The sequence below is a fragment of the Parasteatoda tepidariorum genome, chromosome 5 (genome assembly GCF_043381705.1).
Source record: "Parasteatoda tepidariorum isolate YZ-2023 chromosome 5, CAS_Ptep_4.0, whole genome shotgun sequence".
NCBI lineage: Eukaryota > Metazoa > Arthropoda > Arachnida > Araneae > Theridiidae > Parasteatoda > Parasteatoda tepidariorum.
The window spans coordinates 15,319,418-15,391,506 of record NC_092208.1 but is presented as its reverse complement, the minus strand read 5'-3'; the positions used below and the strand labels follow the sequence as shown (position 1 = coordinate 15,391,506).

The 72,089-nt window shown below is 28.9% G+C and overlaps 4 protein-coding genes across 9 annotated transcripts in view; 2 read left to right on the top strand and 2 right to left on the bottom strand.

The window, feature by feature from the left end:
- Nucleotides 1-19,669, bottom strand: part of LOC107442447 ((E3-independent) E2 ubiquitin-conjugating enzyme UBE2O) — a 53,035-nt gene extending 33,366 nt beyond the window's left edge. For both annotated transcript variants that reach the window (XM_043047065.2, XM_043047066.2), the window contains exons 1-6: nt 19,379-19,669; nt 9,237-9,410; nt 7,206-7,303; nt 4,371-4,431; nt 1,459-1,611; nt 506-621 (exon numbers count right to left, since the gene is read on the bottom strand). In XM_043047065.2, coding sequence (XP_042902999.1) covers nt 506-621; nt 1,459-1,611; nt 4,371-4,431; nt 7,206-7,303; nt 9,237-9,410; nt 19,379-19,600 — 824 coding nt within the window. In that variant the 5' untranslated portion in view covers nt 19,601-19,669. The remainder of the gene's footprint in view (nt 1-505; nt 622-1,458; nt 1,612-4,370; nt 4,432-7,205; nt 7,304-9,236; nt 9,411-19,378) is intronic.
- A 16,181-nt stretch (nt 19,670-35,850) lies between these two features.
- LOC107442533 (uncharacterized) lies at nt 35,851-60,101 on the top strand. Of its 5 annotated transcripts, none has more exons than XR_011636823.1 (4): nt 35,851-36,018; nt 53,727-53,782; nt 57,388-57,460; nt 59,823-60,101. XR_011636823.1 is itself a non-coding variant. In XM_016056125.3 (2 exons), exon 2 carries the CDS (start codon nt 40,065-40,067, stop codon nt 47,313-47,315), a length of 7,251 nt encoding a protein of 2,416 aa, XP_015911611.2. In that variant the 5' UTR covers nt 35,851-36,018; nt 40,051-40,064; the 3' UTR covers nt 47,316-47,552. The 5 variants fall into 5 exon arrangements, 1 of the variants encoding a protein (XP_015911611.2); XR_001583880.4 differs by lacking the exon at nt 53,727-53,782 and adding an exon at nt 49,905-50,287 and having other exon boundaries at nt 35,854-36,018; XR_011636824.1 differs by lacking the exon at nt 53,727-53,782.
- A 1,066-nt stretch (nt 60,102-61,167) lies between these two features.
- Nucleotides 61,168-62,142, bottom strand: LOC139425596 (zinc finger BED domain-containing protein 5-like). Its single transcript, XM_071180900.1, has one exon. The coding sequence runs from the start codon at nt 62,140-62,142 to the stop codon at nt 61,168-61,170; it is 975 nt and encodes a 324-aa protein (XP_071037001.1).
- A 9,515-nt stretch (nt 62,143-71,657) lies between these two features.
- The window catches only part of LOC139425595 (uncharacterized), a 59,351-nt gene continuing 58,919 nt past the window's right edge, over nt 71,658-72,089 (top strand). The window contains exon 1 of the mRNA XM_071180899.1: nt 71,658-71,875. Within this exon, the coding sequence (XP_071037000.1) occupies nt 71,658-71,875 (218 nt within the window). The remainder of the gene's footprint in view (nt 71,876-72,089) is intronic.

Below are 72,089 nucleotides of genomic sequence, written 5' to 3'. Positions count from 1 at the left end.
CTGCGACAAATTACTTATAATATATACCTCTGTTACTTTTACTTATCACTTAAATCAACACTTACGAACTAGTATCATCTCTATAAAAAAGATACAGTTTAATAACAAAACAGCGAAATACAACAAACTTTACTCAACTCATAAATAACAATAATAAAGAGTAAAAAAACACAGAATACATATTCAAACAAATTAAACTAAATGGGGCAAGAAACTATGTTTGACATTAAGCGGTAGAAATAATAAATATTCAATAATAAATTTTGATTCATATGCAGACATTTTGATAAAAGTAATCTATTCTATCAATTATTTTGAACATATTTCTGACCAAGTAAAAACATACACATATATTTATAATGAATATATTAACTTAGCAAAAAAACATCTTTTGAAGCAGCCACACTACTGTTTTCCATTTGTTGGAAGGAAAAAAAAAATACAGTTTACTAAAATAAATCAATAATTATGAAAATACTAAAAGTACTACTTTTAGGATACTCACGACTTTAAATCATCGCCAGTCACTTGATATTTAGGAGTATCTGTAGCACGATTTCTAAAATTCTCTTCACTATAAGCTTTACAAACCCACTGTACACCCAAGGAAACTATTTTGACCTATAAGAAATTATTAGTTCACTAAAATTTAAATTAATAGGTTTAAAATATTCAAATCAATAGAAAAATAAATAAAATGCTAGAAAGAAATTTTAACTTGGGTAGTTAGGATTAAATAGGATTAACATAGCAACTTTATTCAACGTAAATATGATTTGTATGAAGACAGTAAGGATTAAAAAGCCGTACAAGATCTTGATAAATGGAATATAAATTTTAAATCAACACCAGACAAAAGTATATCAAAAGCTAATCTACAGAACAAAAAAAAAAATTTTAATATTAAATTATTCATTTTGTCTTTGTTTATTTTTGCAACATAAAAATTGTAAAATATCCTTTTTCTTAATCCTGAAAGTTAATTTTTAACATTACACAATCTTTCAGTAAACAATTCTAAAAATAGAGCTTCGTTAAAATTGTTTTTAAATTTTCAAATTTATTTGATTTAATCTTTTTATTTGATTTAATCAAATTTATTTCTTTTAATTGAAAGCTAGTCCCACTAAGCTTTTCGGGTCATATAAAATTTATAAGAGTAATTTAAAATTTGAATGCAATTTTTAAGATGTTCTGTGAAGACAATAGTTTTCAAATGTAATTTTAAATATAAATTAAAATCAAACACTATACAATGTCAAGATGCAATAATAAATATAACTTAGTTCAAAACATCTCAAAATTTTGACATTGTTTATCTTAAGTCACATTTATATAATTACTATCATTTTAAAAATACATTATTGAGTTTGGTACAACATTCAAGAGAACCAAAGCATTTCACAAGTTAAACTTAAAATATTTTTTAAAAAAAAATAGCAAAAAATAATAACATACATCTTCTACAGTGGCTCTGATACTCTTGTTTGGACAGTTCAATATATCACTTATTGCTTTATTTATAACCAGCCACTTTACTCGTTGAAAACAGTAAGTAGGACCCCAAAGCTGCTGGCCAGGATAAAAACTATATTTTTTGAATTCAGAAGCCTAAGGAAAAATATTTTTTTAAATTCAAATACAGTAAAAAATAATGAAAAATTAGATTCACCAAAAAATATTTTGCAATACAAATAAAAAACAACAACCTGTAAATGACTAAATTTTACTAGAAAATTAGTATTAATATAAATACAATATACTTTAATAACATGCTTTTTTTTGAAAATAAATAAATAAATAAATAAAAATTAAAACTAACTTTATTGATTGAAACATATGTGAAAAAAGGGAGATATTTTGCACTAAAAAAAGTTTAAAAATAATCTTAAAAGTTTCTTTTTATCCAAAAAATAAGTCATCTCATAACAATGAGTGATTTACAAATAAAACTTATGCAAGAGTCACTTACATAAAAATGTATAAACAAACAGAATATTTATGTATATACTAAAATAAAAATTTTGTTAAATTAGCTTAAATTTGAAATTAGCTTATTATTACAGGTTCAATATGATTTCAAAAATGTTTATAATTATCTTAGTGACATAAAAACTTATAGGCTTTCACTGAGAAGCAGTAGCCAATTCAAACTCTTGGGTAAAGAAAAGTTATTGCTACAAAAAATCACTTTTGAAAACGCTTATTAATTTTAAGTCATATTCACATCTTCTTATTTGGAATGTATTTATGATATAAACAGTTATTTTTCTCAATTAAAATAAGTAACATTGGACATAGAAACTCAGCTATTTCAACTTAAGCTTTTACTGAAAAGTAGTAGCAAATTCAAGCTCTTATGTTTTAAACAAAGTTTTTAGTTAAAAAAATATAAAGTTTGAAAATAATAATTAATTTCAAGTCAGATATTTCATTCATATCCTTGTATTTTAAGTATTTTTTAATCAACCAAATAAAGTATTGAAAATAAAACTGAGTTTTATCAGAGTGTTTACTAGGACCTAGGAAAAAAATTCATGACTAAAAAATAAATTTTTGTGAACTTTTTTCTGAGGCATTTTGTTTACATTTTTTAAAGAAGTTATTAAATTCATATAATTGGTAAGATATAAACCTTGATGGAGATATGCTTTTCTGAAGAAGTATACAATGTTTAACTAGATATAATAACACTGTGTTGTGTATTTTCAAGTTTGGTATTATTATTTTGCTATGTACATTGATTTTCTGCACAGCGCTAATTCAATTAAGGATAAAAATAGATTTGGATTATTTCCCGACAGTTTTGAATTCCCCTTATTTCATACTAAAAATATGTCATCAGAAAACAATTAAAAATTTATTAGTAGTATCAGTTATTTTAAAGTATTATTCTTTCTTTCAAAAATGAATAAAAATATATACAATTATTTACATAAAAATATTGCTCTTGTTTTGTTTGTGAGACTGGAAAAAAAGTTTTAAATTTTTAAACGTGATTTTTTATAAAAAAAAAAAAAAAAAAAAAGAAAACAATAANAAAAAAAAAAAAAAAAAAAAAAAGATGTACACACACAAAACACTCAGTTTCATTTAAATTAGAAACATCACTCGATTATTTTTTTTAAAAATTAGGCTGTAAATCAATTATTTTCAACTTTTAAAATAAGTTTGAAGGGTTCATTGATTGATTGAATGTAGGGTTTAGTGGCACAAGGTCCAAATGAGGACATGCTGCGCCAAACAGTACGGTAAAATAGTTTAAAAGTCTAAGTGCATTCAAATTTAATTGTAATACATTTATAACTGATAAAACAGTACTAGCAGGTGAATAAGACAAGATTAATGATTTAAATAAAATCAGATAAAAAGTATGAATAAAATCAGATATAAAGTATGAGTACAGTATAATACGTAGTAAGTAGTTTGAAGGGTTCAGTTTCATTTATTCTGCATAGTTCCACATAGTTTATCATATTTTGATGTTACCATGATATGCAAATTTCAAACTTGAGTTACATCTTTTTTACACGCTCAAGTGGAAATGATTCCGTTGTAAATTCAGGCCAATTGCTGATAGTTTTCTTTTACCATTTCCATGTGTTTTTTCCTAACTATGGTATTTTATTATATGATGTTAATACGATGCACAAATTTAAAGTTATAGCATCACTTTTAAATGAGCTTCATTGGCAACAAAACAATTCTATTGTAATTTCATGCTTTTTTTTCGTAGCTATTTCCAGTTAGTGATATGTGAATTTCAAAGCAACACTTTTAACCACTTGGTTTTTAACAATTTCATCATAAATCTAACTTATTTCTGATCATGTTTTGATAAGTTATCTATCATTTTTAGCCACTTTCATAAAATTTTTCTAGTTTCGAACTTGAGTTACCATTTCTTGAAGAGCTTACTATTGGTACAAAAATAAATAAATAGATTAAAAATCATCACCATTACTCTACTGCTATTTAAAATAAGTACTTTTAACTTAGTAGGGTGTACATTAATCAGTTATTGAAGCCCATCAGATACTATAAAGTCCATAAGAAATGATGAGTTTTTATGAGGATGCTTATTCAAGATTCAACAGTTCAAACAAAGACTAAAAAAGCAATTAAAATTACTGTATTAAAAAAGAAAATTAGTTTCTGTTATGGGACAAATATAGGACACTATATGGTATTTTAAATTTTTTTTTTTACAAAAAATAAGAAATGGTGTGGCATGTTTATTTAAATAAATCTTTGTGAGGTAACAATGAAAGAAAATCTTTAAACTTAATACATGTACAGCAGCAAACAAATAAAACTGTTGATAACTAAATTTCTAAAGTTAACAATAATATTTTAAAAATTTCTCTTACTCTGTCTCTTCTGTCAAGCACATCATCCATATCAAATGCATCAACTTCAGACATAACACATCTATAAGAAAAAAAAAAAAAAAACTACACTAAATATGCTTTACATAAAAAAAAAATACAGTCTCACAAAGGTTTGCAAAAATATACAAATGCTTTAAAATGAATACATTGGTACTGTAAACCTCAATCAACAATTATATACAAATTAAGGATACTATATACAACAATATAGGATAATATATACAACAGGATAGTAAAAAATAGCTTTAGAAAAATAATAGAAGTTTTATTCTTTACTAATTTCTATGTGAACATAGAATTTAAATGCAGAAAATATATTTTGAATTATAAGTAGGATACAAATCTTAATCTTCCTTTGCTTTTTATCCTTAGAATTAGTTGATATTGACATGGCATAAATGTGAATTGTTAGATATGATGGAGTAAGATAATGCAAGTAAGTAAAGTAAGATAATGGAAATTCTCTAGACAAAGCACCAAAATTATTCAAACAAAGCACCAAGATTAGAGCACACCATGCTACTTTTATACAGAGTTCGTGATTTTTTTGATTTTTAAAAAAAAAATCAAAAGAATCAGATTTTTTTGATTTAAATCGGATTTTTTTGATTTAAATCAGATTTTTTTGATTTTTATTCAAATACACTGTAAGNTAGAGCACACCACGCTACTTTTATTTAAGACCTCTTCTCCCCAAAACTATATAAGGTTGTAGAAACAGTTTTGCTAGTTGATTGCTGACTGTTTCCTCACTTTAATGGATTAAAATGATTTAAAAAAAAAAAAAGCCTACATTGAAACTCTTCATGTAAGTTCTTAAAATTCAAATCAAATGCACAGGTAGATAGGTTTAAAATAAATTTAAAATGCTATAAGGTGTACTTTTTGATTTTGTGGCCATGNATGATTAAAATTTAAAAGACTAGATGAAATAGAGAATTTAAAGAATGTTTCAGGGGTCTGTCTTGGTTTTTCTGAGAGGTACCTATTTTGTGAAATTATAATACATGGCTTTGAATGCATAGCAACCATTTTGAAAAAAAATGCATGATTAAAATTTAAAAGACTAGATGAAATAGAGAATTTAAAGAATGTTTCAGGGGCCTGTTTTGGTTTTTCTGAGAGGTACCTATTTTGTGAAAATTAAAATATATATTAGAAGATCAACACAAATGTAGTAAAAATATGGATTTATTGTTTCTTACGAGACAAAAAAATAAAATTTTAAGAAAAAGTATTTTGTGTGACTATTCTATCATTTTTCCTAAAGTTGAATTTGTAAAGGTACCGGCTTGGACAGACCCCTGTGCTTTAACTATTAAAGCAAAGTTTCAGTTAGCAAACCATAACTTTAATTTAAAATTGTGATTTCTTTTTTTTTCTCTTGATTTTTAAAATTACAAAATAAATGTAGCAGACTGTGTTTATAAATGTAGCCATTCATCAAAAAATAAATAAGCATTTAATCTATATATTTTTATATTAAAATATTCATTTTTAATTCTATATGAAAATAGATAAGTTAAACTTAAAAAAAATTAGAAAATCTATGTATTCATTGGAATTTTTTTTCACAAAATTTCTTTATAGAAAATCAGATAATGTCAAGGATACTGTAAACATATTATGATAAAAAAAATACCAGCTAATAACCCTACTGCATCAAATAGACATCGAAAGAGTTTGAAAGGGAAGAATGACACTATATTAGGAAAAAAAACATCTGAATTCATCAGCCCCTTTTTTTTCCCCTCTGTTTTTGGCATATTAGGGTAATTTCTTTTTAATATAACCTCAAGCTTCAGAAATATATATTTTCCACCAATAAAATATGATGTAGATTTTAACTCACGCTTTTTCATTCAAAAGGTAGAATTTTAATTAACATTATTTGCATTATTTTTTGAAAAAAATTCATGTTTATTAATTACTTTCTACAGCTATGCAAATCTATATTAAGACAGCATTAAATGTTTACTTTAATCTATACTTTCAATCTCAAGAATCAAACGATTTTTAAAATTGTAATTTCAAATGTGTTGGAATTTAACACACACCAAGAAAGTAATTTTGTTAACTAAAATTAATTAATGCAGCAATTTATTTAAATTAAATTTTAATACTAAGAAAAGAAAATAATAAAAGTATCAAAAATTTAAAACACTGTTTTTTAACTTTTGAAATCAATATATATAGATAAAAAAAACTAGTTGATTTAAATCAATGATTTTTAAAAAAAAATCATTTGATTTAAATCAAGCTGATTTAAATCAACGAACCCTGCTTTTATATAAGACCTCTTCTCCCCAAAACTATATAAGGTTGTAGAAACAGTTTTGCTAGCTGATTGCTGACTGTTTCCTCACTTTAATGGATTAAAATGATAAAAAAAAAAAAAAAGCCTACATTGAAACTCTTCATGTAAGTTCTTAAAATTCAAATCAAATGCACAGGTAGATAGGTTTAAAATAAATTTAAAATGCTATAAGGTGTACTTTTTGATTTTGTGGCCATGCTGAAATAAATAGATTTTATTGAAAATCAAACAAGTATGCAATATAGTACAAAATAAAACTAAGAATGTTACATGCTTTATAGTTAAACTAATTAAAAGTATTAAACTTTTCTTTCTAAATAATGATTTAAAATATATCATAAATACAAAAAAGTAAAGGTGATAATACGAGAAGGAACAAAATAATGCAACTTATTTTCAAATAGAAATCAGTCATTCTAAAATTTTAAACTTCAATTTGATAGAATGCAACATTAAATGTTTTTTTTTCTACAAAAATATTTACTAGCATAACATACCTAGATCCATCAGAGCATCGTAAAGTGAGTTCAGTTTTCATTGTTTTTACCATTCCAACCCAAGAATCCTTAAAAACTGCAACATCTGTAGCAAATTCCTAAAAATTTAAAAATAGTTAACTTTTTTTTTTTTGAAAAAAATATCACAGAATGGCATAAAAAGGAAAGCTCTTAATAAGAATAAGTTTTGATACAATATATGAAGAGCATTGTTATTAACAAGGAAGTATTAGGCATTATCAGTAAGTGTATGCTCATCAATAAGCTACTTCTCTTTGTACATAACAATGTTTAATTTCAGCTACAATATTTAATAACGACTGAATAAAAAATGCAATTGAGGCTTTATATAATTTGAAAGTTTATCATTATTGTAATGAAAAAGTAGGTGCCTGAAGAAGTCAATGGTGATTGCCAGTAGTTGAAGAAGATATTAAAGCGGATAGTTATTTTCATGTGTCCATACCTTAATCCAAGAATCAGATTTGATAAATAATAATCTTCTACTTTAGAAATTATATGGAGCACCAAAGTAAAGTAAAATCTTCACTTTAATGAACATATGAACTATTAAATATACAAATTTAGAAAGCGGTGCAGAAGGTTAGACTGCGAGGTTAAGCACCACATGACACCTCCATCCACCCAGAAATAAAAAAAAATCTGAGTGCCATGCATACGTTATAATAGCTTTGGCCAAAAGGCCAGGATAGCCTGGTCGGTAGGGCACTGGGCATATGTTCAAGAGCTCGTGGGTTTGATCCCCGCCAGCCGTTAAATCTGTCGAGTCGCAAAGTCCCCCAGGTTCCCATAACAAATCAATACCTCTAGGAGTACTGATCCAGGAGTTTCCTTGTCTTTTGGATTGGTTCAAAATTACGAGGTTACGAAGTTGAACATTAGTAGTCATAAACCCAAAAATTGGGTCGGCTGTTCAACGACGGATATAAAATAAAATAGCTTAGGCCAAGGAAAGATTAAGATTCCATGTATTGGCTATTAATTGATTTAATTTATTGCCAAGGTTTTAACCCTTACACATTCAAATGTGTCAAGGGAAAATAAAGTGTTAGAAATAATAACGAATTTTAATGATAAAAACATTAGGAATCATATAATGGTTTTCGAATTCCATGTTAATGCGTAAGACAGATGTAGAGAGAACCTCTAAAAATAGATTTTATTCTGCACTTATTTTAAGGTTGGAGTATTAAAAGATTACCGATTATATTAATGATTTATATTTACTGAGAAAAAGATTAAATAAAATAATAACTTAATTTTTAAATTAAAATAATAATTTAGCTTTTAAAAATAAGATAACATAATTTTTCCAAATGGTTAAATGTATATCTATTATAAGATTATATTAAACGTAAAAGAAATAAATATAAGTTACTGGAATGAAATAAGTTAGAGAAAATACTGAAAATTGCACCATTTACAATTACGATGAAGACCTATTTTGTAATTGAAACACAGACAAAAATAAAAAATTAGCATATCGTGCCTCTTTCCTCCATTAACTGTAATTGTCGTAATCAAATTTGAGAGGTAACTGAAAATTTCCTTGAGGTCCGAGTCTGATTTTATTGGCCCCAGACCAACCAACTACTATTAATTTTAAACTGAGTTATGCTTTTGATATCTATAAATAGAAAGATGTATGGACTACCTTTAAGAGTTATGCCTAGGTACTAAATTACTGTATCTATCTACACAATTAATAAAAAAAGCAAGATTTTTGAATTTTTAAAACCCAAAGTAAATTTATAAAAATTGAAAATTTTTATAATTTCTTTTTAAAAAATTGGTTTTTTGGTTCCATTGAAGCAAAACTTTATAAGCAGATGCTTCACTTGTCGTATACTAATGAGGAATTTCATGTCAGTCAAAGAAGTTTCACATCAAAAGAAAGAAACAGTAATAAAGAAAGAAACATAAAGCTTTCTGTTAATGAGTGCTTGTTGTTAATTCAGTTCATAACCTAAAGTACTAAATTTAAAAAAAAAATTGAAGTTAAAAGCATACTTCTAGAGGCACTAAATCTTTGCTATTCACACCAACAACAACTTGCTTAGTTCCAACTACTTGTACATCAGCTTTCACAACAGTGTATCTGCAGTAGCCAAACTGAGTGTCTTTTCCTTTAACCACTTTTCTCACCACATCACCAGGCATTAAAGACCTGTCACACAATTTCACCTAGCATCATAAAAAAAAAAGGAATGTCTTAACACAATATTTTGATACTAAATTATCTTGCTAAATCATAAGTTCACAAATTTTTTTTAACTTACATACTACTTGCGACAAAAAAATTTTCAATACCAATGCAATTCTTTTTAAAAATAAACGTTTATTAATAATAATTTTAATCATACCACTAATTTATTGAAAATTTATACAAATCATAAATCTTAAATGCTATATTTTTTTGGCAATTTTTTAGGAAAGAAACTGTGTAAAAATTGCGTAAAATGTTTAAGTTTTTGCATGAAAACGAATCCAGAGAATCACTTTTAAGTTTAACCAATTGAATATTACTAATTTAAATACTAAACTATATACTTTGCGTAGTTTTGGTAAAAGAATATATCAAGACAGTCATAACTTATACCCTAATAACAGGTAATCCAATGTAAATATACAAACAAACTGCAAAGAAATTTGGGGAAAAAAAAAAAACTCGATTGCTTGTGTTAAAATATAATTTTTGTTTTTTAAATGGTTTGAATTAAATCACAGAGAATAACAATCGTTTAAATGAAACTAGCCCCCAGTTTACATAGAAAATAAATCAATGATTTCAATCACGTAAAAATAACACATAGCTCTTCAACTTAATAAAGATAATTTTTATAATTCTAAAGTGGATTTTTCAGAATTTTAAGTATTAAATACACTGGTTATCATAAATTAAGGAAAAATCACAAAAATAGCGATAACTCTTTCAAAAGTAAGCCAAACCGTGCAAAATTTGCATATGTTGTCCACTAAGAGTAGCTGAGTAAAATTGCAATATGCAAATTAGTGGCGCTGCACTCGGCTTACGTCATCTGCCTGGAGCATAAAAGTCNTTAAATGCTAAATTTTTTTGGGCAATTTTTTAGGAAAGGAACTGTGTGTAAAAACTGCGTAAAAATTTGTGCAAAAATTGTAAAATTTTTGCATGAAAACGAATATTATTAATTCAAATACTAAACTATATACTTTGCGTAGTTCTGGTAAAAGAATATATTTTGCTAAAATGGAATCTGACAATGTTTTCTGGTACATACATTATCAGATCAAATATATTTAACAATCAAGACAGTCATAACTTATATCCTAATAACAGATAATTCAATGTTAATATACAAACACAATTGCAAAGAAGATTAATGCAAAAGAAATAAAAAAAAAAAAAACTCGATTGCTTGCGTTAAAATTTTCTTTTTTTAGTGGCTTTAATTAAATCTAAGAGAATAACAATCGTTTAAATGAAACTGGACCCCATGTTTAGATAGAAAACAAATCAATGATTTCAACGCATAAAAATAACACACAGCTCTTCAACTTAATAAAGATGATTTTTATAATTCTAAAGTGGATTTTTCAGAATTTTAAGTGTTAAATAGTTGCTTCTGGACAGTTTTCACAAAAGAATTTGCTTCCATTATAACTGTGTATTAAAGTTTAGTGTAATGGGAATTAGTGAAATAGTTATATTGCTGGCATGTATGCAGGTTAGAAGAAAGAAATGCCCAGAAATAAAATACAGGTATGCTTTAGGTGTAACAAATAAAATTTTGATAGGCTGATGCTTATTCAAACTATACATACACAATTTGGTGAAAAGTATTCAATTATAGTATTTTACTTATTAATTATGATCATTGATATGATTAGACTGGAAAATACTGGTTCTTGGGACTTATTTATTTCTGGTCTTATTTGCATAAATGCACCATGATCTATTTTTCACATGAAAAATAAACATTTCACAGGGATGAGAATGGCCAAAAGGCAAAAAAGCTGAATTTTCACACGACCAAATCTTATGTGTGTGCAATCATTTAATGATTAATTCCAGACAATTTAAGATAATAAAGAACTGTGCGTTGATTTAGATTATTGTGTACTAATTCATTAATATATGAATAATTACATTGACTTTTAAAATTTAGTAAAAAGTAAAATTACAAATTGAAAAAAATAAAGCTAGAAATTATGTTTTTCTTCAGTCACAAAGAAGTCAATTATTACCTGAGAAAGTGCCTAGTTGAACTACTGAGAACATACATTTACATTTGATTTTTTTAATAAATACTATTCCATGATTTATAGCAAAAATATCCATGTGAATACGAATCCAAAGCCAAATTTTTAAATGACGTGCAAATACGAAAAATAATGTTTGATATTACTACCACATAAACAAATCACGACATTGGATTTTAAACTAAGGGAATACGAATCTCTATATAGGATTTTAAAAACGCGTAAATACAAATCACGATATCGGATTTTTAAACCTCGTAAATAATAATTGTAATTTACGATACTGAAATCACATGAATACGAGTCGCAATGCGCAACTCTTAAATCAGGTAAATACAAAAACTGATGCTTGATATCAAAATGCAGCGACGCCTGAATTACGAAAATACGAGCTATCTGGCGAGGGCGGGTAAAAATGCGGAAAATATTATTTTCTGTAAGTAGAAGCAGAGAAAATAAATGAAAATGCTACGTAGTTTGAATTTTCCGTTTATCTTTGAAAATCGGAAATAAATATAATTACATTTCAACGATTGATTTTTGTTTTAGAAAAAATGGAATATTTATACATAAAAAAAAAAAAAAACTTTTAGAGAATCTGAGTCTTTGATAAAAAATAGGCTGGAATTTGAGAGACAAAAGTGAAAAGGGTGGAAATCCGCTAAAAAATCTCATCCCTAATTTCATGATTCGAAAAAATAAAAATGAAATTAGCGATTTATTTAGCAATAATTTCACTAAGAATTAAAACCAAATTTTTCATATCAGCCGCCTTTTAAAGTTCAAAACCTGGTGCAAATTTTAAAAGCTATTACGAGAAATATTATTTTTCACATACAGACCTATTTTTATATAATGGTGACTTGATTTTTTAAAATAACATTTAACTAAGGGAAGGATAAAACCAGTAATTGGAATTGAGTATTATTATACTAGTATATAAAAAACCTGAATGAGCAAGCAACACATTGGGGCTTTAGCATAATTTTAGATGAACAACGAAAAAGCTGTAATCACATATAGAAATATAAAAGAACAATGGAGGTTTTAATTGCTAACAAACAAAAATTCTCCAAAATGTGAAAATTTTAACACAATAAATTTCAGACATAATTTATTTCTTACAAAAAGTGTAAATTGTAACAGATTTTGACAACAACTGTTATATTCAAAGTTAAGTTATTTGTCTACATCAATTATTAATTAGAAGCTAGCTTTCATTAACTTATAAGTCAGCAAAATTTAGAACTAAAAAACAAGAATTGTATGCAAAATTGAATGAAATCAATTCATTAAAATATGATCTGAAAAAATAATTCTGTAACAGTAAAAAAGAAAACAAATAATTAATAAAAAATATTCTTGATATCAACCATGTTTAGCTTTTTAAAATGAATGAAACTGAAAAGTAAAATTTGTAAACAAACAACTATATATACTGGGTTACATAAAATTTTTAGAAATTAAATTCTGCATGAAATAAAATGAACTAAAAATTAACATTTATCATAATGAAGAAAAAATAATTAATTAAAAAATAATTAATTTAATATAATGAAGAAAAAAGGTCCTCACAATGAAAAATCCTCCACTTTTATCTATCTAATTATATGCACATTTATAATTCTTTCTTTATTGATTTATTTTTTAAAAAAAAAGTAGTTTGATATAATTTAGTTTACAGTAGCAAAATTAGCATGTGCTAATTTTTTTCTCTCTTCTTAACCTGGAAACTTTTGTGTGCTTTCAGAGGGATGCATCATAATTTTTTAAAAAATGTTTTGTATCTGATTTTTGGTATATTTCACGCACCAGAAAAGCGAAATCTAATCAGTCGGGATTCTAAATAAAGTACAAATGCATGATGAAAACTACCAAAATCATGAAAAAATAACTAATATTTACGATAAGATATGCACAAATAAATTGCATCAAAGAGTGATTATTTAAATTTGCGTGTCGTATTAGTATAGTAGTTAAAGTAACAGGATTGTAAAAATCACAAAGAAAAGTATCGTAATAATTAAAAAAAAAATTTATAATGAAATTAGCGTGAATAAAGAGTGCCAATAATTGAAATGCGTGATTCGTGCGATTCAAAATTTGCATGCCCTAACAAAAATCAGATTTTCTTAAACAGCGTGAAAATGCATGGCAGAAACTGTCGAAAAACAGATTGAAACACAATTTGGGTTTACAAAGCAATCGACACAATTAAGTACGGCAAAAAGTTATAAATTAAACATGCGATTTATAACACAGAGTCGTAATATCCTAATAAATGTATCTGGAATTCATAAACTACATGGAAATTAGTGGTTATCCCTGTGGCAGAATCGCGACGACATTAGCACAGAATGTTACAGAGTTCTTGCAGAAAGATTTTTCTTTAAAGAAGTAAAAATTTTGGTTTTCTTTTCTGCAGAAATTTACACGTAAAATTTGAATTGCTCATTCCAATAATAACTTTTTGTTGAGTTTAATTTATGCTGATAGTATAGTAAATCCATGTAGTGTTTCGATTATACTTTATGCAGTTATTGATCTTCATATGGTATTTAATTATCCTATTATATATTTCAGATGATATGGGAAATTCGAATCGTGCATTCAAGTATTCACTTTTTAAGGCCACGATTCTATCATTTTCTATGGCAGTGATTGCTTCTGATTTCCATACAGTTCTTAAGAGGACGCGATACCCAGATAAAAAACCGGAATTGGCAAAATCAGAGTTGTAATAGTCACACTTTGGGGGCGTCGCTTTGAGGGAGGAGTGAATTGGTACAGTGACAGTGATATATGATAGAGGGTCAGTTAAACTATCCCATCCTTTCTTAGCAAAACTGAACAATATAAGCATTAGTTTCGAAAAGTGATTCTGGGTACGCGGTCTTTTATTTTTTAACCCATTCTTAGTTTCGTTATGAAATATCCAGAATAGACATTCTAACTATTTATTTGTCTGTAAATAGGCGTTTACAAGATAATGGGGATTACTTATATCTTACAATTAATTCGTTTCAAATTAAAACACCAAGAAAAATATAAATTTTTATTAATGTGTGTGGAATTAATGGAATTAATTAAAGTAACTTAGTTTTAATAATCGGAGCTAGAACTGCTAATTATATTGAGCTGTAAATATATGAAGAAATATAATTATAAAAATTCTGAAAAATACATAATTTATTAAAACGTAGGCAATTTATTAAGTCATAATACAGAATTGAAAAAATTATTAAAACTTATACTAATATAATAAAAAGTTATAAAAATAAAAAAATAAGAATTAATTATAAAATATGATAAAAGAAAAATCAAACGCTTTTTAAATTGCATCAAAGAAAATTTTTGNAGAGAGAGAGAGAAGGAAATATGAATTGCCTGTTATGCACATAATTTCAGCCAAGGATTTGCCCGAAATGGATTTGCACACGGTAAAAATTGTATAAATTAACGAAGAAGTTTTTTAGTAAATTTATTCACAATAACATACAATTAACTTAATGTTTTTATATAGAATTTAATTACTTTATTTGGGTAACCATTGTTTTTTTTTATCAAATTTTGTCTATTTGTTTTTTGGATAACTAAACATTACTACATAATCTATTAATTTTACACATTTGATTAAAAATGGTAAAATAGATATTTTTAAGAACATTAGATTTAAAAATAATTTATTTGCCTTAAAATAAAAATAATTTCTTTTATAAAGTAGACCAACAAAGCAGATATTTTCTTCTTTTATAATACCCAAATCCAAAAAATTAAAGCTATCATTATGATTACGAAGCGAGATTAATTCCTAGGGGTAAATATTATTAAATAAAAGAGTATATTCATGAAAATTGAAGATAATTAAATCATCAATAAGTCTAAAAAAAAATTTAATATTAAGAGTACAATTTCTTTTTTTTTTAGTGCAAAAAAAAATTAGCTAGGAGAGATGAAACATTAGATCCTTCCAGTATTCCATCAATTAGGAAAAAAAATATCTTTTCCATTTTAAAGATAATTATTGAAAAGACAAAAATTAATTGGAATTTCCCAATAATCAAAATCGTAATTAAAGATTTTTTCAAAACATAGTAATAATTCAAAAGAACATCTTTTAGTTTAGAAAGGGGAATGCTATTGAAAAGATCTTGGAAATCATAAGTGGCAATAGAATTAATTTTATTATGTTTAATAAATTTTAAAATCGGTGGATTAATAGTGATAATCCAAGAAAAATCCTCTTTAATAATATTGTTGATAATTTTATTTAAGTAGTTAAAGAAAAAGGTGCCAAGTTTAATTAGGAAAGTATTAGACCCACATGTGACTGTTCTGAAATTTATAGTAATTTTATGAAATTGCCAATTGAAGGTGCCAAGTATAATTAGGAAAGTATTAGACCCACATGTGACTGTTCTGAAATTGATAGTAATTTTATGAAATTTAGGACTGATATTTAAGTAAGGAAATTTCATATTGCTAGTTTCAATTTTTAACCTCTTATATAAAGCTAAAAAAAATTTAATGACAATATTATTATTTAAATTACGAAGTTTAAAATTTTTACTATTTCTAACTCCGTATTTAAAAGTGCTACATAAAAATTTTTACAGAAGATTGCATAATTATTGTTAGCTTAATTGATATATAATTAACTAATTAAATATATTTATCCTACAATGTTTTGATAAGTTGTTATTGCCAAAATTAAGAAGAAAAAATAATAATAAATAACATAAGAAAATTCGAAAGAAAGTCTTCCATCCTAACTCATTTTAAAGAAAGAGAATGAAATAAAAACTGTTTTCAACCACAACAGAAGACCCCAAGGCTATTTAACCCCTCAACTATTCAAAGAAAGTAAAGAAGCTTTTCTCCTAACCCCCCAAAAGTCCCCCTACTAGAACTTTTACTCGTATTGGTAAATGAAGGGAGGACAGATGGGAGGCGTGGTTTAGGCTCTTTCCCCAATTTTTTTAAGAATTTTTTCATCTTTCTTTCCTAATAACACATTTCATAATTGAAGAAAATAATTGCTAGTTATTTCTTTTGGTAGCTTGAAATGTATAGTTCGAGTACGTGAACTCAAAAATAAGGATTTACTGAATGAATTTTGATATAAAACGGATTTCTAGAAGATATCTCTATTACCGATATTTAAACTCCATTAATAATTTAAAATTTATGGTAAAACAAAAAGTGATTTCATAAAACCTTAGAGTAAACTATGAAGTTTCAAATGCTGAAAGAATTTTTCCAAAATATTAAAATGCAAAAAAGTTATTAGCAAATGAAGCTCCCATAGGAAAAGCATTAGCAGCTGACATTGAGAGGGTAGGTATTGCGTCCTCTTAAAATCCGATGTTATTTATTACAACAATCTAATATTGAAATGAAACACATATTTGAGTAACCCCTTCACATGATTTCATCGTTGATCTGCTTTTCGGTAATTACTGCTGCGAATTTCATAACTTTTTAAAATTATTTTTTTCTTATGTGATCAAGATTTACAAAATGCGATAAAGGAAATAATTAGCGCATTTTTCTCCCCAACAATACGCTAGAATATCACCCATAATATTAGAATAAAAAAATTATATTACATATTCAATAAAAATAATTTAATGTTTGTCGTTTTTTTTTTTTTAAACATAGCATTTTTGCTACTTTAAATTAGTAACATACATCTTTGTTATTATTGAAAGTACCTGGAAGAAAGATATTAGAGCTAGAGAGTTTTGTCGCAGAAAGCTCTGCCACTCGGATGGTTATAAATGCCAAAAAACGATCTAAAAAATCACATGGATTTCCAATGAAATTAGAAAAACAGAGCCCATCAAAAAGGGATGATTTAAATGGGCGATTTGAAATTCGTGCGTCATAATAACCTCTTCATAAAAATAAAGGATTTTCAAAATCACGTTCCAAAAACTTCGTTTGGAAAGAGATGAAATTGGCACAAATAAGGCAAATCAAAAAAAGGGATAAATTAGATGCGTGTCTTATAGATGATATTACGAGTCGTAATAAATGTATCAGGAATTTATAAAGCACTTGGAAATTAGTAGTTATTAATGCCAAAATATGATCGAAACGTCACTTGGATTTATTATGAAATTGGAAAAAAGAATGCATGCCAAAAAATGCTGATTTAAATGGACGATTTGAAATTTGTGTATCGTAATAACATCGTACTAAAAACATGTGATTTTAAAAATCACGAGTAAAAACGTACTAATAATATATTTCATCCAAAAAGTGCATGTCAAACAGTGATCAGTTAGAACGGCGATTTATAACTCATGAGCTGTAATAAATATGCAAGGAATTTATAAGCCACAAGGAAAATAGTAGTTATAAATGCCAAAAACGATCCGAACATCACTTAGATTTCTGATGAAATGGGCAAAAGCGAAGTGTGTCAAAAGGTGATTATTTAAATGTGCAATTTGGAACTTATGTGCTATAATAATATAGTAAAAAAATTTCTGGATTTTCAAAATCAGGTTGTAAAGTGTAAAAATAACTGCCTTTAAAATATCATTTATATTTATGATGAAATCTGTACAAATAAAGAACTTCAAAATAGGATAAATTAGATGCACGTTTTATAACTAACAAACCGTAGCAAATGTATCGGAATCCTAAAAACCACATGAAAATGGGTAATTATAAATACCAAAATGTCACTTGGATGCATGAAGGAATCTGCAAAAATTACTCAAATTCGAAATTCGTGTATTGTAATATCGTATTAAAAATATTGGGTCTTTTAAGACCATGCGGAATTTCTTAGCAATAACCAATGAAAAAGTGACCAAGAAACAACATAGATTTACAATAGAATCAGTGCAAATTGAGTGCTTAAAAAAGAGATTACTCAAACATGCGATTCGAAATTTATTAATAAAGTTAATTGCCTTCGGAAATTCTCGCGGGCCGCAGGTAGTGCACTCCTATAATGTATGTGATTATGACATACACATCTTAGACGGTTTATAACAGTTATCCACAAACTATAACAGCTCAAACAAAGAAAAAAAAATTCAAAAAATTTGATAAAAAATTAAAGTTGCAATAATAGTTTTGTCCTTACCTTTTTCCTGTCTTATACAATGAAATAAATATATTATAATGTATTGAAAATAAAATATTTGAAATTCTTCACAGTCTGGGACGGTTTATAACGGTTATCGACAGACTATGACAGCTTAATTCATTTTCTTATCAATGTAATTTTTTTAAAAAAATGAGAATACTTAAAAAAAAAAAGACTTTTTAATTATTACTTCGATTTTAAATACTTTTTTTGTTACAGTTGACTTGTTAGAATGAACTTAAGTGCATTATAGCTATTGATTTTTATAAGTATTTTACTGTTTAGGAAGGTTTATAACAGATAGAGACAGATTATAACTTGTTAATTTTTCTTGCCAACGAAGTAATAATACAAATACTCAAAGACACCAAAAAACATATATTACATAGATAAATCTCATATAACTTCATTCTTGACTGTGGAAATTATATTTGTAATAAGGATAGCTGTATTAGATACTGGTTCAATGTAATGTACAAATAATTCACTAATGCTCGTGAACAAAAACAATAGGTAGGTAAAGTGTATTTTTACGACAATCAAGAAGAAAAAAAGAATAAACTTTGTTAAACAGTTCATTCCCTAGAAAAAATTGAATTTCAGATAAAAATAAGCATCGAATTTAAAACCGAATCATCATCGAAAATAAATGTAAACAAACCATTCAGCTGTCAAACATATACATATTTAACATGTTAAACAAATATTGACATGGCTGATCTAAAGTTAAGAAACAAAATTTTTCCGAAAAAGTGAATATAGAAGCTAATAACAGTTTTAAATGAGTTTAAAAACACAGATTTACTTTTCTTTCGGGCAAAACCTCTTCTGCTCCGTTTGGGTGCCACGCTACGCGAATATGTCCTTTCTTCATTCGCTCCCAATCTTTACATGTAGGATCGTCAGATTGTTCCTCATCACTGCTAATAAATTCAGAATTTTCTAAAACAAGTCCTACATCAATAAATCGCTTCTTGTTGATTCTATATACTGCATCTTCGTCAAAAAACTTACATGTAGAAGCCATTATTTTCAAGACCAAAACTGAAAGGTTTAAAATGTATGAATGAATTCTTTTCTAAGGGCAATTCATTTTTCATGATCTTCTTTTACGCTTCAACCTCACTTTTATAAATTCATGCAGACAATTTCATAAAACTTATGAAGCATTCTCTCTGCCTGCATTTCACGTATGAAATCGCAAGTAAAACTTGGGCACAAGAAGGAATCGTGGTTCGAATAAAAAGAATCAGTTAACAAATAATCATAAACAATTTTGGGAGGCCCAATATTTCCTCTACAAGAGAAGAATACAGATATATTCTAAATATACAAAATGGTTTATATCTTCTCTTAATATTATCCTATAATTTTGAAACTTGGTCAGATCTATCGTTATAACGTGCTGAACTAACATACAAAGTAATAAAATCATAAACAAAATTAAGGCCCCAAATGAGGTATACATGGTTCCATTGTCAGCCCTATGCACAATCACGAAAATAACTTGCGTGAACTAGCTCATGGAGACTAGAGACCGCTTCAACATCCATGAACTAGCTATGACAATCGCTTCGCGGGTGGTATGAAGAGCAAAACAACTATTCCCAAGAGAAGAAGTTCGATTCAAGAAATGGTCTGTAGTTTCGAACGTAATTAAAAAAACAAAACCTGTATTAAAGAATCAATTTATTAACTTTTTATTAGAGAACAATCTTTTTATTTTTTTATAGTATGATAATTTTAATAAAGTATTTGAAGTTATTGCTCTCAATCTTCTGATTTAAAAAGAAACCTTTGGTTCTGAATGAAAAATTTCTGAAGATTTCTTGTGTTCTCTACATATTTATAAAAGCTTATATTTTCCTTTTATAAATACTATTTTGCTTTTATATTTTGTAAATACGAAGCAAATCCGCGAAATTTAATTTAATTTTTTAATTGTGGTTGAATAGCCGACCCAAATCTGAGTTTACGACTATCAATGTTCATCTCTGTAACCTTTTAAGTTTGAACCCAACCTAGGAGGCAAATATTATGTTTTCATATGTTTTATAAATTTTTTTTTACATCAGTTATAATAAAATCATCAGTTTTTATTTTTGTTAAAATTTTATTTATTTTAATTCTTTTATTTATTTTTATTTATCTTTTCTTTCAATTTTTTTAGTTGCGTTTAAAATAAAAGTAGTATAATTTTATTTTATTACAGAATTTTTTTTTTTATTTGCAGTATGTAAAATATTTATATATTCATTTAAGTGTGTTTATGATAAGAGTTTAATTTTTTATTAAAATGTTTTTTTAGAAATTTTTGTATCTATTTTTTTATTTTTTTGATCCTTTATTGTTTTTTAAGTAAGTTTATTATAAAGATAATTTTTTTTTCCATAATGGAAATTTTCTAAAATATTTCGTTTTTTTATTAATTTTTTTGTCTGATTTAATTCTTAATGTATGTAATTCTTAATGTCTTAATTTTTTTTAATTTTTTCTTTTTTATTTATTTTTATCTATCCTATTTTTTAAGGTTTTTTAAATAATTGATTTTAATGAAATTTTTCATAATTTTTATGTTTGTTAAAATACATACATATATATTAATAGCATCTATAGCATAATTTTATCTTCATTCAATTTTTTTAACCCCTTTCCTTTTTATAGATTTATGTTTATTTGAATTTTTTTAAATGAATTTGGGATAAAAGTATATATTTTTTTTACAGAACAAATTTTGTTTTTTATTTTTATTTTGCAGTACGGTATTCTTAATAAAATATTCCTTTATTATTTTTTTTAAATGTCTTTATAATAAAATCGTCTCATGTTCTGAAATGCATATAATACCTCATAGTAAAAATCATCTATAAACTAAGAGTTGTACAATGGGGCATGATATGGTACCAATGTGCAACCACAGCAAATGAATGAAAAAATTTGAACAAGAAATGGCAATATTGAATTTTGTTCGACAGCCCCAGATGGCATGGTTTGTGGCACCAGAAGGCATTAGTTGATGGCATGGATCGCATTTTAATGTTGATACCAAAGAACAGCAAGCCTCGAAGCTGTTCCGTTGATGACGCTCGCTCAACTCATGCGGAACCCTCTTATCTAACTTTTTTACTTTTCCGATTGCTTTCACATGACTTAATATTGTTGGGATGGTAACTTCAAACCTTGATGCTAGTTCTCGCGTCGTTTCAGATGGATTTGCTTCCACTACAGCTTTCAGTTGGTTGTCATCCACTTTGCTCTCAGGCTGCCCGCGCGGTTCATTTTGAAGATCAAAATCTCCAGATCGGAATTTTATGAACTATCGACGTACTGTAAGTTCGTTAGCTACATCCTTGCCAAACTCTTCGTTAACATTTCAGCTAATCTGCGCTACATTGACGGAACTGTGCGTTCATTGACAGTCTTCGTTCATTATTGTCAGAACTCATATTCGAAAATAACTAGCATTTTTGCCTTATCCATGGCTTTCAATATTTAACCTTCAGACGACAATACGATAGACTATTAAAAACAAAAAAGTGCATCTGAATGCCATATGGCGTACCTCTTCAATGCAAAAAAAATAAAGGACAATCATAGTGATATATCGGAGGCATCTGGTATCAAACTTGAGGATTTAGCTAATCGGACATTTCATACTTAATGACCCAATATATATTATAAATATAACTAAGGAAACTACAAACAATATGTAACATCAATAATCTCACTTCTTTTGAAAACTAAGCGAGAACGTAGCCAGAACTATTCTACAACGTTGATCGTGAATTACAGATATATGATAAACAATGAGATAGATATGAATAACTCTATATCAACTAACTTATTTTAAAAACTATTTTTAATATGCTATATATAATTAATTTTGAATTCTCTCTGTCATTTAATTTGCTTTATTTACAAAAGTTTTTCCAGGAACAATACGCTGAATTATGTTAAGAATAAAAATTAAGAATAACAAAAGTTAAGATATTTCATTTAAGTATTTTTTAAAAAATATAACACAATGAAAACTTTTAAGGCATGCCTTAAAGCTACAAATTTAAATATTCGAGTTCATAATTTGTGTTTGACTCAATAACAATAGCAGTGTTGTCATATAGATCCCCCCTGCAATGGATTTTACATCATCTGCTTTTTCCCACCAAAATACATCTCCCCCCTATATTCAAAGAATTCATAATTCCACACACGTAAAATGATTTTACAATAATATTTTAATCTACATTTTGAAATGTGTCTGGCATCTATTTACACATTCTACTAGAGCAGCGTGGAAATTTCGTGTTTTTGTAAGCGTTTTTGTTGGGAATTATTTTTAACTTGAGACAATTTTGTACACTTAATTTATTTTTTAATGTTTTTTGAGTTTAAAAAAATTTCATATTTGCTTTTTTTAGCTGTCGACTAATGCACCCGACATACAAGAAATTTGCTATCTCGTAATTGAAATTAAGGAATCGAATTATGCATGGGGATATACGATACACATAGTTCAAAACTGAATAAGAATATTTCATTCTATTTTGCCATTTCAATCTTCATTTTTCTTGTTAAATCTCATATCAAAGCTAGAAGCAAGTTATTAACCGAAAATAATGCTAACTATTTACCTTTTAATCATTAACTATCCTTCAAATTTCAATGTTTGTTCTTCTCACTTCATTCCTGACCGTCAGCTTATTCAAGAGCTTTTGCAAGAAATTAGTAACTCGATTAATTAATATTTCTATGCTAAATTTACAATTCCTCAGTTATAAGAATAGTAAAAATGCCATGTATTTTAACACAAAAAGTATCTTTTATAAACCGGATGTGTATAATAGTACATTTGAACATATTCAGTTCTTTGTTTAGATTGTATTACTTTTCAAGATATACAACTGAATTGGTTAAAGCTTTTATTAACCAGAAAATAACTAATTTGAAAATTTTGTAAATCTGGAAAAATCACTGCTTAAAACTAACACTTAAGGTCAAAATCTGTAAGCCAGAGGGCAATTGTATATTGATGTATTGGCACGTCAGTAGGCTATTAGGAACGTTACATCGATATAGTGTTTGATATTAGTTTCCAAAACTGAATTTTTAGTTTGAAACTGATGGTGAATGAACTTTTTGCTGGAGGAGTGGTTTCTGTGTTCTTTGAAAGGGGATTACAATACATTTCATCCAATAAATATATATATTGTTTAAATTATGAAAAAAATATGCATTTATCAAAAAAAAGGGAATTAGTATTTCTCATCAAAATTTTCATTTTTTTAATGCAGCTGAAATGCATTAACAAAACAAAATTAACTAAAATTACCTTATTGCGCTCACATATGCAAAAAAAATTAGCTATCCTTTTGTCCAAGTAAAAAGCAATTTTATGACAAAATTCCACAATTTATAGACATGAAAACATTATTTTAGTGAAACAGACAAAACGATGTTATCGAATGCTATTGAAATATGTATATTTAAAAATTTTATTTATTTATTTATTACAAATGCCCAGAAGATTGGCCATGACATGACGCCAGTAGTTCTCTGGCCTTCCAATATCTCTGAACATTACAATTTAAAAACGCAAGCGCAGAACACGAGTAAAGATGAGTAGCATCAAAAATTTGTTGTTGTCCACACAAAAGACAAAAAGGAGAATCACAAATCCCAAACCGATACAAATACGCGGGCAAACAGTCATGGCCTGCAATATGGCGGAAAAGTGCCACAGCTGCTCGTTTAGGAAAATCTGGAATCAGCTGTTTATCCTCAAAGAGTGGGGTCCACAGCTTACCAGCAAAGTCACATAATGCTTTCTGCCTTATCCTGGTGTTACAACTTCTTTTTATCAGGAGTTTGACCGAATAAAAAGAGAGACTTTTCAAAGGTCTCTGGAAGACTCCTACCAACACCATACCCCCTTTTTGGTTAAAAAGTTGCCAGCCTCGTCTCTAGGAATCAAACATATTTAAAAATTTTGTATGACCCGGTGTTAAAAATCTCTTCATTGCACAATATATTTAAGTTGTGTGGTTTTCTTTAGATAAATATTATTTGCAAATATAAACCTGATGTTTCTATATCTTCAGGAACTGATCGTCGAAAAATTCGCCATAAAATGGCACTGAACATGCTCTTCCCTCAAAACTTATTATTTGCGATTAACCAACATTTATCACACAAAATAGCTACTTTAATGCCTTTGCTTATTTATTTTATTTACAAACTTATTTTACGATTTCTACCAACCATTGCTACATACATTTATCTGATACTATGAACTTATTTTAAACAGAGCTCGTAAAGTCCTTAAAAAACAGAAAAAGTAGCAGCAAAACTAAGAATTTGGATGCATTTTATTGCGTTTACATCCATTGCAGCATTAAATATTCAATTTCAATATCTCCAAATATCTGGTTACAAAACCTCTTGGTTTCAAAATTAAAATAAATAAAAATACATTATGAAAATAAAAGCTTTAAAATGCAAAAAAATAAACTTTAGATTTATTATGCTCTTAATTAACTGGAGTTTGAGTTCATAGCCTGAGTGTAGGAGATTTTTCGAGAGTAAGTATGAACTTGCGTAAGTAAGAATTTGTATAAATGAATACTATTTGAAATATTTTTTTTCTATTATTTGAAATATTTATATATATATACATAAAATATATATTTTCATAAAATATCAAATGCATTAATTCACATTATNAGGGTGGTCATAATGTAAGGGCTCTTCGGTGTATATATATATACATATATTTTATAATATACATTGTAACTAATGGTTAGTGGGATTTTTGAGAAAAAGGGAGATATAATTAAGTAAAAGATATTTTGCATAACCATTTACTTGTTTGGCGAATTGTAACATGCAATGAAATATCGAATACAATAAAGTTCTGCTATTAAACGGGAATAAGTTTTAAAAAGTAGATACAGTGTCAGTTTGTATTTCTAATGAAATTTTCGATCATGGCAAAACATCATTATTCTCTGACTCAGCATTGTAACGATTAAAGCTTCAGAAATATTTTCAAGAAACAATGTTGAAAGCAATTACTTCACTCACACATCATTAACGCAAAACATAAAGTTTTACTGCAAATACGATATTATGTAAATGTTTACAGAAGATTATACGTTTTCTAATTAAAGTAAAGTAAAGTTTTAATGAAAAAATGCAAATTATCATTACAAAATGAAACAGACATTTAAAATAAAAATTTTGGATTCCAAGTTAAGAGTTAACTCGTGCAGAGACATTTTGACCATGCTGACTAAAATAAAAGAAATATTTGATTGCATGTAAAAAATGTTCATAAAATTGTTGTTCTAATTTCGCCCATAATGATGTATGGTCTCGATCAGGTACAGAAGATATTGAATTCAGATTTAGGAATTATGTTACTTTTGAAAATCGATAATTTGGTATTTTCCTTCGGTCAATTCAGAAAATAACAGGGGAAGGATTATTAATTCTGTTTTTATTTGTTTCGAAGTGAAAAAGTTTAATTTTAATAATTATTAGTCTCCTTTAGCAAAATGCGACATAACTTATTCCTCGAATCGGGATAAATTGTTTTTGAAAACAAGAAAATCTCAATTTCTATTTTATTTCTTCAATAAATACTGCAGTCTTTATAATTTATTGCACTATGGTATTCTGAAGCAATTCAATTTTTTCTGCACTCATTAATAATGAATTCTAGAAGCGTTTCAATCAGGTAAGACAAATTAAAATTTTATTTACTAATATTTTTTCTCATTTTATTACAATCAAAATAATTTTATGATTTTAAAGGTTCTGAAAAGATGCAAGAATTGCCATGTACGAATTTTAAGTAATTTACATTTTGGTAACGACTTGATAATTTTGATAATACTCAAATTAAATAACTGCAGCTATCCAAAATGATCTTGAAAACATTACACAGTTTCATATTTTGAATCTGTAATTCTTATATACGAATCAAGTTATCATAAGCCATTGTACTAATTAAGATATATATTGTAGCAACAGAACTATCTGTAAATTGTGAGGGATTCTAATATAAACAACAATTTATGAGTAAGTCAATAATTTATTGTGTTTATTATTAAGCTTGAAACCTACAGACATTGTTTAACAGTTCATCGTTTCGCTAATCTCGCTTTTTGAAGAGCATAATATAATCGGAATATGACGTCTGGTCCATCCAAATTACTGTATATGATATAACATATTGTTTTATGATAATCAGAAGTAACATTTCATAGCAAAGCATCACTATACTGATTTCAAAATAATCTTGAATAGTCGCAAACCAGAAAAAAAACTACAGAATCAGAATATTAATCTATGCAGGGTGCTCTGAAATTATAAGACATTCAGAAAGGGGATAAAAAGCATCGTGTGGCTAAAAATTTACCATAGAACATAGATTGGACAACTTTGTTGAGAGAGTGAAAAATGTAAAAAATGCATCGAACCTAAAAAATATGGGAAAAAGATGGATGAAAGAATTTATAATTACAGTAATATATGATACACACAACGATCAGTAAAGTTACTTTTACGATACTAAAGCAAGAATCTTGAATTTAGGCTGCGTATAAACAATATTTTCTAAAATAAAATTAGTTATATCTATTCAAAGATACACACAGCCCAGACAGAATATTAACATGAATTCGAAAAAAGCCTTTAAATATTATATAATTATTTAATACATTTGTTAGATTAATGTAAATTTTACGAGAATATAAATATCATTATTACACAACTGAAAACTTCCATTCATTTTACAATAGTTTCTATAAGTATTTTGCGAAATTAATCCGGAAAAAAGATTGAAATTACTTGGTAATGAATAGACCACTATCAATATTTTCTATCAATTTGTAAAAAAATATTGAGACTAATTTGGTATTATATAAGCTATGACCAGTTTGTCAATTGAATCAGCTGAAAAGAACTCATATTTCACAAGTACACCATCTTGACCACCATATTTCTTTATCTTGCAATTCACAATTATTCAATTTTAAACTTCTAACAATAGTCCAAGCATTTGCTATACGGTTAAAACATTTTCTACCATCATTTCATACAAGAATTCAACTAAATAATTTATAAATACCCAAATTACTTGCCAACTTAACGGAAAACCAAAAAAAAGAAACACAACTTCTTCACCAATGAGATACAGATTGGCGTGATCTTCATCAATTAGTGTTAAGATTTAAACACTCCTTTTAAAGAGTTTAAGAACTCTCGATTCGGTAATAACTTGAAAAAGAGTACTCATTTTACCAAGTTTTCAACACCAAATTCGGGTGGGTATTATACCACAGTTTTTCAAGTGTAATGAAATCATTTCTTTGAAGTGTTGAAATCTCATAACGAGCATTTTTTTTCACCCTTGGAACTTGCACGCTATTTTTGGGGCTAAAGGAATTTTATTCATTCCTAATATCAGCTTTATCGTAGAAAATAGTCACCAATTAGCAAAAAAAGGAAAGTACGCATCTAAAAAATTCTTATTAAGACAAAGTAAAGTTTAAATTAAAGAGCTTGCTTGAAAACTTTGGAGAAGGTACAAACTAGCCGGCAGATCTGTTTTAGGGTAAAATATGCTCCATTGAAATTTTAAATCATTTACTTTTAAGCCAACAAAAATGGACGGTACAGGAGGTAATCAGGTCCATATACGAAATCCCTTTTTAATGACTGGCTCAAACTTTGAAGGAAATGTCTTTCATGTGCTGACTCAAACAGTCAAAATAATAATGCATTGCTAAATTCACTTTTTAGTGCGTATTCTCCAAAACACATAACACATCGATTCCGATTATGTGATCGAGTAGAAATTGAAAATAATTTGGATATGGTGAACCTCAAAGACGGCTTCATGGGGATTGCCAGTATGATAGAATTCATAGTATTCAAATTGGTAACACAACGTTTGAATTTTGCAAAGAAAAAAAAAATAGTGCGTCCCTCTGCACGAAAGATGTTAAACTTAGCAACCTGCGACGTTAATTGTAGAAGAATCAGCAGTCGTAGAAGGATCACTAGTTCTATTCAACGACTCTTTTTCCTGCTCCGCTCGCTTCCATGCTCTGTAATCACGGTAATATTGTGCATTTTTCCCTCGTGGACCTCTTGAACCAGTGGAAGTGCTTGTCTCATCGTCTCGCCCTGGAAAATATATTTGTATTAATAATGTATGTGAATGCGTCATAATGTAATTTCAGAAGAGAAAACCTAACAATCAATTGATATTCACAAGAGACGTACCTTGACATAACCTTAAATCCGTCGCATTGTCCGTGGGATTGTTTTTATTCATTTTTTACAATTGTTATCCACTAAACTTGAAAAAAAAAATACTACCCTATTAAATTGTATGTGTATCAAAACAAACTGAAAAAAAAAAATAGCGCGTGGAGTCCCTCCGCGCGGAAGAAGTTAAACTTCGTAACCTGCGAAGTTAATTGTAGAAGAATCAGCAGTCGTAGAAGGATCACTAGTTCTATTCAAGGACTCTTTTTCCTGCTCCACTCACTTCCGTGCTCTGTAATAACGGTAATATTGTGCATTTTTCCCTCGTGGACCTTTTGAACCAGTAGAAGTGCATGTGGTTGCCTCTTCGTCTCGCCATGGAAAATGTATTTTTATTAATAATGTATGTGAATGCGTCATAATGTAATTTCAAAAGAGAAAACCTAACAGTCAATTGATATTCACAAGAGACGTACTTTGACATAACCTTAAATCCGTCGCATTGTCCGTGGGATTGTTTTCACTCATTTTTTACAATTGTTATCCACTAAATTTGAAAATAAAAAATACTATCCTATTAAATTATATGTGTATCACTAGGGGGCTATGCCCCCTGTTCGCTGCCGCTCACCAACCCCGATTATTGCTTCGCAATAATTGTCTTTTCTTGGCAGAAAACAGTTTTTCTACTAATGTTAAAATTATTCACTTAACATATATGTACTAAAAGGAATACTGTTTGCTTACTCTTGTGCCTCTACTTCCCACGTCCAAATATTACTATCTATTAGTATTATAGACATTTAGATCTCTTGGTGAACGGAAGTGATTTTTCGAAGTAATCATTTTTTCAAATAACATTTATATTTTTACAACATTATATTGTTCAAACAAATTTGATGAGTTCACAACCATAATTTAATATTCTCGCTAATAATAGTAGTACTGGAAAATAAGTTTAAATTTGGGATACAAAAATATTTAAAGGAAAACAATACCTTTACGACTGTTGTTAATTTTATGATGATGACAACCAAAACAATACGGAAATGAATGAGGGAAAACTGGATCCTACCACGTGATTTTCCGGCCAATAAAAATGCTCCGACAACAATGGAAAACTGCGACACCATCATTAGAATTTTATATATAGTAAGAAATCAAACTAAAAAAATATTTATAGAAAAACAATACTTTTATGACTTTTATGCTAGTGAGAACCAAAACAATATGGAAATGAATGAGGGTAAACTGGATCCTACCACGTGATTTCCCGACCAATAAAAATGAAGCGTTAAACGTTTAACGCAACCTTGTTGGAAGTCGCATAAGAAGTATAACTTCAAAATATTTATAGAAAAACAATACTTTTATGACTTTTATTATTTTTATGCTAGTGAGAACCAAAACAATATGGAAATGAATGAGGGAAATCTGGATCCTGCCTCGTGATTTCCCGGCCAATAAAAATGTAGCGTTAAACGTTTAACGCAACCTTGTTGGAAGTCGCATAAGAAGTATAACTTTAAAATATTTATAGAAAAACAATACTTTTATGACTTTTATTATTTTTATGTTAGTGAGAACCAAAACAATATGGAAATGAATGAGGGAAAAGTGGATCCTACCACGTGATTTCCCGGCCAATAAAAATGTAGCGTTTAACGCAACCTTGTTGGAAGTCGCATAAGAAGTATAACTTCAAAAAAAAACTTTGAGTTTATATTGCCTTAAGTGATCGGGGCACCACATTGCTTCCTGCAGCAATGAAGCCAGGGATGGAACCAATCTTTTACTAAATAAGCCGATTGTATACGAAATGAGCGGTACAGATTTCATTTTTTTTCTTGTAACTCTTTCCAAATACCCTGAGGAATCTTTATTTTGAATTTTTCGTATTGAGATTGCTATTTTTTTCATCAAAGAAACTAACTTGAGGAAACTACCATCAAGGAAACTACCTTGACTTTTCTAAAACTATGAGCAGTAAATCACAGTCGATGTAATTTCTACCAACATAAAACAATACTGTTCGTCAAGTCTAAAACTCATTTGTAGGAAGAGTCAAAATTTACCAATTTTTATTTCAAATCATGTGCAATGATATATAACTGTTTTATAATATTAATATTTACCCGAAAAAAAGTTTTTTTTTCAGTAATAAATAAGCAGTATTGAAAATACTGTAGAAAGTTGAAATTGTAAAAATTGCCTTATTTCAACTTTTTATATTAAAATTTTAACATAAAATCTAACATACATTAGCTTTTCCTAATTACGGTCAAAATGACCGCAACGGTCGTTCAAGGAAAATAACAAATGTCGATCGTTCTAGAGCTAATAGAAAGTCCCTTAAATATTGTGAAGTATCTGGCACAGAAAATGCCAGGAAACCGAAATTTTTGCGTATCAATATACACTATAGTTGAAAGTAGGGTAATTAACTATATAGTTTTATAATTAACTATAATTCTTGCTCTATTATTTCTATTTGCTTGTCAACGAAATCAATTATTAAATTTAATCAATGATTAAGTGTGATATTTACACAATTGAAATAACTGTGTATACTTAACGCTTTATTTAAAAAGAATATTAGAACTATTTCCTTTTCGGTGACACTGATATTTAAGCTATTTATACTTCACTGATATAAGAAATATTAAAGACTGTGTAAAAATTTCCTGATTGATATATCTCACTGTAAATTTTTTCATTATTAATTTATCTTTTGCGTAATTTCAATTTAGGTTCTACTCCTTTTTTAAAAAGCAGAGCAGAAAAGACAAAACGTCGTTTAAGAACTTTTTAACAAAACTACTCCAAGATTCAATGATCACTGGCATTCCGAAGATAGTGTCTGCGAACAGCCTTCAAATGAAAGTATTGCGCACTTTCTTTTTCATCGTTTGCGTGATTGGATTTGTCCTCCAGACTTGGGAATTTATGCAACTCTATTGGAGATATGAAACTGCTGTTAGTATTACAGTCTCAAACCAAGATGATCAAGACGGTCAGGCATATGTAATTATAAAGCCAGGTTATTAAGCCAAATATATGTAGAGAAAAACAAAAATTAAATTTTTTATGACTCGAATATTAATTACAGCAACAAATTAATATTTTTACCCTCTTATACTGAGAAACATACGGGATTTAAAAAATCAAGGAACTTTAAGAAGGTATATGGAATTTACTTACTTATTCCTCATCACTCTGTAGGAAGCATTAGGCCTTTGGAAGACTCGGCATCGCACCCTAGAACTATGCCCTCTTCATGTTTTGTTTATTGTCGTTGCTTCATTCATAATAGTGCTGTTATTTCTTCTCATTCTGTTGGGTTTGATTGCCAATTTTATTAGTTTTTATTAATTGATTTGGAATAATTCTTTGCTAAATATTTTGGGAATCCATTTTGTTCTAAGAATTCCAATGTATTTGTTGATATAAGACTGTATTTCATTTGTATTGTTTTCAAGTTGTACGCGATACCGATTGAGTTCCTTGCACACTTCCATTTGCCTACGCTATTAATTGATGAAAACGCTCTTTGGGCATGCTTGTACAGCGACTCAAATTACTACTCTCGACCAACAGCGTTTCAATCCAAGTGTTACTCTAATTTGCATATTCATTCATTTCATTTAATAACAAGGCAAAAACAACAAGAAATTTCCCGAGGAAGAAATGTTTCTGGGAAAATTCCTGTTTGTGGTTTTCCGGTCTAACGTTTAAAAACTAACCATAAATGTGAGGAAATAAGAACCCGAAATTTTTAAGAAGCATTTGTTTAGTTTAAACCATGCCACTTTAAGAGCATATATATGGTTAACATAATGGAGAACACTTTGTGAATTTTTAAAATTTGTTTGCAATCGGAAATTAATTTGAAACTTGTTTCAGATTTAAAAAAAAAGTGTAAATTTAAAAAAAAATCCATATTTGTGAAGAAAAAAATACTTAAATTCTTTAAGAATCATTTGTTAGCCTTAGCTATGTAAAGAGCATATTTGTATAGTTAACATAATGGAGTTCAATTTGAAAATTTGTAACAAAGAAATTTTCTAAAGGAAAATCATTTGAAACTTTATCAGATTTCAAAATGAACGTCAATTCTTTCAAAAATACCCAAATTTGTCAAAAATTAGAACTCAAAATTTTTAAGAATTAGTTTACTCCAAACAATACTACGTTTAGTGTATATTTATAGTTAACATATTGGAGAGCACTTTGCGAAGTTTTTATAACTTTTGGAAACGAGGAATTCATTTAAAATTTATTTCAGATTACAAAGTAGGTGTCAAATGTTTCAAAAATATATATAGATAGGAAAAAATAAATACCCCAAATTTTGAAGAAGCATTCGTTAAGTCCAAGCCATGTTACATTAAAAGCTTTAATATACGCTTTAATATAGTTAACATAATAAAAGATTAATGGCGAATTTTTTTAATATTTTTTTTTGCAATTTTATAATTACTGTGAAACTTGTTTCAAATAATAAAGTGCACGCCACATCTTTTCTAAAATTCCCACAGATTAGAAGAAATAAATATTTAAAATTTTTAAGAAGCATTTGTTTAGTCCAAATCAGGGTACGTTCATTCCCTGAACATTAAACAACAGCTTCGTTAGTTATGCTATTCTTAATATTTATTATTATATACATTTTAAACATGCCATATATATGTACAATACAGAATTGTAAAAGTGATCATACAAATGAGATTAAAATTTCAGTTTACATTACGTTACGTTTTAATTCCCCCAAAATGAATTTATAAAAAAATAGATAAATTCGATTAAACGTTACGCTTATAAAGTAGCAGCCAATAGTGTTATTTATTTTTCATTTCTAAATATTCGTTTTTGCTGACTTTATAATAAGTTTCTTAATTACACAATCAAAAAGTCATATTTAAGAATCGTAATGTTTTGGGTAGTGTTTATTGTTTGTTAACGGATATCATAATATAAAACAAGTAAAACATTCATACTTTTGTAAGACTTTTGGTCAGGAAATGAAACAAACATCATTTGTTTTGGGGAAATATTTATGAATTCGAATCAATTATAAAACTAACCCAGAAAATAAATTTCAGATGTCATTAAATAACCGAAACTTTCATTATTTAAAAAACTAGTAAAATTGAATTGAAATAAAACTAGTTTAGTTTTATTTCAATAACAATGTTGATTGGTACTTGAAGCTTATTAATTCTTAATGATGGTATACTATTATCTGTTTTAAATTTAATAAATAATTTACTTGAATGAAGAAAAATTCATGCGCATTCACTGTTGATAAAAAATAGAAATTTCAGTTATTGTTAATCATTTCTATTGTTTCGGTAAAGAATTTGATATTAGTTTTAATGTCACTGTTGTTTATACTCCATAAACAAAGATTCGTTTTTACACAGATGAATTGCTATATTATGTCTTATGAAGTCACGAATAATTGCCTATTACATTGAAATTAATCTTCAAACAAGTTAGTTTCCAGTAGTCATACATTAAATTTTGAAGTAATTCCAAACACACGAAAAAAAATTTCATTTCTCTACCTGCCTTATTTGATAAGTTTCGAGCATTTTTTGGAAAAAAAAGCAGAGGTTTTTACAGCGTAAGCAAAACTGCTTCATGTGCATAATTTTTTCATGTTTAGATGTTATTTGAATCCCTAAGGATTCAAGTAACATGAATCCTAAAGATTCAAATAACATGCTATTTGAATCTCTAAGGATTCAAATAACTCGTAAGATGATAGAACTTATAGGAATTTTTTCACAATCAACCTAAAATTAAATTGTGCATTGAATAAGCATTTTGAAAATTATTGAAATTTTCACAGCATGCTACTTACATCTGGGAATTCGATGTTTTTAAATTTTTTTTTCTTTTCAATTTTACATAAAGGGAACCATATAAAATGTTGTAATAAGCAAATGAACGAGCAGATTTGCTGCAAAAATCGTAATGCTGAAAAAAATTTTTTTTTGAGAAAAATATTGCAGAAACTTACGACTTAAAATGTTTAAAAATTGGTGAATTTTTAAAATATCTGAGCCACATTACTGAGTCTTAAAAATTAATTGAACGTAATTAAAGTGTTCTCGTCCTGGAGCAGAGAAGGCGTTAATGTTAATTTTATTTAGAAAAAAAATAATTGTTCTGCAGATACTTTGACAATTTAATCGTTGAGATGTTAAAATTAAATTTGCACCTTTTTTACATTTGGGAGAGTTCTCGAAATTCTTAACGAATTTTTCTCTTATTTTTATTTACAGTGTATTCCATAAAAACCCACCCATAATATTTTTTAATCCTCATCAAAGGAGAAGATTAAAGTGTTTACGTAATTAAACAAATAAAAACAAGAAAATACATCGAAATATGATAAATCGCAGGTGAAGGTGGCAGCTGAATAAAACACCTAGACCTGTTTGATTGCGGGAGACGACAAAAAAAGATGAATGACGTTCATAGAAACACCCTCGTATTTCAACCTGAAATCGAGCAAAATGTTTTTAAATGTAATTTGGCAAATTTCAATAACGTTTTCGTTTTTTCCTAACTTAAGAATTTCTTTACGACATCAAATGAACATTCTTTTTGCTTTCTCTCATTTTAAATAAGAATTTTCAAAATGAATATTATATTTTCCTGCTAATTAATTAACATTTCATGACAGTTTAGGACTGAAAAATGAGAAAAGCTAAATTTATTTTTTAAACATATTACTGAATTCGGCAGACACTAGAATTAAAATGATTTGTATAACTGACTGTATAACTGACTAACTGGTAATTTCATAACCTTAGTGATTGATAAAACGTCTATTGAGTTTATGCAACGCCAGCAAAAAAGGTTTAAAAGAGATTATGCATTAATTTTCTATGAAGATCATAACAGAAAAGCAAATTTTATTTCATTATTTTCAGAGTTGTGATTAAGTTTTATCTATTGCTGAAGATAAGTGATGGCTGTTGTCTCCTGACAAGAATTATCGCCTGTCAAATGAAAAACATTAAATGCTTTCACTTCTTTATATTTCTTTCTTCTTAAACAAACTGACTGGAATTTTTGGATTCTTTTGAAAGTTTACGACTTAACAAATTACATTACGACTATGATCTCAATGTAACCCAGTGTTCATCAAATTAAGAAGTAAGTTTAAATCGCATTTATCTTTCGAAAAACAAATTAGTTTGAATTAATTTCAATCACTGAATACGATTTTAAAAAATACATATGAATACTTATGGCACGTGATGTTTTTTATTTAGTACTTGGTTGATAGTTTTTCTATATCTCAGAAGTATTATATCTCCTATGTATTACCTAACTTAATTTAATTGAAAATATAGTATTCGTAAATATTGAAGTATATATGATGAATATATTGAATAATATAATATTTACTGAAAAGTTACTGTATCACTGTAATTAAATAAAAAAATACTGTAAATACTGCGGTGTAAAATTCTACGGTGAAAATTTATTTTATTGTAAAATGGCTTTTACGAATGCCGCACTTAGAGTATCAGTACTTTTAACCGTAATTTGATTAGGATATACTGATTGGGATATTAATTTGATTAGGATATATATTACAGTGTAGTTTAAACGATTTTTATCTGTTTTGTAAAAATTTTAAAATTATTATCCCTACGAAATAATCCTCATTTTTTTTAAAAAAAATAATTTTTACATTATTGTTTTTTGACACACCGTCGTAAATATTCTTGCAATAATATGTATTAATATTTTTAACTATCTTAAGTGGACGTGTCATTATTCTTATTGTTTGAGTTTTCAATAAGAAATTATCTTATTTATGATAATAATTTTCTATCATTAAAATAATATAAATGCATCAACAGACAAAAAAAAATTGACATCATTAAAAACATCAAATTTCAGACTTGTTTAATCAGCTTTAATCTGAATCAAATTTGAGTTCTTGCAATTTTTTCTTCATTTTTCAACGCTTCATTTCGTTTGTTTACATGTTCGTTTCCTCTCCTCCCGCTGTGATGTATATATATATATATATATATATATATAACTGATTCTTTTTAAACATGACAATTCGGACCAAAAATTTCTTCAAATTTAGTCTTCAAAATAATCTGAAATTTTTTTTGTATACTTCTTTAGTTACATTTATTAATATCTTACAGACAGCAGTGCAGTTTATTGACATTTGCTTGAGCAAAAAAAATAAACTAGAAATTCACCAAATCTTGAATGCCAGGAAAATAACATATTAGCTTAGAAGTTTAAAAAACAGTTATTTTAAGTTAATAGTAAGTAACTCAACTTAAGCCTTTATGTTTGATGGACCATAAATTGCTTAAATTAATTCTTTTTATCCATCATCCATTCTTTCCATTCTTTTTATCCAATTCTTTTAATCAAATTTTTTTTGTTGCTAATATGTACAGAATAAAATTGTGTATAATAATCAATCATTAAATAAATAAATAACTTTGATTACATCCAACTATATTACAATCACACATAAACTTGGTATTATATTAATATTTGCTTTTCCTCTGTACAGTATTAACAGTTAAAAAATTTTTTGGTAACATTTCAATGTCCTGGAATTCATAAGCCAGGAAAATGACAGCCAGGACAATGACAAATTCGCCATTTTATGGCATGTAACTTTAATTTAATATTTTGGCCTAAGACGTTTACATTCTGCAGAAAACAACAGGGTTTCTTAAAATTACTCAGATAAATCTATGCAGTTTATGTTATTAATGATTTCAAGAAGCCAGAAAAATGACAACGCAAAAACCTACTCATCTTGAAAAATTTTTTGAAATAGATTTTGACCCAGAAAATTGGTTCTTTATTCACGCAACAAGACATGTTCATATAGGAGGATATCTAATCAATCTATTAATACAAGATATTGATTGCTGGTTCCATCTATTTTGGTTATAAACCTCTAAATAAAAGTAGCCAGGAAAATGACTGATCTTCTTGGGACAAACAAATTATTGACAGAAAAAATTATTTTAAACGAATTTTTTGTACATAATAGCCTCTGCGTATATTCTAGAAATGCTTATACCGGCTGAGATAAAAAAAAAATTAGATATTGAAAAATTTATGGGAAGTTTCGAAGCTAGTTACTATAGGAGACATTGTTTGGGACATGGCAGGAAAATGACATTTTGAAGTTCAATTAATTTTTTTAACTATACAAAACAGTCAATGCTAGTGCAAAGTCATTTTAAAATGCTAAGAGCAATGCTGTTTATTAATTTTTTTTAAAAAAAAAGTTCTTTTAGTATTATAGTATAGCAAGGGACAGTGAATTGTCATATTTCGTGAGAATCACCCATATATATATATATATATATATATATATTATCTATGCTCAAAACATCATTTCAAAAAGATAATGAAATTGTAAATTCCTCTACCAATTTACTACCCTTAATAGCTCAATTAAGTGCGATACCTGTTCCTTGTAGCCTTTATTGAAGAGCAAACAGATATTTTAGGATGTTTTAAAACTAATTAGGTATAAAAATAATAAAAAAAATTATAATTTATCAGTCACTAAACGAAGTATAATTTAATTACTGGGCATATTGGTAAACATATTTATGATTAAGTAAGTGCTTAGACGTAATGAATAAAAATGTATCTCGCATTAATAATCTAAAAACATAGAATTTTTTTAATAATGTATGTGTGAAAAATGTTTCGAAACATTCTTTTAGCTTTTGCCATGAATGAATTAATAAATTTCTCAACGAAAATAGGATAATTAATTAATTTTTGAACAAAAATTGAATAATCAATTAAATATCCAACTATAATGTAAGCAACGAATGTTCGGTCACATAAATTATCTCTTTTCAGTTGCACGCGAAATATTTCAAGTATATTCTTTTATTTTTAGAAATTGTATTAGATTATTCAAACTCATATTAAATGTTTTAAATAAAGTTAGAATATGCAATAGAGCGTTTGTAAGTTTTTAACTAAAATAATTTTTATCACATGAAGTTGTTGAAAATTATTTATATAAACCACTTCCTAAACTTATATGTCTTCGATTTTGAGAACAGAGTCTACACAAAATAATTTTGTGCAGAAAATAAGACCACTTCAAACAATGTTTAATTGAAATGCATTTCCAAATTTAAAACGTGAAATTTTCGACACATAAAACAGAACGACATATAATACATAGTTCGACATAACATATTTTCCAAATTAGGAAAACCACACATACATTGAGGGAATGAAACAGAATTCCCTTGAAAAGCGACAATATCTTTTAGCAAGAATTAGTCTTTGTTTTTGATTCCGTAACTGAAAATATCGTTCTTCTTTCATTAATTGACAGAGGTTTTCCTTTTTAATTATTAAAATAGGTAGTTTGTGCGCAAACATTTATAATAAGAGGTTTATAATAAGAGGTTTACTTTAATGATTACTGAATTAAAAGATAATTAAGCCACATTTCTTAATTTGCATTTAATTTTTCATACACTAATGAAATATTTAAAAACGTACATAATGCATGTGCATATAAGAATTTTCAAGTATGTGATTATTGTCAAGATGTGTCTGTTGGTCAATGTAATTCAAGTATGCATGATTACGTCAAGAATTTTTAAGCGTATAAATTACATTAATATTGCAACAATACATTAACATTTATAACTACAAAATACTGAGGTGAAAATTTCTTGGATTCTAGTGAAATTGATTGAAGTTCCTAAATATATGGGNAAAAATTAAAATCGCATAGTATATATATATATATATATATATATATATATAACTTTTAACTTTTAACCCTTTATCTACTGACGGTACTTAAAAGTACCAATCACTTTAAACTATTTAATTAAAGTGGTATTTTTAAGTAACACTTTAATTAATTCTTAATTGAATTTTTTTTCATGTATGTTTCTTAATTATCAATATGACAGCTAAAAAAAATATATTTATGAAAAAAATTTCAGTAGTTCGTAATGCAGTAGATAAAGGGTTAAAGAATTTCAAAGATTTCTTCTTTCATAAGTTTTTAAAACAAAAAAAAAACATCAAAAGACACATTAAATACCATTCAAATTGTTCTTTTAATTTCGATTTCATTCCAAACAGGGGATTTAAATGTTTAAATCATTTTTCTAGATTATTTTTTCTCTTCTTTAATAGCTTGAGCTTCTACGATGGATGCAAGAAGCCTGGAGATTGATACTCAAGTGCAAGGGCTATTAGAATTACTAAAGAAATCAGAGATTTCAGCAATCAACCAAATTCTGCAGTTCAATGGATCAAATCAACGCTGTATTTACATAAATGTTTTAAAATCAATAAAAAACGCCATAGAATTCAACGATGAAGTGAACTTTGAAGAGTTATGTCGCATCTTGGCATTAATAACCAATGTTAACATTTCTACCCATTTATTTTCGTACTTTAGTTACAACGACAATCCATTTAAAAAATCTAATGTGGTGATAATGGCTTGTAAACACAATCGTTTAGAATTATTGAACAACATATTCAGTGATAATTCGTCGACTATCAGTGATCTCTCGACTAAAGTAGGGGCAACTTTTCCATTGCCAACCGATCAGGATGAGGAAGGCCACAATGCCTTCTATTATTCTGTGCGCTCAGGGAATACGCAACTTCTGGAAGTTCTAATGAAGAAGTGGCCAATGAATTATTTTTCTTCTCGGAAAGAAGAATTGTGCTCACTCCTATCGGAAAGTTTAAATGAGTTAATGCTGAAAAACGTGGATATATCAATTGAAATTCAAATATTCATACACAGTTTTTTACTTGACTACTACTTCGAGGAAAATCCACCATCTGAGTCTAGTGATTATTCACATAATGACATCCAAGAGAGTTTATCACTTATTTTGGAGTACAGTGACTTGTATGAAACAAAGTACGCAAACAGCAAATCGAAAGACCTGCTGATTGTTTTAGGGAAAGGGATCGCGCGAAATATATTCACTTTGAAAAAATGGCTGAAATCTACGTATGACCGGATTCCTTGGGAAGAAATGGAATTTCACCTAATCTCGCACATCCGGTATCTGAACAATCAAGGATGTTACATTAATTGCTGCGTAACGGAGACTGATTTTCTCAAGTACCTGGCGACCTTTTCTGAGTGTTTAGAGAACGAAACTAAAGATATCAAGTTTACAGACATAAAAAATTTATCGACATTTCCTAACAAAACACGTGGTGATATGATTAACAGCATTACCCATAAATATTCCCACTTTGAAGAATTTTACCAAAATTATGAATTCATTCGTGATTATGAATCCCTTAGCATTATTAAGAAATGCGTTGATGCAGTGACAGAGGTGAATACTGTAGAAAAGAGCGGGAAAACTGTTATAGTCAGGGCATTGCAAGTGATGGGAGAAAATTTTAAAAATACATTGGAATCGCCTAAATTGTCTTCTGGAACAAGTGATTATTTGATGTCATTTTTACCTAAGGAAACTGTTAGAATTATAAAAGCTTTGCGAAACTCGTTCTCGCATGGTTTTCCTTTGGCAATCTGTCACGAAATAGAAGAAATGTATGGTTCTGAATTCTACGTTCGAGTTCAGAATGATCTGAAAAGTTTAAACGTTGGAATCACTTCAGCATTTCAGAAAATAAAATTTGAGATTTTCAGAACTTTGTTGAAAAAAATTTGTGATTGCGAAGACATTGACGTGTTGAAAGACACTTTTCATATGATAAGATTGATATGTTGCAAGAATGATGTATCCCAGTTTTTTCCAAGAAATAATGCCGTGATTGAAGTCGAAAAACTGGTATCTGATTTGGATAAAATAATGAGGAAAAAAACGCATTTTGAAAAAAGTCTGTTTTCAAAAATAGCAGAAATTATCAGTTTTGAGAAGCAATTTTTAGAAATATCCGAAACCGAATTTCAGAAACATCTTAATATGCTAAATTCAAATTTTACTCCTGAGTATGAAATGAGCAGTCACGACATTTTTTCAACGAAGTGTAGAATAAAGTGTAGGTTAGACATCATAAATCCTTTATACAATTCAGAAGGATTAGAAAACATTAATTCATTAATAAGCGAAATTTACCGCAGTATCGGAAAAGGAAGAATAAATTCACATGCCTTATCTTTGATTTCCAGAATTATTTACATGACTGTGCGTCGAAATCATGAAATAAAAAATCTACATGAATTCAGAAAATTTTTTCAGAAAACTGAAAAAATAACCTTTAAGACTATTAAGAACAGAAAACTGATACAAACATTAAGTTATCAAGAAATCTTATTGAATGATATTACAGCTATAAAAAGACTTGTGGAAGAGAATAATTTGTCTGAAAATAACATCGAATCATTTTTCATCTATAAAAATAATTTAAAAATGCAAGCAGAAATTGAAATGCTTATTTTATCAATTTTGTCTAGTTTGGAGCATTCTAATTATTACTTAATAACTAGTCAGCAATACAACGAAGTCGATAACCCATTATTAGTTGGTAGATATCTCAGGAATTATCTAGCTCATGGAAATCCTTTAGTAGACATTTTAATGGATTCAACTCAATTGATATTCCTATTTGCTATGAAAATTATAAAACATGATATATATCGCAAAGGAAATATCACAATCAAGCGTGTGAGAAATAAATCAAATGCAAGGTATACTGTAGAAAATCAGGAGCGATTATTTCGTGCGTTGTCTGGCAATTCCTTAGATGAAGTGAAGCATTGGATAAGACAAGGAGCTGATATTTATGGACGGAACAGCAATTTGATGACAGCTTTACACTTCGCAGCAAAATCTTCCAACATTGACATTCTTAAGTTCTTGATTGATCGGGGATTGAATCCAAAGGCCAAAGATTTTCATAAAAGAAATATTCTCCATGTATCTGCAGCTTTTGGAAGCAAGTGTATAGTTGAATACATTTTAGAAGAGCTAAAAATATCGGTAGATGAAAAGTGCGAGCGCAAGCAATCACCTCTCCACGTTGCGGCAGAGAATGGTTGTTTCGATGTTGTTGAGACGTTGCTGCACCACAGAGCTAAAACTGATGTTGTAGATGTCGCTAATCAGACGGCACTACAAAAAGCTGTAATAAATAATAGAATGGAAATAGCTGAATTGTTTTTATGTAACAACAAAAATATTAATTCAATCCGGGACGAGAATGGATTTACGTTATTACATATTGCCGCTGAATTTGGTTTCTTGGATATGGTTGTTTACTTACTCGATGAGGGAGCTGATGCTAATTCTGAAACGACGGAACATTTAACCACTCCATTGCATCTCTCTTCTTTTTTTGGTCACCTAGAAGTTGTTAAGATATTAATTTCACGGGGAGCAAGCGTAAGTGCAAGAGCAAAAGAGGGCTTAACTCCTCTACACATCGCTGTTGAGAGCGGACACCAGTCTATTGTTGAATACTTACTTGAAAATGGTGCTAATATAAATGCTATGAGTAGCCAAAAATGTTTACCTTTGCATTATGCCTTTAGAGAAAAACACATGAGGATTTTTGAAATCTTGATCACAAACGGGGCAAGACTGGAAGATATTGAGATATGTGGTGATTCTGCATATAAGTATGCTATTTTAAATAGAAATTTAGACGTAATTAATTATTTGATTGAAAATGGAGTTCCTATTAATCAAAGGGATCCTGAGGGCTGCACTCCTCTTCATTTAAGTATAAAATACGTTACAAATGATATCTCGAAGCGATTAATTGAACATGGAGCAGATGTAACTGCCGTAGATCTGAAAGGTTTTACTCCTTTGAGACTCGCAATACTTGGTGGAAATTACGATATAGCTAGTACTCTTTTATTAAGCAGGAAGGCTTTTTCTCTAAGTACTGAAAATGGGTACACATTGTTACATTGTTGTGCTTTAACCACAAAATATATTGCTATATTTTTTAAACAGTTGGGTATGATAGTTAATGTAGTGAATTATGATATGTTCGCATCTAACTCAAATATGTTTACAATCTTTAAAACTCTTGTAGAAATGGCTACCAATGCGATGGGTAGTAGTGTGATGAAATGGTTACAGTGGAAAGATAATAAGGGTATGACTGCGCTGCATCTTTCTTGCCTCTCGGGTAACACTTATATTGTTCAATATCTTGTCAACAAGCTGCCTGATCTTAACATACCTAACGACAACGGATATACACCTTTGCATAGCGCCGTTGAAACGAATCATCTTGAAGTTGTTAATTTACTGTTATCGACTGAAAAGTGTTCTTTAAATTCTATGACATCTGAAGGCAACACTGCTTTATGCTTAGCTTCAGAGTGCAATTTCACTGAAATAGCTCGTGTGTTAATCAAAAATGGAGCTGATGTAAATGCTGGATATCCACTCATGAAAGCTATCCAAGGTGGGCACGAAGAAATGTGTTTGATTCTTCTACAACAAAACGAAATATATTCAGGGAAGCAGTTTAAAGGTGATATAGATAAGTTTCTTCAATACGCTTCATTCAATGGTATGGAGCGAGTGGTTTCTTATATTTTGCATAATAAATCACTAACAGAAGATTTCAGTTTAGAAGAATCTTTGTTTCGTGCTATTGAGTGTGGCTATGAGGACATTGTAACTATTTTCTTAAATCATGGAGCTGATGTTAATTATATTTTAATAAATAATTTTACTTCAAATTTGCATCTAGCAGTTAAACGAGGCCATTCCAAAATCACAAAATTACTGTTAGATAGAGGAGCAGACATTAATAAGCTGGATTCAGAGAATCGAAGACCTATAGAGTGGGCTGTATGGTATGATCGTTTGGATCTCGTAAAAATAATTTTCCAGAAGAAAACTACAAACGTAAATGCAAAATTGAATGGTGATTATACTTTGTTACATATTGCTGCTGAGTATGGCCACCTAGACATAGTCAAATTTCTAATAAGCGAAAATGCCTCATTACGTGCAGTTAACAGTTTCAACTCAAAACCCATACACTTAGCAGCACGAGAGGGACATTTACATATTGTTGAATATTTTATTCAATGCGATAAAACTTTATTAAGGGAACGTGGATGTGCTAATATGAATGTTCTTCATTATGCGGCTCAAGCTGGTCAAACAGATGTCGTTAAATATTTCATTAAAAAAGGAATTAATATAAACGAATCTGGTGATAATGGAGCCCGACCCATTCATTTAGCTGCCATGTTTGGTTTCGAGGAAGTCCTCAGGGTACTGCTCAGCAACGGTGCAATTTATGACTGCTTTCATGATATCTTTCATAGAACTCCATTATTACTTACTGATAGTGCAAATATTAAAAAGTTTCTACTGATGATTAAAGAAATTTTTCACTCAGTTAAGAGTAACAACGTTTCTAATGTAAAATTGCTTATTGATAAAGGAGCCTGTATCCATGCCATGGATTCAGATCATGCAACGCTTCTGCATTATGCTGTAGGGGAGGGTAATACGGAAATTATTCAATTACTACTGGAATACAAGGCAAATCCTAACGCATTTGGAGGACAAAATGTCACACCGCTTCACATCGCGTCCAAGTATGGAAAATATGAGGCAGCAAAACTTCTGTTAGAAAATGGGGCTATTTATAATGCCATGTCCACTGACAGAAAGACTCCTCTAGATTTAGCTTCAAGCAAATATATTAACGACTTATTAAAATTCATTGACATTGTTTTCAAAAATGTACAAAATTGTAATATTAATATTTTAAGTACTCTAGAAAAAGTTGAAAATTCTGAATTTTTAAAATCTATAGCATTTGCAAAAAACAACGAAGAAAAAACTCTAATGACTTGTGCAGTAAAAAATGACTTTCCCAAACTGAAACACCTCGAGAGTATAATTGACAAGGATTTTGAAATTGCTAGACATAAAATTATTCAGATACTTAACAAGCCAAAATACGCTCTAACCAATCTAAACGATTTTCAGAAGAAAACATCCCAGAACCTTGGTACAGATATTCCTGATATCTTTGAAAGTAGAAAATCAACATCATTGTCAAGCCAAGACTATGAAAAATTACTTCGTGCCTGTACGAAATTTATAAGAAATGAGAAAGAGTTTAATGCTGATTCTTTAAAAATGCAATCCTTCGTAGCTCAAGCAATGCATGGTCAAGGTCAAAACATCGAAGCATTTCAAATTTTTAAATATGTTTTTCAACAACAAAGCGAAATGTTTGGTCTAAATGATTTTGATACTTTAAGAACTTTGTCTGGTATGGCGTCAGTTTTAAACAGCCTTGAACACTATGAAGAGGCTTTGAAAGCCTATAATATTGTTTTCGAAAAGCACCTTGAAATTTATGGTCCGGACAATCCCCTGACTTTATTTACGCAAAGTAAAATAGGTCTAACTTTAGCTAAATTAGGTAAATACGACGAAGCCCTTTCCACCTACAAATGTGTTTATGAATCTAGAAAAAAAGTTTATGGTCCTTTTCATGCAAATACTTTAAGAACATTCCATAACATAAACTCTATATTATGTTATATAAATAAACCTAATGAATCTGTGGAAGGCTTGAGAGAAATTTTAAATATTCAGGAAAAAGACTTAGGTCCAAATCATAAAGATACAGTAAGAACAAAACAAAGTTTGGGATTGATATTGTTTAATATGGGGAAATTTTTTGAAGCTAGTAAAATTTTGAAAGAAAATATTGAAAATCTAAAATATGTTTTGGGAAATGAACATTCCGAAGTTTTGAAATCAGAAAATCTAATAGAGGCTATGAAATATCCTTTGGATGATTTAAATTTATGGAGATCAGGAGATTTAAAGAAAACTAATGCCCATGTTCCAACAGTAGAAGAGTTAGAGCTGCGTCACCTCAGAAGCACTATTTCCGAAGGTAGAACTCTTCTACATTTTGCTGTACATAGAGGCAATATATCTGTGGTTAAAATTTTATTACAGAAGAAATGTGATGCTATGCAAGCAACTATTAAAGGAAATACGGCTTTGCACATTGCATCGTCTAAAGGACATGCTGAAATTGCCGAGTTATTGCTCATGCATGTTAAAGGTGAAAACGTACATCATTTGTCGACATTTATAAATGCCAAAACAAAAAACTGTGGTAACTCGGCACTGCATGCAGCAGCAAATTTTGAAACCGCCATTACTTTGCTTAAGTATGGAGCAATCTATAACATACAAAATAAAGACTGTAAAACACCAAAGGATTACACAACCTTAAAGGAAATTTCTGACTTTCTACAGCTCATTGATGAACTTTTCATGTGTGTTTCAATTGGAGACAACAGAATAATGTCCAAGTTAAAGATTCTTGGTTTTGAGGAGAAAATAGCAGTCTCAAAGGCTAGAAATGAACAGAAATTTACTTTGCTTCAAGTTTGCTTAGCCAATGGACATAAACAACTATTGAAGCAATTGAATTTAGTAATGTAGTCTGCAATTCTATAAACAAATATATATATATTTGTTAACACTATTAAAAAGTTATAAGATTTAGTATTTCCACATTTTAACTTTGATTTTTACGTATTGTATGTTATGTACTGTTATGCTGTACTATGTTCAACATCATTTATGAACTTTTTGTAATATTAGAATTTTCTTTAAATGTGTTTTATCGTTATGTGTATGATTGAATTACCTGTATGATTAAATTTTCTGTGCTAAATATATATGTACATAGAATTATGAGCATCATTAACCTCCTGAAAAAATATATATGGTGTTATATAACTCGAAACTTAATTACAATCTCTTTTTTCATCAAAGACAGAATATGAATCATTTATAAATTATCTTTAGCTGCAGTGAAATATTTTTTTGTAGAGGATTTAATTTAATATTGCAGCTAAAATAATAACCTGTTATAATGTATTTTTAAGGTAAAATAATAGTTTTAAATAAAAAAAAGGAAAGAAAAACGAGTTATATTCACAAAGAGTGACTTTTGTTTGGAAATTTTGTTTAGCGTTTTATACTTATACTTCAAGAAAATTTTATTTTACGAATTGAAAAAGCGTCTAAGTTGAATTAAATGTTTCAGAACTTCGAGATTGTTTTCCTTTCTTGTATAATTATTNAAATCCGTTGATATCTATGTCCTGTGAATTGTTCAATATTTTGTCAAAACATTGCTATCTTTATAATATTATTTTTATATCTGATATCCTAGCTAATTTTTGAAATATTTAACTTTAAAAGTTGGCATTAGCTAGGATATCAGGTATAAAGATAATTTAATGAATAATATTTCAAAAATAGCAATGTTTTGACAAAATATTGAACAATTCCCAGGACAATATTTTTAAATAATATTTTAATTTTTTGGCAAAAACTTTTTTTTTGAAACTTTTTTTTTCTACATTTTTTTACCAGTTGTGCAAGAAAATAATTAAGAAAAAAAAAATGTGTCTATTAAAGCGACAAATACTTACAAATTTTGTTTATATAGTACGGTTGACCTTTCAAGAAAAAAAGAAAATCGTTGAAAACTGAAATATTTTTTTAAGTTCAAATTTCCCGCCAAGCAAATTTGAAAACATTTTTATAAATGCAATTTAATTTTATGCAATCACATAAATTATTTCAGATTTTTTTGCAAGATCTAACAATATGAAAAAAAAAATTTTTTTTTTTTATAAATCACATTTTTGGATACACATTAAATATGAAAAAATTCCATCAGTTTGGGAAAATGCGAATTATATTTCGACTCTCATATAAATGAAATTTATTACTGTTTACTAGTTTTAATATTGGAAAATTTTTTGGAAAAAAAAAATTTAAAAACTTGGATGCCAAAATTTTTTTTTTAAAAAATGCCAATTTTTTTGTTTTTTTTTCTGAAAAACTACAGATATATAAAATTTTCGAAATCAATTTTGACAAAAAGTAGCACAAAATTAATTGGAGTATGAGATAATTACAATAACTAATAGTCTGCAGTGAAGTAATGAAATACCGATTTTTCTACATACTTAATTATTTTTTATCTGTCATAGGACCCTCTATGGGCCGAAACGAATGTTGCCCCCTAAAATTATTCCTCATCTAGTTTATTTCAAAATTGGCGAGTCACACTTCCCTAGTTTCCCTTGTAAGTTGAATTAAATGTTTCAGAACTTCGAGATTGTTTTCCTTTTTTGTATAATTATTTTTTTTAAAATATGAGACATTATTGATTTATAATTTAATTGACCTCATATAAATCTTTTTACTGGCATAGATGACTTTAAATAACATCTATTTTATCCCTCTTCTGTACATAGATTAAAAAATAAATGCATGTATTTTTTTAGAAAAAAAAAAACAACGTAAAGATCGATGCATGCATATATGATTATAAAAGAAATTTTTTTTATCAATTCCTCATAAATATTAACAATTTTTGATAAAAAGGAATTATTTGTGTCTAGAGATGGCACAAAAATTAAATTGTTATTTTCTCCGTTTTTAAAGTTCATTATCTTTACCAATATATTGAGACTAGACCAATATTTTTAGCCAAAACTACGCTGCAAAATTGCACAATAATTTGCTCTTACACCTGCGATTCATACATGTAACTCTATATTATAAACATACATTAATGGAATGGTAAACATGAATGTTAAGATATTTTTCCGAAAATAATTTGTATAGATATCTTGTTAAAAAGTCAATAAATAGTTTAACTATAAAGTGGAACCTCGAGTATCCAAATTGTTCGGAATTAAATGTAAATCAGATAATCAAAATATTTGAATTTTTGAAGTAATACATTTCTAAAACGTAACGTGAAAAATCGAGACTTTTGTTAACTGACTTTATTTGGCTTTATATTATAATGACCAATGCGGTTATTTTGATGGCGAAACTTATGCCAGTTTACTTGACATTAATAACTATTTTTCTTTTCTTATCTTCAAAAGTATTAATGAAAAATGTTATTAGGGCATATAATAAATGTGTGAAATTGTATTCCTACCTACACTGAGGGAAAAGAAAGTAGAGTAAATGTCCATATTTTATTTTTTCTTACAGCTAGCATTGAACAGCTCAATTTAAAGTTTACTACTATCAGTGTTCGTGACAGAAGTTTTATAATTTTGAATCTCACAAATAAAACAGGCCAAGACAAATTAGCCATTGTGGAGGACCTTTTGAAGGAACTTACTCGCATTTGCGTTACCTGGTAAGGAAAACCGCAAAAATCTCTCAAGGTAAAGCTAAAAGAAAGGGGATTTTATTCCATGATTGGTCTACTACAGAGGATAATTTGCGTCAGCTTCAAGGAAAGTTTGAGCTGGGAACGCATCGATCAACCATCGCTGGATTCGAACCCGAAGCATCTCATTCAGAAGCTAGCTCCTGAGCCACTGTGGCTCATTGTCTGTTGTATTGAACCAAAGACGCTCTACAATTCGGTATTTTACTTTTCTTTTCCTTTATTGTATTGTTTTTAATCTAGTAATTCCTATGCTTTATTTCCCCCAAGCGACATCGAAAAGAATTCCTTAAGTTACGCATAGCCAATTTACTATACCTAGACATCTCTTTCGGAAGAATGTGGATACCCACTTATTTGGGTATCCAGTATATTGCATCATGCAAAAAACGTATTTTTCTAAACTTTTGATTATTTAACAAGTAAATAATCACGTACGATTAACATAACTTACAGGACACTTATTTAGCAAAAAGAGAAATACGTAAACAGTATGAATACATAATAATGAAATATACTAAATTATTATGGCTGATCATTTTGCATCTCGAATGATATGCTCAATGATTCAAAAGTTAAGAAATCATAAAATTTATAAATGGCCACTTTAATGCATATACTGGAACAAATTTTTAATATTAGCTTTGATTTCCTAGTAAGCTGAAGAATGCTATGAAATTCAAATAGATTTTCTGCCAATTAAAAACTTTTGCAAAAAAACATTTCAACAAAAAATCTACATTATAAATTCTTATAAAAATTACCCTCAAACTGGGTGCATCATCCGTTAAATTCATTTTAATGTAAAATTTTAAACTAATATGACAAGTAAATAAATATGTTAATGACTCTTACATAAATAAATGAGATTTCCTTATGTTTTACGCATTTTAATCATTTCTTGATTGATTCATAAATTGAAAAATAATGTTTTGCTTCAAATTTGCATAGTTAAACAAGCATTTAACCAAGTTGGAAAAATTTTACAGCCTTTTTTTTCAACTTAAAACATTTCCTTAAATTTCTTTTCCTGGAAATATATCAAAATTAGTACTCACGAGTAATATACTATATATATATATATATATAAAGTTNATAGCTATATATATATATATATATATTAGAGAAACAAATTTTTGGATGTTTCCGGCCCGAACTACTGTACCCATAATTTCGAGATAATGGCTATCCTCTATATTTTGAAGGTCAAGAATTATTTAGCAAATTTGAGATGATCATTCAAACCATATGGATAGAGAGTTTAGAGCATGACAATCTAATTAATTAATCAAAAGATACTGAGGTATTCGTTTTGTTTTGTACCCTGTGCATCAAGAAATTATTTGCTGCTACGTAGATCTAAATATTTCTATATTGAAATTAGCAATGTTCCCCATTGCGTAACAAACAAAATATAAATTTTGTTTCCTATTTAAAGGATGAAAACTGACATAATAGCCTTTATTTAATCATATAGAAAAGAATTCAAAATATTAATACAAATTATTTAATAATTTCTTTTTTTCTTTTTTTTGAAAAGTTAAAAATGCAGTGATAGTTTCAGCTAATTTTTAAATTTAGTATTGAATTTTAAAAAGATTTCGGCATTGTTTTAAATTAATTATTTTCAAAAATGTATACTTTTGCGACAATTAATCGTAAAGAACGTTGCATTTATATTTTTTTAATATTCTATTTCACTTAAAATTGGTTTCTGAAAGAGGAAGAAAAACTGAGGCTTACTTGCATATTACCCTCTCTCCACACTTGAATAATAATCTCCACACATAAAAAGAAAAAGAGTAAATAAATGTGTGGTAAATAACAGGTAATTATGTTATAACAGGTATCATTGACCTTTCACTTAACAGTTTAACAATAACAAAATGAATCCAAAGCTTTTCCTCTATGAACCAGAAAAATCGTGGGGGCAAGGGCACAACACTTTAGTGATCAATGGCATAGTTGTGTACATAAGCTGCTCTTATTTCCAAGATAAGCTGGTTCCCATGAATCTGAAGTTGAATGAGCTTCATGCCACCATTGAGGATCGAAACCCATTCTACCTCTCAGTGTTTACAACCACTGAGTCGTAACACGTCTTGACAGTTTAATCACGGCATAGTTTTAATTAAGCAGATTAAACTCTACCAATAGGACATTTTTTAGAGTAATACTGCTATAAAAAGATATATTCAGAAATCGAATCTAGCGCGGAATATAGTTCATAAATTTTGGCAGATATGTGCCAGATACCTTGCCAGTTTATTCTACATTCTCAGAAAATTAAGTTCAATGTTGAACCACAATCCTTACATCTATCACATCTTAATAGCAATGAACCTATAATCACATCTTAATAGCAATGAACGTTAATCTTAATAGCAACGAATTAAAAGAATAACATGGCTTCAAAGTTTTTAACAATGTTAACATTAATTAATTCATGCAATTTTTATTTTTCAAACTATTCTGACACACAACACAACACAACGTACGCACGCACGCGCGCACGCACGCACACACGCACGCACGCACGCACGCACGCACGCACACACACACACACGCACGCACACACGCACGCACACACACAGCTTGAACTACCAATATTTCCGCAATGTTTGCAATTTTCATTTCCTTCTTTTTGCTTAAATTATTTTTAACCACAAATTCGAGGTTTCATTAAAAAAAAGGAAGATGAATTTTCCTCTAAATTTATGAAAGTAAAACAAAATGAAAGGAAGAAAACAGACGCCAACTCAATGACTTTTTATTTCGGCTCATCAATATACAGCCGACCGGCCTGTGTAGGGGACAGGGAACTGTCCTCGCATCTGAAAGGTCCTGGGTTCGAATCCCGGGCAAGGCATGGATGTCTCTTTCTCCCTCTGTGTGTTCTATGTCCTTTTTCCTTTGTGTGTGAATGTTATCCGCCCTATAAACGGGTGGTGGTTGTGTGAATGGATTGGCAGAAGTCGAATTCCTGGCCATAGATGGCTCCACTGAAAACAGGAGCAATCGTACCCCCACTGCCTAAACAAGCATACGACAAAAAAAAAATCAATATTCTAAGCTACATTCTTAATGGTACAAGAGATAGACAATATTTTAAGCAGTGGATCTGACTCAAAAATTGAAGTTTTTCTGCATAAATATTTTTTTCACGATTTCAGAATATCTACTTTCAAAATGTGAAATTGCAGTAACTTGGAAAATATGGTCCCAATAGTTTCATCAAGAAAGTGATTGACTGTTTGAACTACCATTGCTTTCTCAATGTTTGCAATTTTTTACATTCTTTCAGAAAAAATTCTAATTTCTTAAGTAGATGAGTTCTAAAAATATACGTTTAAACATTTTCAGAAAAATCGGTTGACCTTGGCTCCTAATACGATTCAAAGTTTCTGCAACCTTAATGAGATCTTGAATTGAATCGTATTTCCTATCAACTTTAACCATAATGTCATGTACTAAAGTATAAAAAGTATCAAAATATAGCTCAATTTAGCGCAATATTACGGTTGAAAAAATTGGAGTGGTAATATAGTTAAATGTACGTTTCATCTTAACTTTAGCTTTTAAACAGAATTTTCCTTTTATCGTATTTCCTGTGTATGTTTTTGTTTATTTTTTTCCAGGAATCCTGTAGCCATGATTTGAAGGAAAACAAGCAAAGCAAAAAGAGAAGTGTAATGTAAGACGTATAAGAAACTGTGATATTTTTATAAAGTACCTGAAATACATTAGTGATTAAAAAAGAGAAATTTTACATTTCATTAACTCATCCATTAACTCATTCAGTTCTGTAAGAAAGTTTCAGTTGAGAGAATTATTTTCGGAATTATTTAGTAGACATTTTGGCCATAATGTCTCCATTTTTTCCGACGAAAAATGTTATCAAAGACAAATGCTATTTGATTTACAGAACGACACATATTTATGTTTATATTTAATCCATTTGCAAATAAAATTAATCAGTATACTTATTCTCTATTTATATTTGCATATTGAATGAAATTAATCGGCAAATATTGGAATACTAGTTGTCATGGTACCTAAAGATAAACATCTAGAGCCCATATTCAAGTATTTAAAAACTATTTATCTGGCACAAAACTTTGAATAATTTCTTTGAAATTAGTAAAATAAAAAATACGATTTTTCTTAACAGTACTTCAAAAAAGAACATTCTTGGAACCAGACTTTCTTATTATGTCGTATTTCGTCTTTTTATATTTGATACTTAATTTTAATTACAACATAAAAAGAGAAAAATCTACAAAGTGCTATGGTATATTTTCATATTTTAGAGGAAGCAGTTTTTTATTTTGGGTTTCTACAATCTGATGAAAAAAGATTAAGGCTAGTGGCAACCATTTATGAAAAATATTCCAAAACAGAACTGAGATGCTGAACGAGCAAACTGGTCAATGCAAATTTCTGCAATTGTGCCTCTTGTCATCTTCGAAGCTTTAGGAACAGTAATTTTTAGATTTCAGCTGTCAAATCCAATATGATAATAACCTAAAGTTGTAATTGGGTTTTCTGGTTCATTTAAATTAGAAACTTCAGACAGAAAAGTACTTCCTTTATATTTATATAATTAAGCTTGAAAAGTGAGAAAATTTTCAAACTGTGCAAAGTTAAAAAGTTTGGTTTCAGACTTTTTTGCTATTCTCTTCACAGTATTGTAATAATCCTTAAAAGTAAAGCAAACCGAAGAGGTAATTTATACTTGATAATGCAAAAACTCAATTTGCTTAAAACATTAAAAATGTGAAAAGAGTGCTCCGAAAGCTCGAAAACTGGTGCCATTATCAAGAACTCACCAGACTTATATGATTGAAAAGCGAGTCTTGCAAATGTATGCCTACAATCGAACGTCTACCATCTTTATAAATTTGAAGCGAATGAAGTTATTTCACATTTTCAAAATAGTGGTTATGTTATATTTGCTCTTTGAAAAAATTTTATACTATGCTAGCTCCTGGAAATATTTTAAGACCTGTAGTTTTAATTATATACTTTATTCAATGTAAGGGGAAAATTTTATGAATTTCTCTTTAAGTAGAATTTTAAAATTTAGTAAATGTTCACATTTATTTCAGTCACAACGCAACAATCATTATTAAATTAAATGAGATGTCGACAACAACTTATTTATATAGACCAAAATTTGAGGTAAATATTTCTAGCTATAAATAATATTTTATTTATAATTATTTATTTTATGCACTCTTCATGTGCTGTTATTTTTTTTGTTGTTGCCAAAATCGTACCTTGTCTTGTTTTTGATGATATTAGTAAACATATCATGAAACATACTGAAACATTAAGAATATAGGTTTTAAAACATACGAATAAAATTTGTAAGCAATAAAATTTTTGAGATAATAGTTCAAAACTTAGTTGATAGCCTTCTAAGTAAAATTCTTAAAGGATTTTTTGTTTTTCGCCATGGAAATTTTTAAAAATTGTTTAGCGTGCATGCAAAAAATGCCTTATATTTACATGAAAATAGCCATTTAAAAAATAATAATATAAATATTTTCTGCTAGTTTCATACGTTTTCACGCTTAATAAAACCAATTAACTATTTTTTTTGAAAATCTCATAATAATATTTCAAAAGAAAATTTCGAAACTAGTCGGATACCTTAAATCAAATCAGTTGTCTTTAAAAACTAAAGAAAAATTTTGAAAATTTCATATTTTCGCTTTTACTTTTAAATGTTTGAAGGAGGCGTTGGGGCACTACAAGATGCTGCTTCATTTTAATAAAAATGTAAATATTTATATCAGCGATAACACCAACCACATATTTATTTACTTTTCTAAGCGCTGTAATATTTGTGTATATTACCGTGCAGTAAAGATATTAAAGTAATCGGCAAAAAATTCAAAATCGAGATTTTTAAATGATTGGCATCATTGTATGACATATTAGTCATTTTAGGTAGGTAGTTTAATACTGTAGATATCTCTGCCTTTTAATTTTTGTCTAAATTGACTTTTATTGCTATTTGAACATATCAAATCAAAATTGGAAGTCATTCAAAAATTTTCTAGCGGTAACTGTGCAAAAACAAAAACATTTATCGAGAAACTAAAAAGCAAGCAAATGTATAGTAGTGATAAATCTTTTAAGAAATACTCACTGCAGAATGGCAATGATTTAATTTCGTCAGAAAAGTTAGTCGAGAATTTATCAAAAAAATGCTCGCTATATTTCTCAAACTCTAAATTGGTGACAACCTTATATTTTGCTTGCTTCAAAAACTATTGGCAAGAGAATTCAAGATCCAGCGTTAATGTAATTGTCAAAAATTATATAATGATGATTGAAAGTATATTTTGAATTTTTCACTCTGCTTTAATAATTTATTCAGAGTAATCCCTGTCATATATATTTTTTTAAAAATCAAAAAAATTATACCAGGATCACTCTTCCATACTATCTTGATTAATCTTGCAATCTTTTTTTAAAATCAAAGTGCAAACAAAATATTGCGGGATTATCTTCTCACTGCGTCATCACGAGTAATCCTGTCATAATTATTTTTGAAATCAGTATGCAAATATATTATTGCAAGATTTTTTCTCACTGTACTATTCTGAGCAATACGTAAGGGTTTGTATAATAATACAAGGGTCCATTGACTTCTAGACTTAATATTTTCTTAATTTATTAGGATCCTTTGACCTTATTTCAATTCGGTGGTTCCCCTTATTTGTGTTTTAAATGTTTAATTATCATTATCCCTTGTGGCATATTTTGAACAACTTGTAGTGTATACCTNAAAGAACTTCCTTTATATTTATATAATTAAACTTGAAAAATAAGAAAGATTTTCAAACTGTGCAACAGTGCTTCTCTTCACATTATCGTAATAATCCTTAAAATCAAAGCAAACCGAAGAGGTAAGATATACTTGATAATGCAAAAACTCAATTTGCTTAAAACATTAAAAATGTTAAAAGAGTGTTCCGAACTCTCGAAAACTGGTGCCAATATCAAGAGTCACCAGACGTAAATGATTGAAGCGCGAGTCTTGCAAATGTATGCCTACAATCGAACGTCCATTTTTATAAATTTGAAGAGAATGAAGTTATTTCACACTTTCAAAATAATGGTTAAGCTATATTTGCTCTTTGAAAGAATTTTATAATATGCTAGCTCCTGAAAATATTTTAAGACCTGTACTTTTAATTATATATTTAATTTCATATACACGAAATATTTCATGCATTTCTTTTTAAGTAGAAATTAAAATTTTATAAATGCTTACATTTATTTCAGTCACAATGCAACAATCATTATTAAATTAAATGAGATGCCGACAACAACCTATTTATATAGACCGAAATTTGAGGTAAATATTTCTAGCTATAAATAATATTTTATTTATAATTATTTATTTTATGCACTCTTCATGTACTGTTACTTTATTTTTCCGAAATTGTACTTTGTCTTGTTTCTGTTTCTATCAGTATATCATGACATGCTGAAGCATTAAGAATATAGGTTTCAAAACATTACGAATAAAAGTTTGTAAACTATAATTCTTAATCGAGAGGTAGAGCAATTTTGTTTCTCAGCTTAGGTCAACTAATGTAAAGTATAAGATAAAAACGTTAAAAATACATAAGAAAAATATGTTATACATTATATAGAATAATATTTTATTGCCTCTACTCGAAATTAAATACTCTTATAATTTAAGGTGTCTGACTCTTTCAAAAAAATGATATTGTGCAATCGAGTTTAATACAACTTTAGAGTTCCTATACTCTTAGCTTTCTAAAAATATTTTACTTTTATTTTAACTCCAGTTATTTATAAAGTTATCAAAGTTCTTCTGCACAAGGATAACAGGGGATATATTAATGATTTTAAGTCTTTAAATGCAAAATTAGATATCTTTATCTCAAAATCAGATTTTTTCACATTTTACATTACCTTAAACACGATTTCCATGTATTTAGAATAATTGTTTATAATTTTTACGAGTGTTTAGGATTATAATAAATATGTTTTGAAATACAGACTACAGAGTAAAAAGAAAAATTTTATTTTTCACTAAGACAAGTGCGAAAATTTTTAAAAATTTGCATTTTTAATTACATTGATCCCTAGCTTAGTTGTAAATTCAATTGTTTTTGAGATAATAGTTCAAAACTTAGTTGATAAAACATAACTTTCTAAATAAAATCATCAAAGGAATTTTTATTTTTTACAGTGTTTAGCGTACATGCAAGTTACAATTTTTCGACCATAGCACTAATCTAAATTCAAATATCATAAAATTCGTTTCTAAATACCAAACACTCCACCCAAATATTTATATCAGCAATAACACCAACCACATATATTTATTTACTATTACAAGAGCTGTAATATTTGAGTATATTACCGTGCAGTAAAGAAATTAACGTAATCGGCAAAAAATTTAAAATCGAGATTTTAAATTTTAAGACCGAGGAAAATCGAGATTTTTAAGTGATTGGCGTCTTTGCATGATGATTTACATATTAGTCATTTAAGGTAGGTAGTTTAATGCTGTAAATATTTCTCAGCCTTTTAGTTTTTTTCTAAATTTACTTTTATTATTATTTGAACAGATCAAATCAAAATCGGCAATCATTTAAAAATTTCTTAATGAAAACTGCTCAGAAATAAAAGCATTTATCGATAATCCAAAAGCAATTAAATGCATAGTACTGATAAATCTTTTAAGAAATACTGATAGCAGAATTTCAAGTCTTCTTAAAAACTTACACCAATACTATAAAAAAGAAATTTTATTGTTTCACCTTCGTCTGATTTTAATTTTTGGACAATATCTTAATTTTTGCGTAATATTAAGTTCGAGAAATTTTCAGCGGCATCCAAATCGGTTTCAAAAGTATAAAACATGCAATTAAGTTTCAAAAAGAAAATCTTTAAGCAGACAAATTAAAAATACTAAATTACCTGTACAAAAATTACTAGAAGCATACTTTTATTGCTATAAAATTTTGCAAGAAAATATTTCTATTCAAGCTATTTCTACTAATCTAATAAATTGAATCCTTATTTAAATAACTGTTGTGAAAGATATTTGGCTATCCAATATTAATCTTACATCAAAAATTTGTAAAATTATTTAGAAAACTAAAATTAAAATAATTAATTTAAACTACAAAACAACGACGACAAAGGGTTCCAAAGTTTCAACCATTTGTCATTTGGGTAGTAACTAAAGTTCCATGTTAAGTGATACCAATCTGTAATTGAACCTTATAATTAGTAAATAGGATTTAGTAAATAGGACAATTTTGCAAAGAGAACTATTTCTCCTAATCTAATAAATCGAATCCTTATTTTACTAACTGTTATGAAAGATAAGGCTATCCAATATTAATCTTACATCAGAAAATTTGTAAAATTATTAAGAAAACTAAAACAAAAATAATTAATCTAAGCTACAAAACACCGACGGCAAAGGGTTCTAAAGCTTCAACCATAAGTCATTTGGATATTGACCAAAGTTCCATGTTAAGTAATACCAATCTGTAACTGAACCTTATAATTAGTAAATAGGATATTACGAAACTGACAAACTAAAATGCATCCACACTGTGTATTGAATTTTACTCTTTAGTTTACATCAGAAACTATTGCGTTCTGATGTGTTTGTCAATTGTTTTTAATTATCATCGACCTTGAAAGAACTGTAAAATGTTATCTTTCAGAGTGTTGAGTTATGGAGCAACATAGGGGGTTACATCGGAATATGACTCGGGATATCTCTCATCGCTTTGTTTCAATTTTTTGAAACAGCGACTGGCATCCTTGTTCTTCTTCTTCAGAAATTTCATGTTTCAGTCAGAAGATTTGTTGTGCAAATTTTAAAACGTTGAATTCTCTGTGTATTGTAAGATGAAAATTTATAAATGTCTTTAAAAATAAGTTACAATTTCCAAAACTGGATGAGCTTTTTTTGCGACGCTAAATAAAGTTCTTTTCCTTCTCTAGAATGTGTTGGAGAATATTCAATTTTCTGTTTTCTTTCATTCTTTTTAAACAATTGTAGCACGTGCGTTTCGTTTTACAGTTTGCTTCGGCTACAGTCTATCAACGCCTTCATTATATGTATTTTTTGACTACATGTCAAAATGAATGTTAAAGCAAGAAAAATACGAAAACCTACCGAAATCTATAGAATTACTATTGACGCAGACAAGTCTAAAAAAAAAAAACTTAATGTATCAAACTGGGTTTTATGGCTTTATAACGTTTTACTCAGTAGTGATATATTGCATTTTTATAGCATGTTTGGGATTTTCTTTATTAAATATGAATTTGCGATTTTTGTTGAGTATTCTATTGCCACTTTAGTGACAAATAATTTAAAAATGCATATTAAATGTGGTCATTACAGGGTCCCACCATGTATGAAACACAAAATTTTTATATAGTACCTGTTTCAGATAATATATAAAAATTGACAGTTTAAATCAGCGATTCTCGACCACAAAAACACTCATAACTACCACAAAAATAAAAAAATACCTGAAAAATGACTTTAAAATGCAAACAAAACAAAAAACTTGAAACAAAATATCGCAAAGTCTACTAAAGTGCAGAGAACATCAAAATATTATAAAAATTTAAAAAATACCAAAGTTCCACATTTGCTTAAAATGAAATAAATCAATTGGCATTTAATTCAAGCATTCCTTTTTGAGAAATAATATGCTACGTAATGATTTATAATTAACTCTTTTATAGATTTCACGTTTGCTTCACGGACATCTTATGATTCAAAAAAAATTTCATTTTACTTTGGGGGGGGGGCTACGTTAGGAGCCCTGACCAACTTTGGCTTACCCACCTTACTTAATCAAACATACTAAATTTAAAAAAAAAAAAATGTTTTTTTGGGTGACTTCCTTGGGTCTGTCCTGCAGAGCAAAGTTTTTTGAGGTGAGTCTTAATATTAGAAATAGCCACTCTCTGTCCTGTTTCTANTATTATTGAAAACAGTAATAGAATGCGAAATGCCCTTTGTTTCAGTGCAGAAAAATCCTCCTCCTGCTAAACTTCAAATAGTGATTTATTACTAAATTGCATTTCAGTTTCACCACTTGTCGTGAAGTCTATGAATTTTTCTTCCTCATCAATTGAGAGTCCTTCGGGAGTCTTATGAAATGGATTCCTAGCCCACTCGTAACTTGCTAGCAGTTTGTCATGAGCATGAAAATACTTTTTAAAATTCTTTGCCAGCATGGCTAAATGATTTTCAATGGTTACAAACGTAACTTTTATATATTTTTCTTCAGCCTTATAAGTTTTAGTACAATTATCCACATTTGCAAACTTTGTTAGGTTTTTTTGCTTTAAATTTCTGCCCCACAATTCTAATTTTCTACAAAAAGCATTAACTTCATCACTCGTATCCAACATATGTGTATTTGCTCCTAAAAGTTTAAGATTCAAGTTATTTAATTTCTCGAATATGACGACCAAGTATCTTAATTTCATCACAAATAAACAATAGTGTAAATTCCCGGTTTCCGGTCTGTTATCTTCTAAGAAAATGACGATTTCTTCTCTTAATTCATGAGCACGTTGCAAAAATTTCTCACGTGATAAACATCTTGCCTCACATTTAAATAGTAACTCTGAATGTACTGAACCCATGTCATTACAAAGAGCAGAAAAGATTCTCGATCTCAGGGTTCTCATTTTTGTATAATTTGAAATGGTTACAACCGCAGTTAATACAATATTTAAACCAGGACGTATTTCTTTCGAACCCAAAGCTTCTCTGTGGATCATGCAATGTGTCCAGATGCATTGAGGTGATTTTTGTATTACTAGTGCTTGTATACTTTCGAACCTTCCGGGTATTGAACAAGCATATTCCGATGCATATTCCAGTGCATATTCCGATGAATTTTTGCATTCTGTGTTTGCATCATTCATAACATCATTTAAAATAGCAAATAATGCTAGAGTTGTTGTTTTGAGCTCTATTGATTTGCAGAAAAGTAGTTCTACTACTGACATATTATCACAAAATCAAACATAGGCAATGAAATGAGCATCTTTATTAATATCTCTTGCTTCCAAGTTTATTGAAAACATTTTGTCACGCAACATCGAGAAAAGCTGACACTACAATTTCAGCTGTATTACCAATTCGACGAGCAACAGTATCATTTGAAAGAGGTACGGACTGTAATTGTTTTGAAAAATTAACTCCAAACATAGTTTCTACAATCTCAATTGCTGCTGATTTTTACTTTACTTTTGCTTTGGTAGTCAGTTAAAAATAATTTATAGACAGAATTAAAAATACTCAATATACATTATTGTTGCATACATTTTACTGCAAGTGGGGGGCGCGTTGAAAATTATGATTGAAAACTGGGCCGCGAATACTGAAAGGTTGAGAAACGCTGGTTTAAATAATAAAAGTATAAAAACTGAAAGTCAGAATAGATGAGAAACAAACATCTATTCTGACTCACACTCCAGTCTTCAAGCACTTAGCAACACAAACACGAATGATTACCTAGTTCAAATGATAAAAAATACTTACAAAAATATTACGAAATTTCACTGGATTAAAGCCAGGCATATATGAGGGCAATGAGGAAGCTGATAGACAGGCCAAATTAGCTTGTCAAAAATCAACAATAGATCTATATGACATACCATCAAAACAAACAACAAGAGCAGAACTTATGAATAATAACCTTTTAACATGGCAGCAAAGATGGGATAGTGATGATACAAAAGGCCGACACACTTACCAATTTATCCCAAAAGTCAACAATCGAAAAATCTACTCCAGCTTCTATATCAATCAATTTCTAACTAACCATGGAGCCCAAGGTAGTTAGTTACCAGTCAAAATTGTTCCAGAAAGATCCAAACTGCAAAGTTTGTAAAACTTATGAAGATATCGAACACATACTTACTGTCTGTCTGGTTTATAATGATTTAAGAATTAAATTTTTTATGAGAAATTTCAACATTGATACCATTAAAAGAAACTGGAACCAAAAGAAACTAAACAAAGGAATTGAAGAGATTTTCAAAAGACTTTTTGAAAACAGAATGGTGGATCTGGCCTAAACCGATCCTTCAACAGTATTCCCTGGATGCCCCGAAATGGAGGAGGAACAGGGTAAAGCCGAACTATATTATCTGTTCCCTATACGAATTCAAAATTTCTTAATCGAACATTTCCAAACATGGATACACATGCTTTAGCTTGTACCGCATCACTGTCAAATAAAACCTAATTCTAGTTGTATTTTGCAAACGTTAATCTTCAATTTCCGTTAGCTCATAACAGAGCCTTATATTTGTTTTCTGCTCTCAAAGAGATTTTGTGGCTTAAATCCTTTCAGAATATTAATTCTTGCAGTTAAGGTATAGGTAATTCTATATTTGGAGATATTTAATACAGAGATTTTTTTAGTAGAGAGATTTCTAATACCGCAAATCCTCATCATACAAAAAAGAAGAATTAAAATTTTACAACAATGCAAACCGAAACTCTTCAACATTCAAATCCCAATAGTTAAGAGAGCAAAGTACCTTGAACTCATAATTAATAGTAAACTCACTCGGAGCGACCATATTAAAAATATAACAGACAAAGCCAAAGCAGTAGTTAATATCATCCAACCTCTCATCTATAACCAAAACGTCTCACTAAAAACCAGAAAATTACTATACACCTCCATGATCCGACCTATACTTACATATGCTTCACCTGCCTGGACGACTATACCCGAACACCTAATGAAAAAGATCAACCAATGTCAAAATAAAATACTCAGAAAGATCACTCGTGCCAGATGGTGCATACGTAATTCAAATATCCATAAAGATCTCAAAATTTCGTTTCTATCTGAATATATACACAAATTTAATGCAGACTTCTTCGACAAAGCCATAAAATGCAGCACAGTCAACTTCAATTAGATTTTTAACTTCGAGAACTATAAAAAAGACGATAAACAAAGACCTATAGCCGCTCATTTCACCTCCAACGCCTCATACCACAACTATCAGCACAAATAATAGTCTTCAATTCCAGCATCTATAGTCTACATCAGTGATTATCAAACTTATTTCTTTTACCGCCCCCTTTGAAAATCAATTATTTTTCAGCACCCCCCATTTTTGTTTTGCACCCCTAAAACTTAAAAACCACAATTTCATTACTTTAATGAATTTAGTTAATAGTCGGTTCTGATGTTTAAACTTACATTCTAAACTAGAAATTTTTACCAGAGAGAGAAAATAAAACCCAACTTTATAATATTAATAATATATTTTAATCAAATTAAAAGAAACATTATAAATATGTAATCAGTTTTCGTTTTTATACTAATCTAATGAGATGGATGAATTTGATGATATTTAATAAGTTTGTTGATATCAGGTTCGATTTTACCCAAAAACAGTCGTAAGTCGCAGCGTTTGGTTTGCAGCGTTTTCACAGCGCCACGTTCACACAAATATGACGATGGGAATGCTATCAAAAATCGTTCAACGACAGACCACAATCCAGGATTGACTTTTGTTGGTAGCCATTTGATTTTTATTTCCTCGTTCGTGGTGAGTTCTTCTTCCAACTGGGCTGATATTGCTATGTTGACATTTGAAAAAGGATCAAACACCCTGTCTGGTATTTCGAAATGTCCTGGAATCTTTCAATGTGAAGATTCCCCAAATGTTGGCAGTAGACGAGCAATTCGTCGTTGTTGTAGGATACTGATAAATTGGGAAAATTATGGAACTCACGTCTGCCAANAGTCAATCTACGCTTGGTGGAAATCTTTTTAATGGAACTAACCCGCAATTGGAGAGGAAAACTATGAAAACCTCCTATGGTTAGTCGGATGAAAAGGGTATTCTAATCCATGATCTGTTTACCACTGAGGATATTTTATGTCAGCGTTGTAGTCTGTGCGAGCCAGGGGGAACAAATTCGCTTCAAACAGCGGACGCGTTGAACTCTCTATCCTTGGAACCTCCAAGTCTCTCTTTAGCTTCGCAACACGTCAAAAATTATTCTTTTTTTCCGTTAACTGGTATTTTTGGATATAACCGTGGCCTGGTTAATCAGACAAATCCGGGTAATACTAAAGGCTATAAGGAACAAGTTAGACAAAGTCAAAATCCCAGGTAATCTGGATAGAGTACCTCAGTTGTAAAAAATGGGAACGGAGAGCCTATGGTAATACAGAGATGTATGCATATCTCATCGATATGTCAATCGTGCATTTAAGTAAAGGAAAATGCCAGAAAAATAGCACTAATTAATTTGTTATAAATAGCCCAGTATATTTAGATAATTTTTTTCATAAATGTATATCGATGTGATACTTTATGAGAAAACTGAAATTTGAAAATAATTGTTTAAGTAGTTTAAGAGAAATAGCAATTAAAAGCGTGGCAAGTTATAATAGAAAATAAAAACGTAGTATTCTCAAAATTTTCAGCCGTTTTTTTTTTCTTCCGCGCGCAGAATAATTCTCAAAATTAACGAAATATAATTGAAAGATTAATGATTCGTCCAAACTGATAGTTTTATTTCTGAGAGGGGCATGTCTAGTTGCTATTATTAAGATCTGCAGTTGTTATTATTAAGAGTTATTGAGATTTGGTCTAGGATAAAGTATGTAAGACTTTAATATGGTCTTTGCAAGGTTCAAAATATCATAATGTAAAAATACAGAGATTTTGTCAGGAGATAAAACTCGTATTGCCTTGCATCATTGTATTATGCCTTGTTGTTTTACCTTAACAAAATAGACGATTTTTTTTACCATATCCTGTTTGTTTCGTATTGTTTACAAATCCTATCCTATTGTTCCGATTGTTTTAATATTTATTGATGAAATATGTATCGATTTGCTCCTAGCATTTTACCAACCTTTAAAATCTTGCTTTATCTGAACAATCATTGACAACCTGTTATGTTAACATTTGCTGAAATTTTAGAAAATGTAAAAGATTTTAATCTTATAGTCCACAACATAATTTCATTACCGTATAAGTGTAGAAGTCGACTTTTAATACCCCTAAAATTTTACGAAAACCAAGAAGTCGTCTTATACTCTGGTAATAAAGTCGGGCATTCATTGATCGGGCAATTGAGAAGCATGATAAACAAAGAATTTCAAAAACTAATTCTAATATGTTAAATCTAACTAGTTTTGCATTCTCGCTCATCAAATTTGCTTTACATGTTAAAGTTTTTTCAATTACAATCTGTTGAATTATGTTCAGAATAAATCAAAAGTTTAGATATTATATTCAAAAGTATTTCAAAAAATATAACGCAATGAAAACTCTTAAGATATACCATTAAGCTAAATATTTTAATATTCCAGATTATCAGCTGTGTCGGACTCAATAGCATTAGCAGTGTCGTCATACGAATTCACTCCGCTATGAATTCTACATAATCTGCTTTGTCGCACAAATGATCGTCTTTACTCTTTCATCCGAAGAACTTAAAATTCCACACTTTCAACCAATTTTCCAATGACATTTGAAACAAAATTTTTCATCTTGTTTAGCATCAAGTAACGCTTAACATCTAAAAGAGCAGAGTGGAAATTTATAGTTTGTGTAAAAGTTTTTGATGGCAAATCGAATTAAACTTGGGACAATTTTGTAGACTTTATAATTTTTTTGTGTTGAGTTTTACTTTATTAACTTTACAATTTTTTATTTATTAGAATCAGAAAAATGCCATGTCTCCTAACAAATCCTCATCTTTAATAAAATGGGAGTGTATAATAGTAGTACGTCTGAATAATACACATTTATTACATGCAGTAGTACATTTATTACAGTTAAAGTACTTATAAACATAGAGATTTCTTATGCAAAGGAGTATTGCTTTACTTGCAGGGCTCGAAAAACAGCCCGTCCGCCCGTCCTCAAAAATTCTCCGCGGACAACGAATTTCTCGAATCCGACGTCTGCGCGGACGGCCATTTTCCCGTTAACGTTCGTGATACATTTTCAATTTTTGTTATCTTACAAGAGTCTTGTAAGTTACAAGGCAGCAAAATGATCCACAATACAGCAACATACTGCGCATATATTGATGTTTTCTCTGTCTGGGAGTACTGCAGCGGTTGAAAGGGGCTTTGCAGCAATAAACTTACAAAAAAACACAATACGTACTGGTCTTAAACAAGAAGCTTTAAAAGCAATTATGAACATCTACCTAAATGGAAAACCCCTTTCAGATTTCTGTTCAGAAACCTCTGTAAATCATTGGCTTGATTGTGGAACTGGCAAACGTCATATTTGATTCATTTAAAAAACGCAGTACCCTCGGATAACTTGACATTCCAGATAACTTGACCCTTGTCATTTAAATTATTTCATAAAAGAAATACTAGGTTACTATTAGTAACCTAGTATTTCTTTTATTACTGTATAATGTAATCCTAGTAACGACTAATTCATTGTGCAATTTATATAAATGTTTGTAATAAATAGGAGAAAATTATATTTTTATTTATTTAAAAGCGACGGGCTAGTTTCAACGGAGGACGGGTGCATCGTTGGACAAGCCGTCCTCGGGGACGGGTAAAATGTTTGAGTTTTTTCGAGCCCTGTTTACTTGATATCAAGAAGAAAACCATTTTAACACTAGGAAAACTGAGGAATAACGGCGTAGCTTTATGTACTTTTTTGAAAATTAAGTTTAGAATAAGTAATTCAAAAACTTTTCTCTTTACAAAATTCTAAATGTATACATCTTAATTTAAATTTGAAATTACAAACAGTTTACAGATTTTTCACAAATACACAAATGTGAATTTCAGTGTTCAAAAGCACAACAACTATAATTCCTTTATTTTATCTAGTGTTTCCTTAGAACGCAGCTGATTGCTCTCCGCTGATATTATTCATTTGGAATTTTATTAAAGCGTCTCCCTCTTCACCGTAGATTATTGTACACCATACGGAGAGTATTAAGCATAATTAAAACGCTGACAAAAATTAAATTAAAATAAAACCTTACTTTTAATGAAACATTATTTAATTAAAAAAAATTAACTTAAGAAGTGGAATAATCATAAAGTGTCGAACTGCTTTGCTGACCTATGAAAAGAAATTTCATCGATTTTATAACCACTTACATATAAAAGTTTTGTATAATATAGATTGTTTTTTAATGGTCTGTGAGTTTTTCTAAAAAACAGGTTATAATTAAGTAAAAGATGTATTGGATAACCATTTACTTGTGTGATGAATTCCAACATGCATTGCACTAACAAATACGATAAATTTCTGTTTTTAAACTGGAATATGTTCAAAGGCAGATCCAGTGTCTATTTGCAATTTTAATAAAGTTTTCAATCATGACAAAACATGATTCTTCTCTGATTCAACTTTGTATTGATTAAAGTTTTAGAAATATTTTTCAGAAACAATGCTGAAAGTAATTACTTCACTCACACTTAATCAGCGCATAAGTAACACACGCAATCATTTTTTCGCTTTAATGCAAATAGGATCTTAAAAAATGTTTTAAAGATGATTATACGTTTTCAAAGCCGAATAATAAGAATTTAATGAAAAAATGCAAATCATCATTACAAAACGATAAAAAGATTTGAATAAAAATGTTCGATTTCAAATTAGGAGTTAACTAAAAACATTTTGACCACGATTGCTAAAATGAAGCGAAATGTTTGATTGCATGTAAAAAAAAAGTCAATCAAGTTGTTATTCTAATTTTGCCCGTTATGACGCCTTGATCAGGTACAGAAAATATTGAAAGCAAATTTAGGAAGTATTTTACTTTTAAAAATAGTTAATTGAGTATTTTAATTCAGTCAGTAAAGAAAATAACACTGCAATAACAGTGAAATTTAAATTTATTTATTAGTAATTTCTTTTTGAAAAATAAAATACGTCTTATCTCTTGAACATAGACAAGCTCGTTTTGAAAGCAAGAAAATCTCAATTATGATTTTCTTTTTTTAACAAACACATTAGTCTACTTATGGCATTCTGAGGTAATTTAATTGCTTTCTTCACTCATTTAATAATGAATTCTGGAAGAATTTTGATCAGGTAAGACAAATTTAAATTTTGGCTACTAATTTATTTTTTGTATTTTATTACTATTAAAATAATTTTATGTAATTAAAGGTTTGGTAGAAATGTCAAAATGCCATTTACGGATTTAAAATAATTTAATTATTGGTAACTATTTGATAATAATCATATCTGATAGCTTCAGCGCTACAAAATGATCCGGAAAACGTAACAAGGTTTTATATTTTGATTTTATAATTATTCCTTAATATATTTTTATAGTGACTCAAGTTATCATAAGCTATTGTATTAATTGATATATGCAACAAAGCTATCTCAAATTTATATGAGATTCATGCCATAATTTATACACCATAATTTATATTCAGTTAATAATTTATTGCTTTTATCATGAAGCTTAAATCTTACAAATATTTGCTCTCATTTTCCTAAAATTATGTTTTATAGCAAATGTGGAGACCAATCAATAAGTGTTCTAACATTCAGATTTCTTTTTTTAATCTATTTCGACTGTTTTTTTGTTTTATGAAACTCGCGAGATCATTATATTGGCAGAATATGAAGACTAATCCGTATGAATTCTTGAACATAAAATAAAATGCTGTTTTGTTAATCATTGCTAATGGAAAATTAAATTGGATTTCGAAGCTATGAATCACTATATTGTTTCCAAGAAAAGCTCGAATACAGAAGCAAAGAAACTAAGGAATCGGCGAAGCGACTATTAATGTATGCAAGGTATTCCGAAATTCAGAAGGGGGTTAATGGGGATCACGTGGGTAAAAACTTACCGTAGTACTCTGAACTTATATTAGATGAAAGATGGGGGTAAGTTGAGTTTTGGCAACCTAAATTGAGAGTTCGCACAGATATCAATATCTCAATTTTAGAAAGATTCCTAAGTTCACCTTAAATTACTTCTTTACAAGATGCCCTTTAGACGCAAAGCAGGATCTCATAGCGCATATTGCTTCAGCGAACTTCTAAAACACATCTGGCATCTCAAACATGTCCGTGATTTGCTTTTTCGTTCGATAAACTGAGAAATTGACAGCACTCGCCGCTAAAAATAATTCTCATTCATGATATAAATTGCTTTGCTGTTAGTAAAATTTTATTATTATTTTTTTAAAACTTTTTTTTGCCGTGACTTTGAAACCTACACGAGTCCATCACTTACTTCTCATAGTTTAAGTTTACGACAACTTGACAACGTTAACACAGTGCCCTTGTATCTATATTAGTATATTTGGTTTCCATAACCATATTACCAATTACAACAACTAATTAGGCATCATTAGAGTCAGCAGAAGTATACTGTAAGGAAATCTCGCACAAATTAGGGTTAAATACTGGCAGATGGGTTTGGTTGTGCAAAAACGTAACACATACGAAGTAAATCCGAAGGCTCAACGGTTTTTAAAGTACAAGAACAGGTTTTTCCGCAAAAGCTACAAAGTAACTCAGAGTTCACCACTGTATTTTGCAATACAAGAACAAATTTTCGTCCTAACTTTACGAGAAAACTCCGTAGTCACAACGGTGCAACCGCTCTAATAAAACAGCTTTAAACAGACAAACATACAGTGAAATTCCAAAAATAAAATGTAAGGACTTTAATTTCAGATAATGTACTAACATGTGCAATGATCTATAACTGTTTCATGATGATGTCATATTATTTGCCTAAAAACAGGTTTTTTTATATAATAAATAAACAGCATTGAAAACACTGCAGAAAGTCAAAATTAAACTTTTGGTATATTATTTTCTGGTATATTAACACTAGTATATTACCTAAATTGAACTTTCGGTATAATATTTTTAACAAAAATTCATCCGATTTCTTTAATGGCGTCAAAATGATCGCAATGGTTATTCTTGGAAAGTAAAAATGTCGATCGTTCTAGTCTTAATAGAAAAAAAATGACTCTGCCTTAGTTAATTATTTGGCACAGGAGACTGATATACCAGGAGGAAGACGTCAGGAGATTGATATTTTTGCGTAGCAAACTAGAGAGTCTTATTTTTGCATATCAGCATTTCATAATTGAAAGTAGGATTACAAACTAGATTCATATTCAAGACAATATAATGCTCTATTTTTTTAACTGCAGTTTATTGAAGTCATTTATTAAGCTTAATCAACGATTAAGTGTCATCTAGTGTCTAGCAAAAAATAAAACCATTGATTTTTTTTGTGAAAAGGATTTTAAACTATTTATTTTCATTCAATTTTAAACTATTAATACACTGGTGGACAAAATTAAGAGATGGAAAGCCTTTTCGCATATTCATTCGCACATGCAAGATACCCGCACACCACTCCATGTGTTTGACAATGGTTCCGTGAATGCCCAGAGGTACAGACAGGAGGTCTTAGAGCCCCATCTGCATCTTTTCAGGGGCACTGTTGGCTCTGAGCTCATTTTTATGGACCACAATGCCCGTAACACAGGGCTCTCATGTTTGATGAGTATCTGGAAAGCGAGGATATTCAACGAATGGATTGGACAGCCAAATCCCCTGACTTGAATCCTATTGAACATGCTTGGGATGCTCTTGGGAGAGCTATTACGATGAGCCAACCTCCCTCCAGAACCATTCTGGAGTTAAAAATTGCTCTAGTGAAAGAATGGGAGGGTCTTCCACAACTCCTCATTAACTCCCTTATTAACAGCATGTAAACTCGTTGTGCATGCTGTCTGTCTGTCAGGGGTGACCATACACCATACTAGAGGCAACACACACTGTACAAGCCTCACTTTTATTGTCATCTTTTATCCTTAAGCTCAGACTACATTAGATTTATTGGAAATAGGTCTTGCCAGTGAATGTCACTTGTTTTGCATACTTTATTATCATGGAATAAGCTATATCCATACCAANTAATTAAA

Bases quoted from the DNA above. Each gene is read 5' to 3' on its own strand.
- LOC139425596 (XM_071180900.1), bottom strand. From the start codon at position 62,142: ATGTCAGTAGTAGAACTACTTTTCTGCAAATCAATAGAGCTCAAAACA.
- LOC107442533 (XM_016056125.3), top strand. From the start codon at position 40,065: ATGGATGCAAGAAGCCTGGAGATTGATACTCAAGTGCAAGGGCTATTA.